We start from the raw sequence: 70,568 nt of genomic DNA, 5'->3' as shown, positions 1-70,568 counted from the left end.
CTCGCCAGCCAGGTTTCGGCCGCGCGCAGACGTTGTTGGGCAGCACCACTCTGCCAAAGGTCCCTGTTCATGTCCACGTCAAGGTCGAGCTCGATAGCCCGCCATAGCTGCGGTGTCGCATGTGCTACCGCCCGCCAACGACGGCGCACACTTGCGCAGGAGTTGTCGGGGAGCCGGGACCGTGGGAGGGCGGGCATGCGGGGAACGGAGGTAGGCAGTGCTCGAAGATCTTGCTTAAGAGTTCGTCCGGAAGTAGAGTGTCGGGGCTTAAGACGAGGTCTTCGACCAGGTGTGCGAGTGGCAAGAAGCGAGACATGCTTGTCACTGTGTCACCTCTTTTCCCCTCTTCTTCCTCCCCTGGCGTCAGGGGCTACACGTGCGCCGATTCCGTCGTGCGCGACGGCACTCGCAGCGTTATGATGATGGCACCAGCAGCGGAATCACCGTGGCGTTTGCGCGGATGAAGAGTTCGACACGCGCAGAGCAAGAATGGTGTCTGCGAGATCTGACTCGTCGTCGGCCAATCACCGCAGGGCGCGCTTCCAATGGATTGTGAGCGGGAATTGGCGAAAAATAGATCACGACAGGGCGTGTCGGAGTCACAAAGTGGAACGGGAAGTGGCGACGCGGTGGTCGGCGGAAGTAGCGCACTCAGGCTCTCATAATGGCCCCCGGCGCTAAGCGGGATGGGAATACAGAGAGGAAGTGGCATCCAGAGATGGCGGGGAAGCGGAGAAGATGGACGAGTAAATGATCTGGAGGGTATTATGGAGCGGAACTACTGGGCGGAGGTTAGCAGGATGAATTAACTGAGGAGAAGGCGATGCACTCACCGCGTCCCCGAATCGTTACGCCCACCAGCGGTCGTCGCGCCAGCCGGACGATATAACCAAAAACTTAGTCGAACGCTGCAGCGTCTCTCTACTTGCTCGGCCCTCGCCTCACAGATGACCGTCACGGTGCGCGTTAAACAAGCTTGGTATATCCGCCCGCTCGAAAGAGCGCGACGATGTCCGCCAGCGTTAATTTGCGGTTGTGGATTCGCGGCAGTTTCCAATCGATTGCGTAATGCGGTCTCTGCCGTATCCGGTTTCGACGAACGCCGCAGGGCCGCAAAAAGGTGCAAGCATGTACCCGTCTTGCTGACTGACGACTGCAACGCATCCACGCGCCGAAGAAGCATTCCCCAACGAGCCCACAGGCGACCACAGCTACACGATGCGAAAAGCATCGGCCTGCCCGCGCGGAAGCCCACTCCAACTCGACAACGTGCTGTTGTCAGGTCGCCGCTGTCTCTGCCAACGAGGGACGCGCACGTGAGCTGCAGGACGGCCATCGCTGGTAGTAGATCGAATTTGCAGACGTGGTGCGCGTGGCTGAAGGATGGAGGGAAAGAGGGAGAACGCTGACGCGGAAGGGAGCTGCGGCGCGTATAAGGACGAGGAACGCACCAACACAGTCCCCTTCCCTAATGAATCCCAGTCCCAGTATTGTCCCTTCCCCTACCAATCGGTGACCACTAACAAGCCCGCGAGGCCGAAAGAACGGGAGCCTGAAACGTGTCGTCGACAATCTGGCAGGAGGAAGCGCTTGCAGCATAGCTTGGCCTAAGTGAGCGTTGGTAGGGAGTCGTGTCAGGCAAATGTCGAGCGGATACTCACCAGATCCACGCCGTCTCTTCACATCTTCGCCCTCTCAAGCAAACGGACCCAGTCATGTGCGCCTCCATCCACGCCGCATCTACACATCCGCCGCGCTGCTTTGTCGCCTCTGCCTTTCCCCGCCAGTTCCCCCGGATCGACGACCTGCGCGGTGCGGACGCGTAGTGTACGTTCGGTTAGAACAGCAACACAAGCAACAGAGCAAGACGTACCTTGTCCTGGACGTGCCCGCCGCGGAGGGCCGATATCGCGTCGCGGACATGGCGGTCAAGACGAAGATCGTTTTCGGCTTGGCGTCACGCGGGTCACGGTGACGTGGCGCGTGGCACATGATCAGCGTCAACTTACGACACGACCACCACCACCACCACCGCGACAGGCGCGTTCGCGGGGGGGCGGAGGCAGGCGAGTCACGGGGTTGTTTGTGAGAGCTGACACTGGCAGATTAGCAGTACCGCGGTGAAGACGAGTACTTCTTTTCTCTGGATCTCTGGCGACATGCTGGGCCACAAGCCGACTTTTCACAAGCGAGGCGAAGCTCCCCTGGCGGAGGTCAGCTGACACGGATCCCCAGAACACAACTAGCGCTCATTCTCGCACCCAGCAGCTCGCGACCGTGACACTGTCCGTCCCGGCCCGGGTGGCATGTATCTCAACGCTATCGTGCAGCGCGCTAGCCAACGGCGCCACGCTGAAGAACCCCGTGTTACACAGCTACACCGTCCGCCACGGGCGAAGCCCAGACCCTAGCCGCTTGCTGACTTCTGCCAACTTGAAGGCCAGCAGTGGTAGCAGCCGCGTTCAAGACTTCAAGTTAAGGAAGCTCTGACTCAGAAGGTGTGTCCTGCGCTTTCTTACCGCCGCATGGGCTGACACATTTCCCCTCCGCCGCAGAAATTGTCTGCCCGCAATGGCTAGGACGCTCGCTCTCTCCACGGCGGCTACACAACGATGGGATGGAAAAACGCCGGCCGGCCCGGGGGCCGCTTTGCCGGTGATTGACTACAAGGTGCGTGTACCTATGTCCGCCTTCCCCTTTCTAAGCTCTGAGCTGCTTCCCTCCAGCCCTCCTTCAATCTTCTTTCCTCCTCCTTTCACCCACGACGGACCTCCCTCCACTACATCCGTTCCAACTTCCCCTCCGCCGCGCAAGTCCGTCTTTCGCCCAAATCGGCCCCACTCAAGTGCGGTTAGCATGGCTGGCGCAGGCTTTCCCGCAAGTCACGGTCCGCAGTTCGCGCCGCGGCCGGCACCGGGCGTTGCTCCGGGGTACTCCGTATCCAGACAGCGCATAATCATACCCTCAAGCTCTTTTGTTCGTCGTCTCGCCTCTTTCCCTGAGCCGACCATGCTGGTGGAGAATACACAGGTAAAAAGGTAAAATGACACACTTGCGCTGCAAATGCTCTGAGCCGGAGCCGAACCCGGGCCGGGCAACCTCCAGCCATGGCGCCACCATGCTGGAGGAGAGACGCAACATTCGAGACGTTGCAGAGAATGTTGAAGGCCAGGGCGGCTCCGGCTCGTCGTTCACGATCGTGTCTTTTTTCTGTCATCGAGCAAGGTGCGTTTAAGTTGACGCTACTCCGTACATTGTCGAGTGGTTACTCAACTTTGGGCGGTCGCTCGAGCAACTTAGCGCAGGCCCATTGTTTGAACTATCCATGAATCGTGGCCAAGCCTTCACATTCTGAATACTCGGAAAGACAACTAACGGAAACTACGACCAATTGCTGCTTATCCTTACGCGGCACGGGCCAGAGGCACCGCGGGAGGCTGGAGCTCCTCTCGATAGAACTTGTTCAGTTCCCGGGAATCCTAGTTTCCTAATCGGCAAGCATAGATTTGGATAATGAAAGCTTACCGAGGCAACCAGATGCCGGAGACGCCCATTTCCATTCCCCGAGTATCTCGCGTGTTGCCACGTCCAGTTCCCACACAGGAAGTGCGACGTCGTAAAGCACCGTCACTTATCCAGTAGCGCTGGCCGGAGCTTGCGTCATTCAGCCGGATTGAGGTTGGAGGGAATCAGACTAATTTCCTCCAGCAGGCGGCCACGAGTTGTCGGCGAGCCGTGAGCTTGAAAAGGGGATACGGAAGGTGTGTTCTCTTACCCGCCTCTCAGCACTCCGTCGTCCGCCATGCTGCGCTTCGAGTTTCCTGCTCGCCACGCGACAGCAGTCCCACCGTCCGCCCCGGGCCCGTCGTTGGATCTTGCTCAACGCGTACTCGCTGCCCAGAAAGCCGACTCCGAGCCGTTGCTGATTAGCCGGCGCTCCAAGTTATTCTTCATCGAGACTCCAGCATCTCAACGCAGAACGGCGAGCACTCGGCCACGATATGCATTCGTCACCGTGCCCGCGTATATTCGTGCGATGCGGGGCGAACAAGCTGAGAAAAGTCGGCACATGTCATTTCATGAGTAGTGCGGTACATAATCCTCTACACATCCAGTGAGCGGGAATAGCAACACAGAGAACCGCGAAACGCACCTAGCTGCCCTATCATCATCCGCCTCTCGCATGTGGAGTCTTTCCAACCCCAACCCCAATCCTCGATAAGCCACCTCCCCAACCGAGCTCGTCTCCCTCCCTGTCCGCTACGAAGGCATGCGAGCGCGGCTGATCACCCTGCAACGAGGACAGCTCGCGATGGCGGTGAGCAGAAGCGGGCACACGCCGGGCTTGGTGTCGCGAGGTGGAGTGGCTAGCGCCAGCCGTCGGTCGGCATTGCGGGCGGAGGAGCAAGACGGCCGCAGCGAGATGCACAGAGCCCGGTGTGGAGGGGAAAAGGAAGCAAGGTAATGGAGGATCTGCGCGTGATTGACGTGGCGCGCACGGACCGTGCCGTCACGCACGTGCCACGTCAAACCCATCTTTCTTCGCAACCCCCATGTCGCGAACGGCGGGAGCTGCTCTCCGCCGCCGGGAACGGGCACAGACCATCTCTATTGTGCTCCCCGTCCTCCGCGCCTTCGCCACGATTGCTAGCGCCCACCGCCCGCCCGGCGCCTCCGCTGCGGCGCTGCCACAACCCAAGTTCCTGCTACACCGGCGTCGGCCGGGCCTCTCGTCGTGTAGCAGACGCCGCGGCACCCGGAGAGCCTTACGAGTGGCGGTTTGGGGAGGGCATGCAAGGTGTGTACGCTTGCTCTATTTCTCGCTGGCTCGATTGACGATCTGCCTTTTCAAGCGCCCGCGACTCGTCCTCCCTCGCGCCAAGTCCTTCCAGTATCGAAAGACGCTGCTGTCTCATGGTGTCTGCTATGCGGCCGAGGCAAGAAGGGCGGAGAGCAGATGTGGAGCTGGACGGGAGACAGGTGCGCCAAGTCAAGCTGCATCCCTTCGTTCTTGCTCTTCCTGACCGTTTCTCCCAGTGGCTTGCTTCTCACCCCCCGAAAGTCTTCACAAGCAGTCTCATACTCTCCATCCTCCCGCTCGCCGCCCCCCGCGTCTGTCTTTCCGACCGCCTCCATGCTCTTTCGCGGCATTCGGCATTCGTTGGGGGGGGAGTATGCTTGCTTCTCGTTGCTTCGACAGACAATCTGCCGTGCAGCACGTCGACCCACGCACGATCCATCTTCCCTCGTGCCGAGTACTCCCAACATCCGAAGACTTTCTTCCGATGTCCTCCACCCGTTCGAAGCCGGAAGGGCGGACAACAGCGCGGAATGTCGAGCTGGATAGACTACAGGTGCGCATCCTACTGTATCCCTTTCTTCTTGCCCTTACGCGTTTCTACAGGCCAAACGGGGGCGAAGCGGATCGCCTCGTCCGCGTCCCGGACCCTCTCTCACATGCACTCAATAACTTCCTGTGGTACTCGTGACTCGTGAGGAGAAGACCGCATCCGTCAGAAAGCCATACTAGTCGGCCTTTTTCTGCGCGAGTGGGCAGCCTGCGCGCGGTCGGACCGCTTCTCACAACACATACGAAAACACGCACAACGCTACTCTTTCACTTCACTTCCCCTCCCTATCCTGTCCTCCACCCGGCGCTTGGAGGCTTGGGCCCGCCTGTGCGGCTCGACAAAATAGGCCCGTCGTCTCGTCCTTACCTCTTCGCCTTCACCAGCCGGTAACCTTCTCCTTGGTCAATGCGGGCGACCGAACCTACTGCAGAAACAGTACTTCAGGCTAGACAGCCATCATCTCCGCGCGCGTTTCGAGTTTTGGCTTCGGTCGCGCTCATTGCGGTGGAAGCGATGTCGGGGTCGTATTTCCCAAGAATGCAGAGCGCTATTGGAGGGACTCCCAGTGGCCACGCCGCCAATTCTATTCTTCGAAATAACCTTGGTGAGTTTAAAACAACTCTTGTCGACCCCATAATTCATCGCATCTCAGACCTCAGAAACCCATACGATGGATACATCTCGCCTTTAGCGGTCATGGCTTTAGCAACCGGCGGCTGATGAGGCACAATTTGCGGTTCATCACCTCTTCTACTCTACAATAGTGGCTATGCCGTTTATGCCACCCTCCTGCGGCGGACACTCGTCCATGGGTCAAGAAAAGAAGTGTTGGGTAGAATCTTCAAAGTGTGTCTCAAACTTTTGTTGCAGCCTGTCCTTCTTGCCCTGACGCGTGCCTTCTTCATTACAGGGAAATGATACGCCCTCGGCCACGCTTTACGACGCTTAAGCTGTAGCTAGGATGAGCGATGGCGTGTCCCTAAAGTACAATATAAGGTGTGCAACCCAATACATTTCTGCTTCTGTCAGTGATGCTGAGTGAGCTGGTTAGACTGCGAGATGGTCCCGCACGCGATGCACCTTCTCCCTGAAGAGCTTGCGAGGGCTATTGAGGCCGGGTGTGGGAGTGTGCGGGCACGAGGGAGAGGCCAAGATGGCGGTGCTGGCCGAATGTCGTGTGGAATGAAATCAATCAATCAAGTATCGGTGTGACACTTCTTTTCACAGGTTGCTCCGCACCACCACCACCACACACCCCGCCACATGGGCCCTGCCTCCGTATCCCCGAAATTGTGCTCCAGGTGGTACAGCATGTCGCGCCAGCGACACAACCCGGGGCGCGGCCACAACCACCCGTGCAGATCTCGCGCGGCTAGCGCGGACTTCACAGCTTTTCTCGCACTTTGCGTTGGAGCAGCTCTGGGCAGATGGGCGCTTCTTGATGCCAGGGGAAAGAGTAGTGATAAACCTGCTCCGCTGCTTTCCACCTGACCTGGTGACACTCACCGAAAAACACAAAGGCACGTGGGAAGTGGTGCGTTCTATACCTGTATACACATTTGTGAGCAGCCGCTTATTCACGACGATCCTCTGTAGCGTCAGCTGCGTCCGTTCGTCTTATCAGACTTGGACCGCCCAGCGCGGTACTTCCATCTCATCAAGAAGTTCTACCTTCAAGTTGAGCCCACCGACACCAGGCGGCTAGAAACGAGCATCTTGACGTTGTTTGCAACATGGCTTCCCTGGGATTGTGTGTTTCCTGCACTTGAACAGCTGTGGTGGACCAGTGTTAACACTGAAGATACTCCGGAGGTCGTCCTGCTTCTTCGCGTCCTGCTGTCGCTGAAAATCAGCGTCCTCGTCCTGTGGGGCATTGAACAGGGCGCACTTTCCATGCTCCCTCTTATTGCTGCCCGCAAATTGCCTATTCGAGCCTTGACTCTCCACACGGATTCGAAGATACACGCAGACCCCTTTCTGGCGGAATCGATAGCGACATTCATATGCACGATTGACCATCTTGAAGAGTTGGCCATTGCACCGTCTCTTAATCACTATCCCGAGTCACTGGCAAATCTGGTAGAACTGCGCGTTAGAGGCGACATTGACACACCTCCCAGGGACACGACCTTCCCGGCCCTAAAGCGCTGTGTCTGGTCTGAGACCAATCTCATTCACGCCCCTCGATTCCTGCACGCCATACGCACATATTCGCTGGAGCTTATCTCATTTGAACCTGAGCTTCCTTCTGCGACGACCGCACTCGTCTCGCGGCTCTTTTCCGCGCTCGATGCACTCGAGGCGGCGCGCAGCTCACTGCGCCGCTTCGTCATCAGGAACTCCAACTATGAGTTGCTGTCGCGATGGGAGGCGGACTGCTCGTGGCAAATCGACGCAACGGCATTCCCCCACCTAGGCAACTTCCCCGGTCTAACCAACGTGACGTTGATGGCGCCCGGCGGGTTTGGTGCCCTGGACGACGCGGCCATTGCCGAGCTCCTCCAGCAGCTCCCGCGCCTCCAGCAGCTCCGCCTCACTCATCCAAACTTGACGCCGGGGAGTCAGCTGACCCTTCGAATTTTAGCTGTTGCTGCGCGCCACACATGCCTGCAGCATCTGGAATTAACGATGGACGGCAGTGCCGGGCCACCGGCAGGGCCAGTCGCCCCGTCAAAGAGCGTGCTCACGACGTTGGGTGTGGGGTACACAGTCATCGCCGACACGGACCCGGCTCCGATGGCGCACTTGCTCGCCGTGTTGTTTCCGGTGGTGAGGCACATCAAACACCAGTGGATGGATGACTGGGAGTATCTCGCCGGCGATAGGCCACTCTTCGACATCAATTTCGATGAGGCGGAGCGGTTTGCTGAGCGATGGGATACGGTCCTGGGCTTGGTAGAAAGCGGGCAAGTTCTGATGTCCGAGCAGTGATAGGAATACAGCTCAGGGATAGAACAAGGCCATGTTTGCGTTGGAGGGGAATGAGAACGGAGTTTTTTACATTGAATAGACAATTACGATGATCTAGAGACGTGTCAGCCCCAAAGCCAAAGGATGAAGACCTGTTCGCCGCACTTGTGTACAATGCGGCTCTCCTCCGCGCGCGAACGCCCCAATGATTCCCCGGTCTTGCCGGCCAAGCACTGCATCGCGGACCAAGACCAACCCACGCCGTCTGAATCGAAAGATAGCCCGGTTCAGCCACCGTGACAGCAAACGAAGAACAAAAAGAGCATCGACCTGCCCGTCCAACTTGACAACGCGCATGCCTCAGGTAGCCGCCATGTATGCTAACGAGAGACGCGCGCTTCCCGCAGTTACAGGACGGCCGTCGATAGGCTATCGGATAGGACAATTTCAGAGGTACGCGTGCTGAACATCAGGAAGCTCGATAACAGGGCAGCTACGCACCTGCTTCAGCAGGCCAGCCTGCGTTACCGAGATTGCTAAGCCAATAGATCTGACGTGCACCAAGGAATGAGTATGCTGAAAAGGCTGTCTGGGCGTCTGGACATGGGCGGCGCGTGGGGTTACATACCAACAATGTCCAATACGAATCGTTTACCGCTCCAGCGTCCATCGCGGAGCTCATTTCTCCGCTGCTCGTCCGCCGACTTGGGAGAAAGCTCATCAGTCTGCTCATCGCGACCCCGTCAACAGGCAGGAAGAAGAGCGCAGGTCTTCTGGAGTCCAAAGAGGACGCGCTCAGAAAGGAAGAATGAATATATAATCGTTTCACGCACCTTGTGTGGACCCTCAGCCCCGCCCCCACACAAAACGATATTGTCTCCATCCCACACCTCCCCACATTCGCGAGCACGCGTACGACCAACTTCAGTCGTTCGCTAACACCGTCATGGCCCTGTTCCAGCGGTAGAAGTTATGTTGTACATCAGGAAAAAAGAAAATCAACATAGCAAACCATGGTTTTGCATAGCAGAATGTAGCACACATAGCAGAGGGGACTTCAATATAGCACCACATAGCACCATATAGCAAAGCATGACACAACAGAGAGAATATAGCAAGGCCCACTTATATATTGCATATATAGCTAATCAAGTCAAGTGCAGAGATACTATTCAACTCCCCTCAATAGGACAAAGTCAATATGTCTAAGATATGGATTCAACAGAAAATCTTTTGCTACATCCAGCACTGTCTCCGATGTCAATCCTGGCTGGATGTGCTGGGTAAACCGAGGAATAAGATGACAGCTCCGGTTTATAAGTGAGACTGGGATGATTGAAGCACGGCGACGGTTGTTGATGGTAGCAGGGGCAATCTTGTACATACCCAATACTTCATCTTTGGATGTCAGTGGCTTGTACCACTCAACATAGGCCAGTGGCTCCTTGAATATACCATACTCAATAGGAAGTGCAAAGATTGCACGGACTCGTGCTGGAAATAATCCTGTATTTAGGTCAGAATAACATTACAATAAGATCGAAAGGCTTACCATCAAGACTGAGACGCCGAGAGATCTGGAGAGGAGGTGATTTGTAAGCCAAGATTGTGTCAAAATGAGCTGGAACAGATTTGTGAAGATCATGGGCAGGAACAACAGGGGTGGCACGGATGGGATCAAGGATTGATGTGCGGGAAACTTGGACAACTGGCGGAATAGTAACCGTGACACGTTTGTAGACCGGAAACCTAGTGGCAATGGAGTCGAAATTGCCGGGAAGGGGGATATGGTACTCATCCATGAACAATTTAAGATGCCGGAGGAAGTCCACTGCACCATACACAGTCTCGAGTGTTTCGATAGATGCTTTAACCGGGAGCTGTCTTGGCCACCTTGAATGGTGGAGGGTGAATGGGTGGCACATCAGAGATAGTAGGCGTCTCATGTTCATCAGAGTCGACCACCACGGGGGTACCCTGCCCCGTCCCAAGATCCTCTTCATCGTCAAGGTCCTCCTCATCCAGTGGTTCCTCGGCCACTGTTGGGGGAACATATCCTGGAACCACCCACTCTAAATAGGCAGAGAAGCGCCAGATTGACTCGCGTCGAGTCAACCAGCGAGCCATCTGCGCAATATAGTTCTTGCGGTTGGGACGCTCGGTAGCCAAGTTTTGCACAGTCAATATGCAAGCGCTCACTGAGTTCGGTGCTGAACCCTCCAGTTGAGCCCCCGAGACGGATAAGTGCGACGTAATGCCACATTGCATGGACCTTCGGGATGTTGAAGTGCTCTCGAATGCCCATATCAAGGAAAACTTGCTTATGCTCGTGGAAAGAGAGCCAAGCTTCAGCAAGCTTTTTGAGAGATGCTTCGGTATGAGCTTCAAAATGGGCATAATAAATGAAGTCGAGGATTGCTCTGACGGCCAGAAGAACTTGTTTGTTGCCCGTACCATTCAAAACACCCAAAAACACCTTCTCCATGTTCTTGTGCTCATTCCCCGTCCATTGCGAGACCAGTGAGATGCCCTGGCGGAAGTGCCGAAGGCTGGGATGGTCCGGCATGGCTTGAAATCGTTTATCGATCTCAGCCTCTTTCTGCGACTCAAACTCGTAGTTCAGAGAGGCTGTAGCCCACGCAACAGTATGGTCCTTGAATACACCTTTGTGCAGCTGATGAAGCAGGTCGGGGTAAAAAGAACGGAAGATATTGCAGTGAGGAAGGTCGCTCCAGAATGGATCTGTGCGGCGAAGCCCAAGCGCGTCAAAGGCTGCAGGTTTAAGTCCATCAGCCTCCTCTTGTAGAACGCGCAGTGTTTCAGCTGGATTGCGTGGGGGAAATGGTACAGTGCCTCCGCGTTGCTTGTCCGGAACGGTACAAAACTCACACCGGTTTTCGGCACAGCAGGACGACAGACAACGCTCCGGATGATCAGATATTTGGGCAACAAGAAGGGGGTGGCTATCGCGGAAGTATTGGTCAGGACAGAGCATCTTGACGCCATCTTTGCCTGCTGCCACAAGTGACTGAAGCATCTTGCGCATACAGCTGTGATATAGCTGATATCGTGCGGCACCTCGTTTTGCCTTCGAAAAGCAGTGGAACTTAGAGACTGGCACGTAGCCAAGAAGAATAGTCGCATGTGAGCTAGGCTTTCGGCGGATATCGGAGTCTACGTTGGCTGGCGCAATGTAGACAGGCCAGGCTTTTTTGTCGCCACTGAACCGAGAAAGTTGCGTCTCGTCAGCCCCAATGATGACCGGAATGACGGTATGGCCAACAGGAATAAGACCCTACAGATGTTTAAACACCAAATCATCGAATATGTGCTGCATACTTGTAGCTCCCACCACGTATCACCAGTATACATCTCGCTGTATTCCCGATCCTCTCCCTCGGCGTCACGATATACGTGCTGCGGCGCATAATGCGTTGATTTCTCGTGGGCTGGATTGGCCATAATCTCCTCGAGACATTCGAGCGCATCGCGATGCCAAAATTCCAGCTCCTCCGTCATGGGTTTCCCGTCATCGCCCATTAAATCACCCGTAATTGTGAGGAATTCGGCCACAAAGCCCGGTCCATTCGGAAGAGAATCGATCTTCTGGAAGAGTGTATAAGCACTTGTATACGAAGGCTTTGCGCCGTTCTTAATCTATACGATTGTATTTGGTTAGACATTCGTGTGAGGTATGAGCATTTGTACGTACCATGTCAAGCTTCAAGAACGCTTCGATCTGTCGCTTGCTTAGCCCCACCTCCACCATCCACCGTGCAAGAGCCCAGTCCGCCTCGCTGTCGAACGGCGACCAAGGCGGCAAGCCCAGCGCAGCTTGTGCGGCACGAAACTCTTCGAATCGACTTTTCCCCTTCTCTCCTCTCTTCCCTGCCTCCGGATAATCCTCCCGCCAGCGCGGCGAGTCAGGGTTGTCAGGATCGTCGAGGTCCTTAACTTGCGCGGGCTGATCACTGGCAGCCGGTGTCGGAGGCTGTCCAGGGACATCGTCTGGCGCAAATGCTGGGGCATCAGCCTGGTTTGCCCCGAAGTCGAATGGGTTATCGATAGCCATCGGCGATCGAGACGGCGATGGCGATGGCGACAGTGTAGACGCATTCACCGCTGCCCGTTCTGCTGCCAAAATCAGGCCAAGGCGCTCGCGACAGAGTGTTTTCTGGGAGTAGTGGGAACGGAGGCCCTTTGCGCTGTTGACTGGATGTTCGCAGATGCGGCAGCGGAGGGTCTCTCCCGACGACATGGGTGTCCGACCAGAAGCGGGCGGTCTCGGCCTTGCTGCGGGATCGGCGGTCACGATGCCCGTAACGGGTTTGTTGACGCCAGCGCATCTTGTCCCCTGCCTCCATCTCCCTCCCTTATGGCCACTCGTGCCAGGCCGCCCGCGCCCAAGCGAATCCTCGACAGCTCAGACGAGGACGATGATTCCACTCAGCCCAACACTCGCCCCAAGCTGCCGCACCTCGACTTATCGGCTCAGGGCCAGCGCCGCCGTCGTGAGCCAAAGCTGTCGGACAAGGCACAGCAGATAAGTGCGTGTACTGTTGCTTTCACGTTTCGCTGTCTGACCGGTATTAGAGGATCGGGATGTGGAGAAACAGGCGGAGACGATGGCCACGCTGCGCAGGAAGCTAGAGAAGGAGACACGCAAACGCAAAAGCAAGCTGAAGGTGAGTTTCCTTCACCTTCGGTTTTTTTTCTGTTCTCTGATGATTCACGAGCTCAACTCCGGGAGCACGATGATGAAAATGTACCATGCGAGAGGCGAAGACGATGTCCACCGACCTATTGACCTCTTCAGTGGGGCGGTGCGTTGCCATTTTCACCTTACTCTCATTCTAACATGTAAATCTAGTTTTCCTTCAAGCCCGTCGTTGTTTCCGGGAAGCCAGCCGCAAAAAAAGTCCTTCGAATGACGCAAGGCCGCGACACTCCTGTCCCAGTACATAGAGGTATGTCATTTTGACAACTCGCATTGCTTCCTGTTAATGCTCTCGTCGCCTAGCGCCGCTTCAATCCACTGATTCTAATGTGTCCCCTCCGGTGCTGGACGACGCTGAGCAAGCCGAAATGGACATGGGTGCGTTACAGTTGTTGGATGATGTAGCAGCGCTAACGTAGTTGTTATCAGACCCTGACGCCGCGCTAGGTGGCGAAGACGACGCGCAGGCCCCGAACATGCAATACAGCCATCCGACGACCCCAGTGACGGCCCCGCCTCCCCATCGCCAGCCTCTGTCGACCCCCAGTGACGGCCCGCAATCCTCAGCAAGGTCATATTCGGATTATAGGGTCTCCGCAACAGACTCTTCCTCGCCAGTCCATGCCCCTCGTCGGAAGAAACAACGGACTTCAACTAATGCAGCATCGTCTCCCGGGCCACCTAGCATAAAGGTACGCTATGTTGGCGGCAAGCCCCCCGGCGGCGCGCGCACGATGGTCAAAGATCTCGAGTCTCCGTTTCGCCCTCACATGACCAAGTCCCGCTATCTTTGGGAGGCATACATCTGGACGAAGAGCCCGTTTCCGGGTGTCGAGCAACAGGACGCATGGGTGACAGAGATTTGGGTGCGGATTGAAGTACAGCGGGGTGAGCGTCTAGAGCTTACCGAACGTTTATCAGCAATGGTATGTCAACCAAACCAGTCTTCTCTTGCTAACACAATCCAAGATCAAGGAGTACGGGTGGCATGCCCGTGGCTCCGTTATCAAGATCGTGAAGCCAATTGTCGAAGCGACCTACGGGCTCTCCATCTTAGACGGTGATCAGCTCAAGGACAAATGTACCATGCTGCTTACCAACGACGCATTTGCTCACAAGGTTTCTTTTGCCTCCCCCGCCTTCGAAGCTAATATAAACCAGGATCCCGATGCGTGTACTGGCTACATGCAACATCCTATCATCCGGACAATCATCCAGAAGGTCTGGTTCGAGAACAAGGGTGGTCGTGGTATTGAGTACCATGAGTTCTTCAGTCCGATCACCCGCGAGACTCTAGCGTTCATCCTCACCACTGTGCGATATCTCCCTACTCACTGCTGACTCATGCTGACATGTGCCTTTGAGATTGAATATGCTATTAGCCGTTTTAAGACCGGAGAGCTCACTGCTGACGCGGCCTTTGATGAGCCCCACAACAAGCCATCATACACTCATCATCTCAAGAAGGTGGAGGATTGGGATAGTCTGGTCCCAGAGGCAACACTTGCTTACCGCCAGCAGCTCCATGATGATTGCCGGTGTGTCTTTTCTGTCTTTATATAATTGTCTTATTAGTTATAGGAACAAGGCGCGTGCTGCACCTATCCCAAAGGTGGCTCTGGGGCTATCGGAGGATCAACGTGCACAGGCACTGCAGGAGATTCTCGAGCTTCAGCGTACAATGGTGACTTGACTGGTAGAGCTTATGGTTTCTAAATGTATTGTGCTCTGTTCAATATTATATCATTGCATCCTATATTTGACTGTCTGTGGATGTTGGAATGCAGTTTACTATGAGCTGCTATTGTAGGAGAGAGCTTTGCTATATGGTGCTATCATTGTATCTGGCCTTGCTATATGCCGCTATATAGTAATACACCTTGCTATCTGCTGCTATGTGGAGGGGTACTGTTCAATAGAGCTATGGATGCTATATGGTACATATAGCTCAATATTGCAGTCTGCTTTTTTCCTGATGTATCCTCACTGGAAAATGGCGAAAGGGAGAAGACGGCGGAGGGGTCAGCTCGGAAAAGGATGGTGGAGAGGAGTAGTCCAGGGGAAGATAGTATTGGAGGAGTCGCTCGTAATATACAATGGGCGAAAAGCGAGTATAGGAGCCAAAGGCCTCTGAAAACGGTGTGTCAGTGGGTACAAGTGGGCGTCGCCGAGCAATACGCACTCCGCACGGCCCCAGCTTCGCCTCCGCCACGACGCTCGTGGTGCATGGCCCATCTCAGCTACTCGCTCGCCTTCCTCGGCAACCGGCGCGTCCCGACCCTGCCCTCGTTTGGGTTGCCGATCCAGCACCACGGTGCTGCGAACCGAGGTCGTGGATGGCGGATGGTGGGCAGTATGGAAGAGTACTGGAAAGCTCAAAAGGGGCGGAAGATAGTTAGTCGTTTTGACGCACCTTGTCTATGACCCCAAGCATCCCAGCAACAGCCCCAACATGCCTCCCCGCCCCAGAGTGGCGAGCCGTCGTCGCGCGAGAGTGGTGGCCGGCTGACTAGGAAAGAAGAAACAGGTCAGCGCGCGGTGGAGAAGCGACAGACGAGGCACGAAGACACACCTTGCAAGTCTCTGTACCGTGTTCCAGCCACAGCGTAGGGCCTGCCGCACGAGGCGCCATCGATGGGGAGGGTATGAGCAATGCCGCCGTCATCGTGGAGCAGAAGAAGAAGTCGCGCGCGGGACAGCCGCTCTCCCATCTACCATGACCAGTCTTCAGATGCCCCCCCTCACCCGCCTTCTCTGCTCGATGTCACCGCAGGCCACAAAGCCCAGTCGCAGGTAGGCAAAAGACAGTCTCTGACGCTTGCCGTGGGTCCGAGCGCGCGAAAAAGGCAGCTAATACGAGAGTAAGCATTGCCCTCGCGCGTGCAGCGAGTTACTGAGTAACACGCACCAGGGATTCCACTCCTCGTGGTATACGCGCGGGGTCCGCTTGTGTGACACCGGAGTCGAAGGCGACGGGGCGGGATAGCGAGGCAAAAGCCCATGGGAGAGCGGAGGAAGGAGGCCGCCGGCGTGACACGTCATCGTCCCGGATCGCCGGTCACCGTTCCCACGCTCCTTCCTTCCGCTCCTCCACCACCGCGATGTCGACGACGATGCCAGGCTTGGCGCCAGCGCTGTCTTCCGCGCGCTGGCTCACTGGTGCTATGGGCGCATGAGCCGATGTGTATTGAGGTATGTCGTTGTTTTTGCTCGCGCCGTCGCTGACGCGTTCCTTCTCTTCTATAAGACTCCAATTCCGCCTTCTACCGTGCAAGATGGCGCAGACAGTCCACTAGCAGAGGCAGAGAAGCGTCGGATTATCGTGTGGGGAATGTGGGGCGGGAGACAAGGTGCGTGGAAAGAATGTATCTCCCTTCCTCTTTGGCTGAGCCCGTCCTCTCCAGAACGCCACCGGTCTTCTTTCTGGCAGTCGGACCGATCTGAATGGAGGGTTTCGACACTCCTTGTGGCGCGCATCTACCCGCGTCGCATCAGGCCAGCCTCGCGAGCGAAGACGGGGTCGCGCTAAGCTTCCTACTCAAGAACGCGGGCGAGCGGTCCACCCACGAACGCCGTCATGGGCGCTGGTGCGGCAAATGACGCTATTAAATGTCTGCGGTATGTACATCCACTTGCCGCCCGTATCCATATGCCGAGACAACTTTCTAGCACCCTTTTTAGCGGTCGGGTCGGCCAGCAGTGCGCGATGCCACCACGGAGACGAGACCACTCTCCGCAGGGACGCGGGCGCGGGCATCCCTCTCTCGTCCTCATAGCCAAGCCATGGCTCTGATGGGAACAATGTCTGTCTTGTTCCTCCTGCTCGACTCTTTCTCGCTGACGGGCATCCTCAAGCCTTTCCAAGGCTTTTCAGCCCGTCTGGTGTACTGGTGTATCCCGATTGCTACCCGGTGCTCGTAACGAGGCAACGTAGCGCTCAAGCTGCATGTGGGAATTTGGGGCCGGATTCAAGGTGCGCAAAAACAATGCATTCCTCGTTCTCCCTTTGTGAGCACATCTTCTCTAGATTATAAGGCGTCTTCCGCGCGCTGGCACTTGCCATCGTTACCGCTACAGAGGGACGAGCCGATGGGTATTGAGGTATGTCGTGCTGTTTCGCTCGCTCTTTCGCTGACGCGTTCCTTCTCTTCTATAAGACTCCAATTCCGCCTTCTACCGTGCAAGATGGCGCCGAAAACATCACTAGCAGAGGCGGAGGAGTCTGGGAGCTACGTGTATGGAACGTGGGGCGGGTGACAAGGTGCGTGGAACGATTATATCTTCCTTCCTCCTTTTTCTGAGCCCGTCCTCTCCAGAACACCGCCGGTCTTCTTCCTGCCAGTCAAAACGGCCAGAATGGAGGCTCTGGACGCTTCCGACGGTCAACATCCACCTCCAGTATACCGGGCTGGCCTTGCAAGCGAAGAGGGGGTTGCGATGTACTTCTTCCCCAAGAACGCGGGCGAGCGGGGCACCCACGAGCACCGCCATGGGCGCTGGTGCGGCAAACAACTCCACTGGATGTCTGCGGTATGTACCTCCACTTGCCGCCCATATCCATACGCCGAGACAAGTTCTTAGCACCCACGCTTCAAGATTGATGTCGGCGCGAAGGCACCACGGCGCCAAGACCACTCTCCACAGAGCTGCGGGCGCGGGCATCCCTCGCTCGTGCTTATATTCAAGCCGTGGCCCGGATGATGGCTCTTATGGGAACGAGGTGAGCCTTTCGCTGATTTACTAGTCTATTCTCAAGCTCTCCTTGCCACGATCCACGGTCTTTCAGTAGTTCTAGCGTATCCCAATCGCCACCCGGTGCTCGTAACGAGGCAGAGTAGCGCCGACACCGCATCTGACGAAAGCGGGGCCGGATTCAAGGTGCGCAAAACAATGTGTTCTTCCTCTCCCTTTGTGAGCCCGTCCTCTCTAGATCATAAGCCGCAATGCACCAAGGCATTCTCCATTTCCGCCCCACACCTTTCAATTTCCTATCCAAACGACAACTTTGAGCTGGGGCCTGCATCTCGGCCCGTTAACCGCTGCCCCGCGCACCACAGCGACACCCTGCTCACCGTCGTTATCAAGCCCCCACTCGCGGATCTCATCCCTGACGACCGCCGCGATTTCTCCGCACACTCGAAGCACGTTCCTCTGTTCCGACCTCCGCGTTGTAGCTCGATCTGCTTACAAACACATTACATTCATAATACTGTACAATCCTCCTTGAGTTAACGTCGAGTTGAGCAGGTGCATCGTGACGAAGGCGAGCGTCAGCAGCTCAAGCGGCGCCAGCGGTAGACGGCGCACGTGGCGCGCCATGCACTGCACGATGAACCACGCGGCCTGGCACAGCACGATCGCCGCGAGGACGCCGCTGCGTTTGCTCTTGTCCTCGATCGCCGCTTTGTCGACGGCGTGGATCTGCTCGTCGATGCTGGGCGTCTGATGGCCCATGCTGAGTTGTGCCCGAGTGACGATGGGATGGCCGTCGGCGTCGACAAATCCGCCCATGCCGATGAAGAAGCCGTGCGTCAGGGATAAATTGTACCCTGTCGACGCTTATCAGCATTCTCGAAGCTACCGCATGTAATACGCACCCCGAGCCAACTCCCTCGCGCTGGTACAGCCCAGCGTCTTTGGCAGGTGGCGCTGGACGCGGAGGAGGGACATTCGGGTGCATGGATAGCCATAGCACGAGGAAGAGCGTCGTAAAGCAGCCCCACACGATGTCAAAGAGCTGGCGGCATTCAGTTCCGTTGGTGCAATTATCATCTAGAGCGGCAGTGGAGAAAGGGTGGGAGCATGTCGCCGCGAGGGCAAGCAAGAACAACATGTTGCCCGGCGTCTGTCTGCAATGGGGCTTTTATTGACGCTGCGTGGCGGAGGCTGCGAGCCGCTTTGAGTCATACATAATTGATATTTACAGTTGAAAGGCCGGCAACGCACAGAACATGTGTCGTATTACGCGTTCTTATACGGCCAGAAGACGAGGCCGGTGGCCTAAGATTTATCATGTAAGCTTCATGAAAGGCAAATTATAATGTCCTAGCTTGGTTCGAAGTCAACAACAGCATTAACGGAAGAGCATGCTGTTGAAGCGCCGACAAGGCCCTGAGCTTATTGTCTCTCGTCCTGATCGGGGAGACGGCTGGTGAGCAGTTGGGAGTCATTCTTGCTTTGTTGACGAATGAGGAGCGAATGCGGGACGCCATGCTGCTAATGGCCGGCACCGCCCCCCAAGCGCTGATTGCCAATCTATGGGCTTCGCGGCGTGGGCTGGGTCGGCGGCATCGCTTAGCGCTAGCGACGAGCAGAGTCGCAAACCAGTTGGTGTGTCACAGCTTATTACATGCTTCATGTCTGCTTCGTGTTTATAGGTATACAAGCTGTACGAATGACGCGTCGAGTTAGATAAGGAAGATGGCGACAGTAAATAGCGCGCACCTATCGCTAGGCCGCCACACGTTCCCAATCCATGAACGCGCGTGCTTTCGCGCTTAACTCTACTCCGCGACTCGGAATCCATTTCCACTTCGCCATAGCCCTACAGAGGACAATGTGTCCGGGAACAGTTAGCTCTAGCAGAGTGCGAAGGACAATAAACGCACCAGGCTTGCGCGCAATGTACTCCGCTCCTTATCCATAGATTCCCCACACAGCTCTGCTGAGCCAAAGACCCCGCGTGCCACAGCAGAAGGCGTCAGCACCTAACCGCAAGCATTGAGGCTATACCGCCGTCGATCATGGCGACGCGCGCGCGCCGTAACGACGAGCGAAGACAAGGGCGAAATCGGGAAGGTGGGGGAAAGGAAGCAAGACGCGGCGATTCGCCCGTGATTGACGTGGCGCGCACGGACCATGCGGTGCCGCACGTGCCACGCCAAACGCTTCTTTCTTCCCGACCATCATGTACATGCCCGTCTCGGCTTCCCGGGCAGGACGGCTGGTGGCACGAGATACCTCATGTGCGTTGTGCGTCCTCTCTTCCGTATCTGTTCTGACGCTGTGCGGTGCCCGCTGGCGGCGCGCAACCTATACTGCTGTGCTCGACCTGCTCGTCTCAGCCCCTGTCCGCAAGTTATCTCAGCCTCATCTGCGTATATCACCAGCCATAACTCGCAAAAGGCCGAGACACTGCGGCCCGCCTCTGGCTGTCAATCCTCTCCCTGACGCATGCTGCCGCTTCACGCAGCCTTCTGGTCAACGAGCGCCTCCCGCTAGTCCATCCTCGCCGCGCTTCACCCTTCCACCCGCTCATCGTCTCCATTATCTGTGGCCAGCTGGCGCCGCGCCGGCAGCTACGATCTGTGCTCGATGTCGCACCCATCCTCCCTGATAGTGTTTCGGTCTGCTCTCGAGACTTCAATGCACTCATGCGGCCGAGCTGGCCAGGGGAACACCTGCAATTCGAGAGCAAGCCGCACGTGCACTCAGCTGAGGTGGGACTAAAAAAAGCACTGAATCGAACCATTGCTAGTTTAAAGCCCACGGCCGTTCCGAACAGCCTGAGAGATCGTGACATTGCCAACAGCAATGTTGCATTGCTGCGCGTTACTACTTGCCGTGGTTTGGCATGAAATAAACGACACGTCGAGACGGCGACCACGACGAGCGGGACGCGAATTTCAGCGACAGCAATGACATTCAACTGTCGTATCAATTGTATCCACCAACATGGACCCGGGCCTATCCGTCCTCGACATGTCCTCACAATCTCAACAACCCTCTGGGGGCGCGGTCGAATCTCCCATTGCGGCTCTCCACGCGCAGCGGCTCGGAAAAGACGTGAATGTCCGCGGCGCGGTCGACGGAGGGCATGAGGGAGTCGCGGGCAGCCCGGGCGTTGCGAGGAGGAAGGTGTCCGTTGAGCGAGTCCCGACGGGCGGGACACGTGGGGAGTTGCGTTGCGCAGTGGGGGAAAGGCGGGGCTTGCCGGCGAGCGCCGAGGTCAATCGTCGGGCGGGATAATGGTCGCATTGAAGGAGCGGCCCGATATTTGCGTCCATCTACGCGGCAAGCCAGGTGTCGAAGGAGGAGGCGAATAAGTCGGAGGCGGGGACCCATTATGATTGCTTGATGGTCCGGCTCCATATCGCCTTTTTGAAGAACCATGGCACAAGACTCCGCTCCATAGCAGCCGTCGATTCGATAGGGCTTTCGCTTCGGCGCCAAAGTGCGGCCACTCGTGGATCCACTACCCCGGAGGATGTGTGGTAACCACGTGAAGAGAGACAGTCGAAAAGAGTCAGTTGTGAGGATTGAACTCCTCCCGAAGTGTGAATCGTGCCAAGCGAGTGAGCGCCGAGCACGAGCAAAATGGATCGGGGTTGTCTTTGCGCGCAGGAGCGCCGGTCGGTAGCTCAAGCTTGATAAGGCCAACGGTTAGGAAACTCTAGGGATAGACAGTCAGCAACCAAGCTGAAGACGACAAGAAGGCCAGTAACGCACCTGCTTCCCTGCACCAGAACCATGAACGACACTCGCGAGCTATCTGGCGGCCTCGGCCCAGCCGAGCGAGTCCCTTGACAGTCCTCCGAGTACGCTAGATATGGCACATCAGCGGGGAGACGACGGAAACACCTGGAAACCGTGTCGGTCGTTATAAGGGGCAACGGAGAGGTCACTCACAGTGACGAGGGGCCCTGGGCTTCTCCAACACGGCAGCAGGTCATCTCTCTAGCGCGCAGCAGCTCGCCCAAGTCGGATATGGCTACCCGTGCCTCATGCATTGCCAGCCGGAACTTCAGAACAGCCAGAGGTCGACCAAAGGGCGGCCAGGAGTGCTATCATAAGTGTCAGTAAACAGTCTCCGGAGCACTCAACGACGCACCCGTGCCGCATTCATGCGTATTCACGCCACCAGGACGCGCGGCGGGCGCGGAGGCGTTCGAGCAGATGGGCGTCGGGACCAAGAAGCGATTGACGTGGCACGTGCGGCACCGCGTGGTCCGTGCGCGCCACGTCAATCACGCAGATCTTGGCGTGTCCTTCCTTCCTTTTCCCCTCCCTCGCCGGCTCCCGATCCATTGTCTCTCGCCGCGCTGTCCTGCCATGGCGCACTTAAAGGTGCGGTGCACTACTGTTCGAGCCTGCTCGCCCCACGGCTGACGGACCTCGTCCCAGCCTCGCGTCCTTCGTCCACACAACGACCACGACCTGAAAACGATCACACTGGCGGGCCCGCCTCACTAGGCAGCAACGAGTAGAGAGCGCCGAGCAGCGTGTTCGCAGACGACAACAACGAAGGTGCGCGGACTGCTATATGTGTTGTCCGCGGCACTGACAAGCGACCTTGCAGGAGCTAGCCTGGGCCGGCAGCCTGGCAGCAAGCAAATCCAGATGGAGAAGCTTATGGTGGGCTTTCGGCGGGAGAATGGGTGCGTGTGGGTGCGTGGCCCGTGCCGAGCACTTGCTCCTGCTCACGCTCCATGTAGTCACTATCCTTGCATCCCCAGCCCCTTCCGCGCGCTCTCCCTCGCTCATTCAAACCTTTCCGGCTTCCACAGCTCACGAGCCGCCCTTCTCTCGTGGCTATAATTGCCGCGCTATCTTGCTCGGTGACAAAATGACCGCGTTACGGGCACGGATGTGAGTCAGGGGAGCGACATCTGATCATGGCGCGTAGTCTTCCCCAAGTGCGTGTTTGCCGTTCAGACCCGTTCTTCCGGCTCAAGAGCTTTAGATGCACTGCGATAATTCCGCCTCTATTCCGACGTGAGTCACCGACGCCGTCATGCCCACCAAGAGCGCATCCTCCGGACCGTCTGCGTTTGCCTTTCGGACATGGTGCTCCATATGTTTTTTGCTCTCGACTGTTTCCTTTCCCAATTTACTTCCTTCCCAACTCCATTCTACCCGGTCGTTTTTCCTCTTTAGAAGACAGTGGCACCCGATCGCTTTCCGAGTTTCCTACTTAGCTACTGACGCCAATCGTGCGCGGCACCGCACTGACCGATTGTAAATCCTACACCGCTACCGATCATAATTTATCCGCCTCACAGTCGACGCACATGTGCTGAACTTGGGGGCGGCCTGATACTGAGTGAGCCCCATACACTAACGACGACAAAAAGATGTATTGGGAGTGAATGCCCCTGCGCGCAACGAACGCGCCACCACATGCTTTAAGTGGAGGAAAATCACACAATGTGCGGGGGCCGTACATAGCACGGCCAAGAGCTGGGTGACACTAAATCCCAGCTGGTCATGGATTTGTTCAAGCTGGCAGTGGGCAAAGGTCTCGATGGTAAGATGCTTGCAGATAATTGGAGCGCAAGGGCACCTTAAAGGCAAGGATGGCGCTGTCGAGTCACTGAGGAGAAAATCTAGGAGCAGCTCAAGCGGGATTTAGAACGTGTTCATTTGCTAAGGATAAGGAGACGCGGACGTGCCGTTCAGCACACTGGCATATTGATGCAGGCACCCACAATATCAATCTGCTCGTCTTCCAGAAGTTAGAACAGGGACCCTTGCGACACTCCTCACTGGCCGGGAATTGCAGTGACGCCAGTATTCGGAAGCGCTAAAACAACCTGGTAAATGAGCTCGAGTGAGTCAACGATGACGACGAGTAAAACAATCCTTATGGGATGAAATCAATAAACGCCGCAACCGTTGTATCGAACAGTCGCCACAAGATCCTAACTGGAGACAGAGGACTGTCTGCTTTGCAGTACAAGCGTTGCCTTCGTTGCAGGTTACAGATCCGAGAGGATTGTAAACTGAGGAAGGGACAAGCTTAGTAGTGCAAATAGCGTGAGGCGCGAACAGAACCTACATGTAAGCTCTTTTCGCTAAGTCCTATGTCGTAGTGGGACACTCCCTATAGTCTCCCGACACCGATATCAATGTGTGCCGCTCAAATACGACAGCAGGCCCATTCGCCATTGGGCGTGATTCGCAGCCACGCGGGGACCGCACTCATCATGGAAGGGCCGGGAGGGCCAGGACGATGGAAACCTGGGGGTCCAGCGTTCCATGGACAAGCGAGAAACGGGTGAAGTCGGGTAATTCCGCAGTCAGAGGGAGTGCGAGGATGTGGCAAGTGCGGGGGGCAAGGCGCAGAGTACCGTTATCGTGTCGAAGACGAGTAGGATAGAGAAATGATAAGTATGGTTGCGGCTGGAGTTCCGTCGCAGCGGAGGGATGGTGCGCGTTCATTAGCGGCTCAGTAGAACCGCCGTAAGCGGCGACTCAATCTACACGCGTCTCGTCACTGCGGTGCAAAGAGAAAGCGCCTGTTATTTCAGAGTTATAAAGGTACATTAGCTGGAAAAAATCAGTTAGCAGGCGTCACAACCAGGAGAAACTGTAAACGCACGTAGTTGCTTATCTTCTCTTGCATATCCCCATCCTTCCCACCCGAAGGTCTTGCAATGCGTGCCCATCCAATATCCGGGTGTGAGCCCTCGACAAGAAGAGCAGCGTGATAGTGAGGCGAAGAGGACATGGTAATGGTACGTACGAAGCAGCCTCCAGACCTGTGCGTGGGCCTCTCTGAGCAGCTTGTTAGGGCGGAAGAGATTGAAGTGTCGCGTATGCGCAAGCTGCCCCGAGCAGCGAGTCGGGGCCGACCGCCAGCCTGTGGCAACTAGTATTGCCGACCTTGGGCAGCAGACATATGCTTCTGCACAAGCCAGAGGAGAGGGAAAGGAAGCAAGAAACGGGGATACACGCGTGATTGACGTGGCGCGCACGGACCATGCCGTCACGCACGTGCCACGTCAAATGCGTCTTTCTCCGTAACCACCATGTCGGAAACACCGGGAGCTGCGCTCGGTGGCCTCGCACGAGCTGTGCCCGTTTGCCGTCGCGTGCCGGTCGCCCAGTCTCATTGACGGCCCCGCAAGACGCTGCAGCAGTGGTTTGTAAAGTTGCAGTGCTGATACTTAGCGGCTAGCCGGATGGATGCAGACGGGGTTGAGACTCGGCCAGTGAGTGGTGCGTCATATCCAACCCATATTGCTCTGCTCACCTACACCTCCAAGCTCTTAGATTGCTTGTTCCTATGCGCGATACGGTACTAGCTATAGAATCCCCGCACGACAAGCGCTGGTAGACCCCGTGCTTCAAAGTTGGCAACTCATTCCTTTTGACACTGGCTGCCCTCCTTCGTCGTACTGCGCCTATGTCCCTCCGCGCGCCACCACAAGCCCATCTCCGCGCCAATTGTCTCCAAGTCAAGAAAGTTCTCTGTGTCATGCGGCCGGATGCGTGCTAAATCGTGTACTATATGCGAACTGTCTTCAAAAATCTCAGCCCTGCCTCCGATTCAAAACGAACCCTGCGCTCAAGGCGCCGGGGCGCTGCTTCTCACCGGGTGGCGCACAATCTGTTCTGCGCGCGCTCGTCATCGTTCGCCGCACCATACATTCGGCAGGAGGACTACTACTAGCCTGGAAGGTCCGTGGCCGTCGCCCTTACTTCTTGGCATTCATCCTGGGCTTAGGGTATTCCAGCGGGAGCACTTATCATTGCTGGACAACCTCCATTCTGGGCACGTTTATGGAACAGTGCAAGGTGTTCCTTCGTGTCCCTGTCATAGTTCCTGAGGCTCGACCTGCTCGTCCTACCATCGCTCCGCAAGTCCCTCAGGGCCTCACCGTCACCCTTTCTCTCAGCTGTTACTCGGGGGCATGACACGCTTTGATTTGTTTGAGTCCTCGGCCGAAAGACGCCGTTGCGCGCCTCTAAAAATTCTCTCCCTTCTCTCATTGACGCACTAGGCCATTCCGCGCAGCAAAAGAAGATTGAGCAGTATTTAAAGCTCACAACTGTGCCGAACAGAGATCGTGGCTGCATGGCATTGACGTCCTACTACCACACCGTACCTGCGGCTTGCCAGTGGACTGTGGCCTGTCGTCAGGCTCTCCCGCCGGCCGGTGACAAAGCCCTCGGCACACTCTTCCATTGCAACTGTCCACGCGCCTCACCCATTCCGATCTTCACCATGATCGCACGGGGTATGGCAGCCTGCCAGTGAGCCCACGACACTGCCCTCCAGACATCCGATATTCAGATCGAGACCGCCTGCGTTGCGGCTCAGGGCCCTGGGCATCGTCGGCCTGGAAGACGCGCGCGTCAGCGAGGAACGAGTGGCGTGAGGCAGGAGAGGGCGGATATGCAGAGTTGGATTGCGCAGCCATAATTGAAAAGATATAGTCGTCGACGAAGAACTTGAAGAAACAAAAAATTGGTTACGAAAAACTCCCTGTATTTGGTCAGCCCTGCACCGAACAGCGCACCGCCTGGGATTTCCCGGCTGCCATGAAGCAATTTTGCAACTGACTGCTAGCAAGCCAGCCATTACGGCGAGCAAGACGGTAAAAATGTGCATCTGCCACAAATCAACAAACGCCGGACCATGAGGCGTAAATTAGTAATTCCCAGGCACACGGGGACCGCAGTCGGCCGCTGTCTCGGCGCGTGAAACGAGTCAGCAAATAGAAGGCGAACATTTTCTGCAGGGCGTGCAATATGCAGTAAAACAGTGCATAGCTCGCAGACGAAAGGCTGCGACAGAGCTATTGAATGTCAAGACAACGGAATTGACAAGGACGCACCTCAATCCGTCAAACCCAGCGAATCGTTTGATTTGATGATGTTGCATGTTCGACGCGTGCTCGCCCTTCTGCATCATTTCGTGAAGGAATATTTTTAAGCACGTATCAAGCCAAGGGGTGGCCAGGCGTGCCCAGCGAATCAGGGATCTGCTTGGATATCGTTTCAATCAAGGCTCCGGTGTTCAGCACACAAAGACCGGCGAGCAGACTGCAAGGACGTGGCTGCGACAGTGCTTTCGCCCGTCAACACCTGAGAAGTTGAACTCGCGATTTCCAGCTCGTCGACGTGGTTCCTAGCCTAAGGGGAGGGACAGGACGATGGAAAGCTGGAGGTGCGGACAACGGGTTAAGTCGGGGAATTCCGGAGCCAGAGGGAGTGTAAGGTGGCGACAAGTGTGGGGCAAGGCCCAGAGCACTGTTATCGTGTCGAAGACGAGCCGCTAGGATATAGAAGAGATAAGTATGGTCGCGCCGCTGTAGCGGAGGGATGCGATGCGTGTGTTAAGAGCCTCAGTAAAGCTATCGTGAGCTGTGACTCCATCGACAGTCGTCTTTTCACGGCAGCAGAAAGGGGAGGCGCAACAAGGTCATGTTTTAAGTACACTCATACACGAGCTCTAAAATTCCAGTCAGCATACGCCACAAGAAGGAGAACCCGTAAACGCACCTCGTTACTTGGCCGCTGAGGGCGCTCACCTGTCGCCATCCTTCCCGCCCCAATGTGCCGCAAGCTAGGCCCATCCGCCGATGTCTCACTGTCCATCCACTCCGCTTCGAGGAAGGTGTGCGAGTGTCTTAGAAGAAGGGCAGCGCGTGACACTAAGGCAAAGAGGACATGCCACTTACCGAGCACGCGCCCCAACGACGCCGGAGCTGCGTGGGCTTCTCCGAGCAGCTGGTCAGGGCAGACAGCCCTGCAAGCGCAAGCCCTGACGGCCTGGCGGGCCGGACGAGCGAGCGAGGGCCCAACGCCTGCCTAAGGCAGCCAGCAGTAGCGACTTGGGGCGGAAAGACGAATGCCTCCGCGACGACGAGCAGAAAGACGGCGAGTCGAAGAGGGGGAAAGGAAGCAAGGAACGGGGATCCGCGCGTGATTGACGTGGCGCGCACGGACCATGCTGTCACGCACGTGCCACGTCAAACGCGTCTTGTCCGCAACCACCATGTGTCGAACGCCCGTCGGCCGCCCCGCTCAGGCTGCCGCTGGTCGCAACGCCGTGCGCGTTGTGCGACGTCATGGTGGAGTACACGGCCTGCAGGCCGGACTGCCTATATGCGGATGGATAGAGGTGTTGGTGTGTCACTGCTGCTCCATTTCGACGCATCTCCGCTCACTCACGGCTTCAGGCTACTGGACCGCTTGTTGCTCTCCATGGAACGACAATAAAACCATACTCGACAAAGGCGCCGGCAACCTCTGACTACCTCGTGTTTCACGACGCGCTGCGGCCCCACCTCCAACTAAGCTCCTGTCCCCTGCGGTCACTGACGACGCGCCTGCTTCCTCGCTCTCCTACACTGCGACCGGGTCGGACCGACTCATGTCTCCGTCGGTCGGCTCTCTCTCAGTTGCTGCTTGCCACCCCGCATGGGCCCGCGTTTGTTGTTGGTCAACCAGTTCTGCTAAACGCCCCCAAAACTCGCTTCACCTAGTCCCACTGTGTGGGTTCTCTCGTAGCTCTCTTTCCCCCCGCTTGCCATAGGCCGCATAGGTACACGCAAGCGCCATTTGCCACTGGCCATGTCTCCAAACATCAGCCTCTTCGCTATGAGAGCTGTTGAGTGGCGTGCGGGCTTGCCCAAGCCGGAAGCATGCTGCAGATCGTCGACGCGGCGTCCATCTTACTAGCACAACTGCAAGAATATTGCTGGAAATCAATCAAAGCGATAACGATGGGCTGACGAACAGAGAAACATAGTGCGTTGGCTCCCCTGGGTCCTGTCGGCGCTCACAAGCACGCCTCTTGCAGGGACCGCTTTGCGTGGCTAGCACAACAACGTGGTGCGCAGAACGGCGAGCAGGAGGACCTTGGGGGCAATTCTTGTCATAGATAAGGCAATTTCAGACGGGAGAACGCGTACGTGGCCAAGCGCGAGGCCGCTCCCGCTCCTGCTAATGCACCATTCAGCCGCAATCTCTCCCGCGCTATATCCCCCTGGATCGAGCGTGGCACGAAGGAGAGCGTGATCAGTGGCCAGAACTTGTGCATATTTAACACGGTGCGTCTTGTTTTGTTCTGGGTTCCCCTTGTTCTTGCTGACGGCCCACCTCGAAGTCTTTCGTAGACTTACCGGCTCAGACTCTTTAGTCCAAACGCCAACGATACTCGACCACTTTGAATTGAGGCCGTCGATTCGACTGCCTTTCAGGGCCACAACTCTGGTTTTGTTCAATCTGTAATCCGCGGTGGGAATGGATGCATTTGTCAGGAGCAACGTTCAATTCGACGTCTTTACGGCAGCATTTTATATCAGCTTGTGCTCGACAAGCTCATGTGTCGTCACGTGGCTGCACGTGTTGTTGTTGACTGATTGATCGCGATAACCATCGATGGCGCAGGTTGTCTCGCGCCACCATGCACGACTCGCTCCGGCTCTCCAAGATGCACAGGCTGCCCTTGTCGCTGAAGGTTTGCAGTTCTCAATGACTTCACTCCGCTGACGGTTACCTCTGCCCCCCAGATTGCGGCAGAAAAAGTGCTCCGTCGCGGGGCGGACATGACGGAGGGGCTGGACGTGCTTGCAGCAGCAGCCAGGACGCAGGAGCACAGCGCACTGCTCCTCCCGGTGTTCTACGACATGCTCGATACCGGTGTCCTCCCCGAGCTCTGTGCCCCGGGCTTTGTCGAGGAGAACATCAACGCCGCCCGGACGCATGCAACGTGTGCGGCGTGGGGTATTGACGGCGTGCAGCGCGTCACACACGTGATCACCGCCGCCGCGCTCTCCGACATATGGCGCCGCTGCTTGCCGTGGATCAAATTCCTGTCCGAATATACAATGGCGCTGCAAGTTTGGCTTCCGTGGTCGCTCTTGCGTAGCAACAGTGCGACCCCGTCGGGGGAGCTGCCAGCGCTTTGGCTGCGGATGTTGACACGCCTCCTAGACCACTCTATCACGCTGGATAGCGCCGTCGTCGGAGAGACGCGCGGCTTCCGCATCATGTTCGGAGAGGCATGGGCACATTTAGTGCAGATGGAGCCCGACGATGTGGCTAGCTTGCAGGATCTTGCCATGCCGCTGACGCTCATCATGCGCTCTACAGACACAGACATCATCAGGGACATTACAGAGGGCGCTGGAGGGAAGCGTGCGCTGGCTACGGTCATTGTGACCGACCTGTGCAATCAATGGCCAGCCGCAACACCTGCCTCCTCCGCAAGTCTCCGCCGTGCCGCCAGCCTTTTCACCCTCCTGCGACTCGCACTCGATAACGGCTTGACGGAGGAACTCCAGAGCGAGGGGATTGTTGCTGCGCTGACCACCATCTGCTGCTCTTTGAGCGCAGCAACACCTGCCGACGGAATGCGGGCCGAGCTTCTGCACGACGGGCTGTCACTTCTAGTTCGAGTGCTCAATGGGCCATGGCAGCAAGTGGGGGTGCGCATCGCACAGTGCATCAAGGCAGGCCTCTTTGTGGTTCTCCGTACAGTGGCCCGCTGGTTGTCACCCGCCAATACGAATTTGCTCATCGAACTGTTCCGCGAAACGCTACCTCCTTTGCTGCCACTCCGCCCCGTTGCCGCCGTACTCCACGAAGCTTTGCTAAAAGTGCATGATATGGACTCTGCACTGTACATCCCGTCGCCCGAACTGCTGCGCGTATGGAACCGGCTCAAGGAGCAGGGCATCAGCCGCACTGTGGTGTTTAGTGCCTACAAAGATCGAAGCTCGGAAACGGCACTGGTTGCGTGCTCCAATCTCGATGTACGTGGCTGTCATACTTCTTAACCGTTCTCTATCGATGCTATCCCAGTGCTGTAACATCTGGGAGCGGCATGCGATGAAGCGCTGTGGTGGGTGTCGTCACCGTCTGTATTGCTCCAGATCATGCCAGCGACAGGACTGGCGATATGGCAACCACCGCCTGGACTGCGCCAAACTCGCTATACCAGATTGTACGTGCCGCATATTGCCGGAGATATATTTCCCATTTTTGCAGCGCTAGATATGCTGTCGCACTATGCTGACCGCGAATTTACGATTGCGCTGTTGAACCACGACTACGAGGTGCAGCGATCCGCGATTGCACCCCTACTGTTGAAGGGCCTCCTGAACCTCATGAGCAATAACTTGAACACCGAGCTGGCGATTCGCTGGGTGTACCGTTACGAGGACTTCTACGCCAACAACGAGGGCTTCCTCCTGGCGAGTGCAACCATCCTCCCGCTGGATAGGACGCCATATGCAGGGTTCTATGGCGCGCCAGGCAGCGGGACGCCAATGCGCCGAGCATTTGACGCCGGGCGCGTGATGCTACACATGCTCGACCTGCGCGTGCCATATCCAGTGTACTCACTCGACGTGCGCTCGTATGCGCTCCCGCTCCGATCGGCAACCGGCAAGCTGTTCACTGGGCTCCACCGGCTGGCTGTGGACATTATGGCCGCGGGTGGCTCGGCCGCGGATGTAGAGAGTTATGCCTCGCAGATCGCCGCACTTGTGAAGGAAGACGGACTAGTTGCGCATTCTGGTGGGTCGTGTGTTTAGTCGTGGATGTACATATCGCTGACAACCAAATAGCTGTAGTAGTTATGCAGCCGGTCGGCCCGGGGGACACGATAGTGCACAGCCAGGGCTTCATCGAATAGCGCCTCAGGCTTTGCCTTTTGCAATGGAACAAGGGGGAATTAGGACGAGCGTAGAAAGCATACGAGGGGTCAACGACACGGAAAGAATGCAGTAGATCGGAGCACAATTTGTCGCTACCTGTATTGACTTTGCCCAAGAGAGGGCACTGGCCCTGGAATCCCACTCAAAGTCCTGCAAGCAGCGAGAAGATTCAGTGAGATATTGCCGGGGCGATCGAGGACGGCGAGCACATTGGTCGCGACCAGGGTATTGTTGAATCTGGAGAGCGCTGGCCGCCAGCGCGCCAAGCAAGCCATTAGACACTGTGTCGCTCATGATCAGGGTTGTCCTCAATCGCCAGCTGGCCGCCAAGGGGAAACGAGTAGACCCGGGGGTTGGCATCGTGTGAGATTTAGAATTTTGTCGGTCAGCAACGCGAGGTCCTTGAACAGCGAGACGACGGCAAGCGGCGGATGAACTGTTGGTAGTATGTGGGCAGCGGCGTGGAGAGAGAGGCATCGAGTACTATATCTCCGGGGAGTGTGAAGAGCTATACATGGAAGGATTAATGCAGGGCTGTTAAGTATTGCTGACGCTGACAAAAACATGTGAGGACGCACCGAAAACTTTGCTTGTAATGTGCTAGACAACTTATCTGAGCCGCGTACCAGTGCCTCGCAAACCCCCGTCGAGCCCAGGACCTGCTGCACGCAGGGAAGCACTCGGGCACATGGACGTCGGGACGAAGAAGTGACTGACGTGGCACGTGCGGCACCGCATGGTCCGTGCGCGCCACGTCAATCACGCAGATCTTCTTCCACTAGGTTATCCGCCCACCAGTGTGGGGCAGGCCGAAATTTCTCCGGCGACAGGTGACAGTGATGGTAACCCTCGCCAGAGATCCGGTGACGTCCCACGGCCATTCGTGCTCAAAGTCCACGATTTCAGCTGTTAGTTCTAGAGGCGCCTGTATTCGTCATATTGTCACAAATCAGATGTGTGTGACTCAACGTGTCGCGTTCTCCGCATCACCTTCGCTGTCCCAACCCAATGGCACCCAACGCGTCAAAGATGGCAAGACCTTCTCAGGAAGAAGACCACGAACGATATTGCAAGAACTGTCGCAAGCACAAGGTCCTTGACGCGCTGAATTGGAAAGCAACGCTTGGTGCCGACGGCCTTAAAATTGGGACCAAGTGTCGGCCCTGCTTAGAACGCGCCGCATTGCTTGCACGCGAGAAGCGTGCCAAATCACGCGTGACCGTGGATTCAGCTGACGAATCCGGATCGGAGAAGGAGAATATAGACTCAAAGATGAAGAACTCACGCGGCAATGGTGGCGCAAACTTTGACGCGTCGGACTTGCTCGGACTGGAACCAATCACTCCGGACGACTTCTCAGATGCTCTATTCACGGCGGAGCAGATCAAGCAGATCTCTGCTACCTCGCCGCTGGCCGGCCATTGCGATCCGTCGTCGGCGCACGTTGGCGGGATCATAGGCGTTGTTGTCGCTTGGTCGTCGCAGTATCTGGGTTACCATCACTGTCACCTGTCGCTGGAGAAATTTCGGCCTGCCCCACACTGGTGGGCGGATAACCTTTAGTTCTTCTTCCCGTTCCTTCCCTCCGTTCCCCCTCCCCCGCTTTAGACGTCCGCGCCATGGCTCTGCGTGCAGACGGGTTACGGTAGAGGACACTCTCCTTCGATAGTCTGCATGCTAACTCCGCGTGTTCCAGGCTGGGGAAAGTCGCGCCACGTCTTCGCCGATGTTCTTGGGGGCGCCAACGAGATGGCGACCACAACGAAGGCCCAGCCCTCGTCAGCCACAACGATGACGCACGTCCCACGAGGCGCGTGCCCTGGCTTGTTCCCTTGTTCGTGCCACTGACAAGCATGCTGTCCGCAGGGGATGCCTTCGGCGCTGACCGGTGCCGATTGCGTGACAAGGCGCGACCCATGCAACGCGCAGAACCAGATGGGGGAGTATCTGGTGCAACATGATGGTAGATGGGAAAGTTAGGGGCCGAATGCCGGGTACGTGGCCAATCTCGAGCCTGCCCCTCCCCCGTTCCGATGCTCTTGACTCAGCCGCAATGTATCCTCATCCCACATTCTCGGAACCATACTCTCCCCTCTCCGCATAGCGACACTTGTCTTCACCAACGATTTACAGTAATACGGGCTGGACAACGTTTCCTTGCTTGTCGTCGAATGTGGCACCAATACCCTCCACGACGAAGATCTTCCCTCGGCGGCCTTTAACATCCCAGCAAACCGCTTCCCGCACCTCATCTCCCATCCCTCCATCCCCCGCCGCTGCTCCAGAACGTGCCTCATTCTCGACATCGCCAACGCCCTCCTCCTCCCCCGTCATATAACGCAGTCCTTGGCCAGCAGATGGCCGAAAAACTGTCTCGTTGTATCATGGAGGCATTCAATCTTCGCACCACCGATATGCGGTCCGGGAAACACCATCGCCGCTGCTGTTTTCGTGCAAAGTCCCTGCTATGGCCACCACGCTTTTCTCGTGGCTCGGAGCCTTTTCTGGCCCAAACCACGGCTTCTCCATTCCAACGCTCGACCTCACGTTCCTGCCGAATGTCGCCACGCATGCGACTTCCTTGGCGCAGCCTTACGCGAGGCCAACAGACGATCTACGATCTCCCCAATATTGAATAGTCCTCTTCCATCAGCCCCTCTTCTTGAAGCACGGTTTCGTTGCCCAGGTTTGGATGTCGCCATAACCCTCCCCCTCCACATTGCTGTATCACCGTTTCCGGCGCTCTGCATGCGTATAAACGTTGCCTCGCACATCTTCCGCTCCCCCAGCCCGCGGAGTAGTTGCATCTCGAGTGGAAATCGTCGGTGTTGCGGATGACTCACCGATCCGACCCAAATGGTCTCCCCGAATATGTCTACTCCGTCGATACCACGACCATCGACGTTGACAATGTATCCCCAGCTTCAGTCGATAAGCGATGTTATTGTCAAAGACGATGGACACACATCTCGAGGACAAGCCCTGTCTCGACTCGTTCTTGCCGGCTGCCCCGAGATATACGGGCGCTGGATGGGAAGGAAGATTTGCCAGTCGACACTGCCACGACAGCGCCATTCTGCGACGGATTTTCGGTATATCGATGACACTTTCTGTCGCCTCTACGTATCTTCGCTTTCACCACACATACACTACTTATCTAGGACTAATTATGAATATCTACATACTTTTTTTTGACACACACACACAATCTATGTATACTTCAGCGCCGACTCAGAGGTATCCGTGGAATCGATATATAAGTGGAATGTATAGAAAGCCATAAGAGTAAATGTAGACGGTACTACTCTGAAAATGTGTGAATGTAGAAGAAACGCGTGCCAGAAGGATGTCCAGCCGACAGACATGCCACTGGTCAGAATCGTACTGACGGTAAAGCTGTCGAGGGAGAAGGACGAGAATTGTGGCCCCCGGACTCCGGAGGATACGCCAGCCGAAGGAAGACCAAAGAACGTAGTGGCTGCGCCATAAATTTAACGCAGTGTCCAGTATCAGCGGTGCTGTCGATCGAAAGCCGTATAGACGGGGCTTTTGAACCAGATTATCGTGTGATGGAGATGAGATATTGGCTGGCGATTGGCGCGAGGACGCTCTCGAGAGCAGTCGAGGCGAAAGAGCACCAGCCGCGGTCATATCGCCAGGCGGAGCAGGAAGGGCAGTATACGCGCGCCAACGCAGCCGTGAAGTGACAATGCAGCCGCCGTTCATGCTTGGAAGACAGTATGGGATGTCGAGGAGCCAATTTGCGGGGCTCGCGAAACGCGGCATATGGAAAGTTCAAAGCGGCGCGATTTGTGGTGTTGGCGGGTTGAAACCACCAATGGCGAGCACCACGCTTCCGGCGGAAAGCGCGCTCATCGAGTATGAATCGGCCGTCGTCAGCGGCCAGCAAGACGGTCGGCCAGGGTAGAGAGCGTAAAGATGACGAGGAGGGGAACGGCGTCGTCGATGGCGAAGCCGAGATTTCGCTGCGGAGCAAGAGCGCACGGTCGATGGATGTGAACCCTCCTCGGTTGAACTCGTTGTTTGCGGCTAAAGGTGCTGAGATGTGTGGGGACAGCCTACGAGCCAGCTGGGCGGTATCGGGTACCTTGGGGTAAAGCGGAGTGGTCGTGATGGTGCGTGGGCCTCATCTCGCTACCCTGCGGGAAAATGAGCCAGGGTATGTCGGAGAAGCGGCTCGGCTCGCAATGGGTGGCCATAGCCATATTCCGGTCTGCGTAAGGAGGAAGGCAGTGGCACTCTTACGCCATAGTTGGTGTACTCCATCAAACGAGCAGGGTGCGATGACGCTGGGTGGGAAGACGCCGGGGATGTCGGTGACCGTGGAGCAAAAGCGCTACGAGCACCTAACCTGCCCACTTATCCCCTCTAGTTAGAGCCTCAGGGGGGGTGAAGCTCTAACTAGAGGGGATAATGGAAATCTGCGGTGTTTCCTTAAACTCGCTTCTGGATGTTAGTGGACAGGATGTTAGTAGACGGGAGGTCTTTGGGGGGAAGGGGGAGGCCGGGTGGGGGGAGCGGGCTGGGGAGCGGGCTGGCCGGAGCATCAAAGGATGATCACCGGATGACACGATGACAGCGAAGGTCATCATCGCTGTCTGCTGTCGTCGTCCGCCCCCGCCCGCCCTCCCCCCGCCTCATCCCATCACTGCCATCAAAGTTACTGATGGCTGCTGATCTTGGGGTCGCCCATGGTCCCGCCCACCGTCCCGATCTGATGGCGCATCAAAAAATGAAAGTTGTGCAGAATGCTCTGCTGATACCAGATGTACAGACCGTTTATTAATAGCTTGAGTAGTTAAGGAGATACAAGCCTTTTGATCTAGTGATGGATGAGTCGGAAGTTAGTAGACATCTTTTATAAGTGATATTTGGAGGATTTTAGTATGGTATGGGTATGTAGGGCAATTTGGGTGTCAGTCCCAGGTGTCAGGGGAGGTTATAGGTAGGTAATGGTGATCCTAGCTGTAAGGGTCCTCTCTAATAACTTATCCTATCCACTAACTTCAGGTTATGTTAGTAAGGGCTAACTATGTACAGTATGCACATGTAGGTCCTCGAGCAACATATAAGTAAGTCTCTATAGAAGGTGTTGGGACTGTCAGTAGGGGATATGAGGCATAGTTGGCAAGAAGCCACGATGTCCACTAACTTCCTTGCCTGTGAAGTTAGTAGACATCTTTGATTACTTGGGGTTATAAAACAGGAAGGGGGGAGCAAGGATGGCTTTCAAGGCCATGGGAGATATACTGGAGTGCCTTTCGTCCTGCTGAAGTCCAGCACTTGTGACAATATAGTTGAGTATGTCTACTAACTTCTGAGCTAGGGAAGTTAGTGGACATCTTCCATCACTGTGGTCGATAAACCGTCCAAAGGGTACAACTGTGAGGTGTGAAGCTATGGAAGGTATCCTTGGAGGGCTTTGATCCCGAACAAGTTCAAATTCAGCATAGTAAAGTTTGGCATGTCTACTAACTTCCGTGCTCGCGAGTTAGTAGACACTCACTTTGGTTCAGAACGTTTGGTGGGCACAGATGCGGGATGTGGGGCTATGGGACATCTGCTTGAAAGCCCATCTCGTTGCCCTACTGTACGCATCGACGATAGTGACATGGATGGGAGTTAGTGGACATCCTCAGTTTGTAAGGGTCCCCCTTACGATGTAGAATGTCCACTAACCCGTCAGTGCATTGGTCAACAACGCAGCTGGTGGGCACATATATGGCGCATCTCAGACCATTTGAGGTCTATCGGGAGAGTTCTCCCCTGGTGGGAGGCTGGAGCGGTGATACTTTAGATGACCCTGTCTACTAACTTCCGTGCTCAGGAAGTTAGTAGACGCGTTTCACTACTTTGGTCCATAAAATAGGTGGTGGGCTCCGACATGATATTATATGCCCTAGAAAGCTCAGTGGCAGGGTTTTCCCCCCGGTGGAGGGCTGGAGCGGTGATACTTTAGATGACCCTGTCTACTAACTTCCGTGCTCGAGAAGTTAGTAGACGCGTTTCACTACTTTGGTCCATAAAATAGGTGGTGGGCTCCGACATGATATTATATGCCCTAGAAAGCTCAGTGGCAGGGTTTTCCCCAGGTGGAGGGCTGGAGCGGTGATACTTTAGATGACCCTGTCTACTAACTTCCGTGCTCGAGAAGTTAGTAGACGCGTTTCACTACTTTGGTCCATAAAATAGGTGGTGGGCTCCGACATGATATTATATGCCCTAGAAAGCTCAGTGGCAGGGTTTTCCCCCCGGTGGAAGGCTGGAGCGGTGATACTTTAGATGACCCTGTCTACTAACTTCCGTGCTCAGGAAGTTAGTAGACGCGTTTCACTACTTTGGTCCATAAAATAGGTGGTGGGCTACGATACGCTATTGGATGCCATGGGACCCCCCGTGGACGTCTCTCCGTCATCGTTCGTCCCTACTAGTGGCACTTCCGGAAGTTAGTGGACATCCTCAGTCCCTTAGCCCCCTATAACGAGGGATGTCTACTAACTTCTGTAGAGTCAAAGCAGCTCAATATAGGAGCTTCTGTGCAGTCGAAGCAGCTCACTCGGCCCCGATGGACCTTACACATGTGCAAAGGGGCCCACTGAGAATCTCATCTCCACTAACTCCGTAGCAGGAAGTTAGTGGACGGGAGTTAGTGGACGCCTCTACGGGACCCTTTATAGCTACTAACTATCCTGATCCTCCGTAATAGCTAGTATTGCCTCGAAGCCATCCGTAGCCTCGGCCTCCACGTCATCCACATCATCCACCTCTTCAGCCCGGCATCATCCCCTTCATTCCTCAACCTTTCTTCCACCGCTGACTCTGCCAATGCTTGATCTATCTCATCCACATTCCTGTCACTCACCCCTCGGAGACTGACTGATCTTCGAATCGGGCAAGCTCCAAGTCCTGGCTCAATATCGCCAGTAAAACCCGGAAGACGGCTCAGCTTCTGCAGCCTCGTTCGATGGATTCCGTAGAATCGTCCCTGCAGCATCCTGTATTTTCGAACCTGTAATGCCCTCGCCTTCTCCCCATTTTTCTGCCAACCGCCTCTCATGGTAGACGAGAAAGTCATGCTCCTCCTTCATCCAGGTCACCAGCCTTTTGATCTCCACATTTAGACGGTTCCTCTCTTCCTCTGCCCTCTCTAGCTTGAAGTGAAGGTCCATGGCAGAACGAGCTCCCGGTTGGGCCCAGGCAGCTCCTCGAATATCTTCCCGAGCCAACCGAAGAAGGTCAAAATCATCCAACACCTCCATCTCGAATATTTCGAGCCAGGTCAGCAACGGCCGATCCCCTAGCTCTTGGGCTGCGTCATTATACCTGTCCAATGCATTCCGTAGAGTTTTAGAACCAGCTTGAATGGCTTGAGCAATGTGTCTCCTCATCTTGTATCCTAAGGGAGGAGTTAGTAGACAGGTTATGAGGAGGGAGTTAGTGGCATACCCGTCTCAACCATATTCGCTTTTGCTAATTGCAAGATTCGAGACACGATCAGTTCTTGAAGCCGGTCCAAGGATTTCCGGTATCGATGTTCCCTTACAAGCTTTTCTGCCTCGATCCACTCTGGACACTCTGGGGTCCAGCGGTCCATATGTCCAATCCCCAAACGACGTTCCAAATCCTCTACCAGGGTGATGCACCTCTCATAGCGGTCTATAACCCGCCGTCGTTGAGTTTCGACTTTTGAAAATTTTTTGAGAATTTGTGGATAAGAGGGGTCATCGGGGGCGGGGACGATGATTATGTCTTCTCTTCTGATCTCATCGAATTTGCATCTAACCATCCCGTCAGTAGAAGTCAGGTTGCCGGAAGTAGGTCCTTACTTAGCCTCCCTCATGTCCACTAACTTCTGCCACAGTTCCATCTTCAATGTCTCCTCCGGCGGTTCCTTGGGCAGCTTTCTCAGCGCTCTGATTTCATCGGCTAACCACGTCTCAAACACTGCTCTGTTCTCCCTATCCAGCCCCAAGGCATCCATAGTCTCCAAAAGCTTCTCCTTGAGTCGTAGCACAGCAACTGCAGCTCGATATTTACTGTCAATCAGAGAGGCTGAACAGATTCTTTAGAATGTATATTCAGAGAAAGAATAATAGGGCATACTGATATTGGCCAACGATCGAAGTTGTCAGCATGGGCAAAGTACTCCACGATGTCCTGCTGTCGGTGGAAGGTAGAGGCATGTCGGGTGGTCCCAGCCAAAGCGTTTGATTTGGAAAAGATACTCTCAGCATTTTCAGACCCCTCCAATCCACTGCCAACCGTATAGATGGGCATCTTGAGCAACTGACATAATCGTTTGTGGCCAGTCCCGTGAAACGCCCCCACCACAGCCTCAAAGCCATGTCGATGGGCGACGGGTGCACAGAGAGGGTGGCTATAGACCCATAGTTCGAATTTGCATCCAATGTCGTAGCCAAGTCGGTACTTGCCGAGGATGGAAAGCAGGTGGTAGGTCGCTGCCAGGCCATATTTGGCTCTGGAGGAAGTTAGTGGACGGGAGTTAGTGGAGGAGTTAGTAGATATCTACTCACAGCTCTCCACTTTTGATCATGTCACTGACGGTACAGCATACTGAGTGTCGGCAGAAACTGGCGAAGAGACCAGTCTCATGGTAGATTCCTCGGGCCTTCTTCACGATGTCCTCCTTCATATTATGCCAACCCTCTCCACAGCCGGCGTCATCGGCGGAGTATTTCGGGTCCGGTAGAAAGTCCCGCATGAATTGCGTTATCCGATCCTTGTCAAAGCGGTTGACCTCTTCAGCAGGGATGTAGTAGTCCCGGGGGGGGACTCGATTGTCCATCCATTCGACTGAGGCTCCCGGTATCTTTTCACCGTCCGCCCCCACATGATACTCCCTCCGTTGAACCCGTTTGAGCGAATTGTTTCCATCCATGGTGATGAAAAGAGGGGGATCCAAGGGGTTCTCCCCCACGACCTTGTAAAGGCAGCATGGGCACGCATTCTTGAGCCGCCAGTGGGGTTCGTCTCGAGATAACTCCCTTGCAACTCGCAGTCGAAGAACCTCCTTTGTTCGTAGGGAATAGGTCGTAAGCCACTGAGAATTGCTCTTGCAGGTACGGCCTCGGTGCCACACCATGCATATCATTCAGTCCCCTCAAAAAAGCTTGCTTTCCGAGCCGAGGGCATCGATTCGGAGCATATGAAAGGCGTTGAGAGTTCGGCTGGTGAAAACCACGGTCGCGAAGTATGGACTGCAAGGGAAAAGACCCTGCTGAACCAGTGTAGGGGCTAGCGTTCCACCACCTGCACAGAGCGGGACGTTGACATATCGCTCTTCTAAAAGAACATTAGAAAAAGAAGATTGGGGACAGGCAATGAGACGTATGAAACATGTCCACCACATAAACAGGCCGCTCCAACTGCACACGAGCGTCCTCTGGGAGCTCATAGGATGCGTCCGGGCCGTTCTCCTCTACAAACAGCTCCCATTGCTCCAAGGAATCTGCAATGGCCTCCATTTGCGTCTCAAAGCCGTCTATAATGAGTTGTTTGCGGCGACTTCTATTTCGAGGCTTCGTTCGCAGCCTATGTGAAGCAGGGAGTTAGTGACAGGTAAGTTAGTAGACAGCATTGAATTCACCCGAACTTGGCGAGATACGACGCATAGGCTTCATTGACTTGAAGCGTGGTTACTGCAAGTGGCTCCTCGCCTTCTCCAGATATATCCAGCTCCGTATCGCCCCGGAGGACTTCAGCATCGTAGTCTTGGTCTGTATTTGCGTCCATCGAGGGCTGTGAGCGTAAGGCATTTATGGCTCGGTTTTCGCGTTGCGTAGACACTATGCAAGATGTGAGGAAGGGAAAGACTTCATAGCCTTCGACGTACGGAGCCTTCGCCTCTTCTCAGCGGCGTATTCGCCCTGTATGTAGTCGAGCGTCTTGTCTCGTCTGAGTATAGTAGCCCTTTGGGAACCGGGCCGGCCGTAGTTGTCGCCTGTGGAGGAGATATGCACGGGACCACGGCGCAGCCCCCGTACATGGCCGGAGGAGGCGGCCTTTTTCTTCGATTTGGCCATAATACGGCGCCGTCCCCTCAAGTAAGTTGTTGACAGTATGATGGATAATCACATGATGTGACCCTGCAGATCACGAACCCCCACAAGGTGCGCGTCTCGCCTGCCGCGCCGCCTTCCCATCGTCCTCCGTGCTGAGGGCTGAGGATGAGCTCAAATTGGGCACTCCTCACCCGCATCACGGCGGCATGGCCCTGCCCCATCGGCCCCCTTGCCACCGTCCACCGCGCTGACGAGCCCGTTCACAGATGCTCTGGACCCCTTCATTCAAACAGGTGGGTCGTCTACTCACGGTTTTTTGTTGTCTTGACAGAAAAGACTCGCAGACGCCGTAGCGGCCAGCGAGCCGCCGAGGTCCTTCAAGCATCAACCCTATCCATTGGAGCTCTACTCGCTGCAGCGTATGAACGAGAGGGTAAAGAGGGTCTGGTTCGGGATATAGAACCTCTGGAGGCGGAGTCCCAGGTGAGCCGTCCACCGACTAACCCTAGTCTACTAACTCCCTCCAATCTCTAGGCGGTCCACCGTCGCAAGTTTGCTCAGGCAGTCCAGGCCGAGGCTATACTGGCAGCGGCCTGTCAGCGAGCGAGCCAGAGTGGCATCGACGCGGAGTACCTAGAGGTGGAGTACGAGGTACGCAGGGTTTGATTGTGCGCTACGCGAGCCTAATGGTCGATGTATAGCCTCCAACTCCCCTCGTCGTCACGTCCAAAGCCTCCTCATCCGCCAAACAACGCAAGCGCGGCTCAAGCGCCGCCGTCCTCATCAGCTCCCCTCCACCGCGCGGCCGCAGCAGCCGTTCTCACCATAAACGGGCCCAAAAGCGAGTGGAGGAAGTTGCTGTCCATGGTCATATCGTACGACCTGCAGCCCGTGCCAAACGCACCCAAAATATCCGCGGCATAGAAACCCAGCTGGACCCGACGGAGCTCCCTGTCCAATGGGGTGGATATCGAGCGGGCCAGGAGACGAAGGAGGAGCTTAAGCAGGCAAGCAAGCAACACACGCCGGCGGATTTGTTACGACAGGGTTTCACACGGGTTCAATGGGACGGGAGGTTAGTCGTTGTCTACTAACTTCGTCTACTAACTTTCTCAGAACTGCAAAACCCCTCGTAGACGGGAGCGGTCGTGTCTTTGCCGTTCTCGCGGGGCGTCCCGATAACTCATCGTATACATCAATGCTCGATCGAGCGCACGGACTACTTGTACAGGCCGCAGCTGCTGCTGCTGCGGCCGATGGGCCACCCGTTCCTCACCGCCGGGGCCTCTATGCAGCGGTGACTGTGGGTATCTCCTACGGGCAGGGCCAAACAACTGCTACTCCTTTAGAAGGCCAATATGGAGCCATGGGGCAACAGCTCGTCGAAGACGAGTCATTCCAGAGCATTGCGTCCTTTGGCAGCGGTAAAAAAAATCTCTCAACGACGCCAACCCGCACTAACCCCTTGCAGCTATGATGGCCTTCTGGGCGCCTCGGCTTTACCAACGGTATAAAAGCTATAACGATCGATTGGATCCTCTGCTGGAAGTACCTCGGCCATTCAACCGATCGGTTTTTTCAGCGGCAACATTCAATCTAGGCAACAACGTCTGCACGTTTCGGCATCGAGATGTGCTTAATGCCCCCGCTGGCTGGTGCCCTGTTACAGCCTTGGGACGCTTCGATCCTACGACTGGAGGCCACATGGTGCTTTGGGATCTCAAACTAATGATTGAGTTCCCCGCTGGCTCTACCATCCTCATACCATCGGCAACGCTTTCGCACTCTAACACCCCCCGTTATGGAAACGGAGTCTCGGTCGTCATTCACCCAGTACACCGCAGGGGGTATCTTCCGATGGGTTGACAATGGCTTTCTAACTGAGGCACAGCTCAAAAGGACCGATCCAGCATTATATCGACAGCGAATGGCAGAAAAGGACCATCGATGGGAGAAGGATATCACGCTGTGGAGTAGGGTGGAGGAACTGCTGGTAGCCTCTCGTGAGTGAGGAGAAGTTAGTAGAAGACAGAAGTTAGTAGAAGACAGAAGTTAGTAGACGACAGAAGTTAAGTTAGTAGACGGGAGTTAATAGACGGTCGATAAAACAGCCAGTGAAGCGCCCTCACTTACCAATGGACCGCCTTTTTACACGCCTGTTATACAGACCGCCTTCATAAACGCATGACGACGTCGTTCATTCTGAGTGCACCGAGCGAGGGGAGTTAGTGGTCCTGTTCCGATAGCCAGAAGTTAGTGGACATGGCTCAAACTTTGTGCATCTGATCTCGCTATGTGTACCGGCGACAACTATTCGATATATTTCTTGTAAAATGTCCACAAAGCAAAGTATCTATACCGCGATTCCTCCGCTACTGCTGGCCTGACGATTTAAAAGCTTCCCAGTCCTTATTGCAGATGTGAACGCCCACCATCCAGGCCCCTTGTGCATTCCACCTCCGTCGATAATTTCCGTTGGCCATCAAATACTCTCTATTTTGCCGGTCTTCGTCGGTCCAAGGAGTCGGCTGTGGAATGGTCCAAAATGACCCGGGAGGAACAGGGAGAGGCGGTCCCGATGGAAGCGTGGGCGTATGGATGACGGCTGCTGGTGTTGCTCCCAAAAGATTGACGGCGATAGTTGCCTCGTTCAACTCCTGTTTGATCTGCAGGATCTCCCCGCTAGTGAGCGAACGCATGCGGTCTTGGAAGTCGTATGGGTCCGCAGATGTTGGCTTGGGAGGAACAAAGAGGACCGGGTCGCAACGCGGGTCGTAGTGGGGTTGACGACGATACGCATGGACTTCTGCCAATGTTATACGAAGACGCTCCATGGTGGCCTTGACGTAGTCGGACTCGTCGTCGAACATATCAAGGTCGACATGATCCGTCTGAAGAGACGGCCCTGTGTTGAGAGCCTCCATGGCCTCGTCGTCCTGGGTTTGCTTGACGTCGTCGTCACCATTGCCGCCTTCGGTCTGTGCATCGTCCGTGTCAGATGGAGGGGGGAGGAAGAGTGGTTCCTTTTTCTTTCCCTTCCTCGCTACCCCCTTACGACGTTTGGCGACTGCCGAGATTCCTTGAGGTTTGCGACCGAGGCCACGCTGGGCGGGTACTTGCTGCTCGATGTGCATCGGTTCAGGCGTTGGGCTGCGTGGACTTTCGAGCATATCGTATTCGCCAGGACCAACGGGACTTGGGGAATCACTTTCGTAAGAGGCAATGTCTTGAAGAGAGCGAGATTGCGGGGGTTCCGGTCGGGAGTTCATCGATAATGGACTTGAAAGCTTCCGGCTCAATGAGAGCCTCTTGCTGATCATCGGTACCTGCCGACGCTGACCCTTCATCTTCAAGGTCGGAGCCAACCTTGCGATATTCGACATGGGGGATTATCTCGTCGTTTGGCAAGCCTGCAAGGGAATAAAGCTTGGACGAGGCGGCCTCGCCTCTGACGACGGGCAACGGATCGTCTCTGACAGGGAGTTAGAAGATGACGATTGAGAGACGGTAGACTCACTCGTCATCGGTAAACAGATTGGCAAGGGCTCCATTGCGAGAGAGATCCATCCGTGCAAGTTTCTCGTTATAATGGACGACACAAGAGCCGCACATGGGCCCAGCTAGCCAGTCCGACAAATCCGCCACAGTCCCGTCCACGCTGTGCACGATGCCTTGCAATGAATGAAGCCTCAAATAGGCAAGCTTCGGCGCAGTGATTGGTCGACGTCCTCCAAACCCTGCATGACATTTCTCGCCTCGAGGGCAATCGATATCGTGAGCTTCCCACGAGAACTCCCGTTCCATTGGGGGAGGAAGCGGGGGCAGGTTTGTCTTCAGTCGGGGAGGAAGCAGGGGCACCGCGACGTAGGGAGTTGTTGGAAGTGGCCGGAGGGTTGTCGCGTGCTGAGAGCCACTAGCTATGGTGGCGTCGGATGACTTGGATTTTGCTGCGTTGATCAGTCGGCCTCTCGGAGGCTTCGATGACGGAGGCTTCGATGGAGCAGATCTGTCCAAAGTCAATAGACGGAGCTGCATACTTGGATGCCCTACGTCTGCGGGACCAGGGCCTCGTTGTCGCCATCCACAGCACCGCTTCTTGCATTCGCTCTGGTGGTTGGCTTTTTAGACCTGAATTGGCAGTTAGTAGGTGGTCTGGCGACTTCGGTTAGGCGACGCTTACGGCGGTGGTAGAGCAAGGGCCTTCCTCGCTTGTGCAACCACAGGCTTCTCCTTTCCTTTGTCTTGACTCGTCCCGGACGCCTTTTTGTCTCTGCGTGAGGAGTTAGTGGACAGTCTGGCAACTTTGGGAGTGCTTACGGTGGTGGAACAGCGGGAGTCTCCTCTTCGCTTTCTTCAGGCGCTGTTTCAACCCCCGGCCGGCTTCCTTCCTGTGGCCTTGACGATCTTCTTAGCTCTGTATGGGAAGTTAGTGAACGAGTTGACAGGAATTTTGCCGCTTACGGCGGTGGGGGAGCAGGAGCATCTTCCTCGGCCTTCTTCCCCTTTCTATTCGTGGACGGCCTTTTTGACCTGCGTCAGAAAACGTTAGTAGACGGGCCGGACGATTTCGGAGCGTCTTACGCTGGCGGGGGAGCAGGGGCCTCCTTTTCGAGTTCTTCAGGCGCGTCTGGAGCCACGGCCTTCTTCTTCTTTCCCTTGCCAACGACTTGCACGCTGCATGAGAAGTTAGTAGACAGCTTGCGACTTTGTGGCCGCGCCTACAGTGGTGGGGCAGGGGCCTCCTTTTCGCCCTCATCAGCTCCAGCAGTGTCTTCTTCAACTACAGCATTCCTCTTTCCCCTGCCTTTGCTCTTTGCGGGCGCTTTTTCGCTCTGTGTGAGGAGTTAGTAGACGGCTTGCGACCTCGGCAGCGCTTACGGTGGTGGTTTGGCGGCGGCCTCCTTTTCACTCTCCTCGCTTCCCGAAGCATCTGGAGCCTGTGCCTTTCCCTTGCTTTTGCTCTTTGCGGGCGCTTTTTTCGCTCTGTGTGAGGAGTTAGTAGACGGCTTGCGACCTCGGCACCGCTTACGGTGGTGGTTTGGCGGCGGCCTCCTTTTCACTCTCCTCGCTTCCCGAAGCATCTGGAACCTGTGCCTTTCCCTTGCTTTTGCTCTTTGCCGGCGCTTTTTTCACTCTGTGTGAGGAGTTAGTAGACGGCTTGCGACCTCGGCAGCGCTTACGGTGGTGGCGGGGCGGCCTCCTTTTCACTCCCCGAATCATCTGGGGCCTTTGCCTTGCCGTTGCCTTTGCTCTTTGCGGGCGCTTTTTTCGCTCTGTGTGAGGAGTTAGTGGACAGCTTCCGAATTTGACACCCGCTTACGGTGGTGGTTTGGCGGGGGCCTCCGTTTCGCTCTCACCTCCCGAATCATCTGGGGCCTTTGCCTTGCCCTTGCTTTTGCTCTTTGCCGGCGCTTTTTTCGCTCTGTGTGAGGAGTTAGTAGACGGCTTGCGACCTCGGCAGCGCTTACGGTGGTGGCGGGGCGGCCTCCTTTTCACTCCCCGAATCATCTGGGGCCTTTGCCTTGCCCTTGCCTTTGCTCTTTGCGGGCGCTTTTTTCGCTCTGTGTGAGGAGTTAGTGGACAGCTTCCGAATTTGACGCCCGCTTACGGTGGTGGTTTGGCGGGGGCCTCCGTTTCACTCTCACTTCCCGAATCATCTGGGGCCTTTGCCTTGCCCTTGCCTTTGCTCTTTGCTGGCGCTTTTTTGGCTCTGTGTGAGGAGTTAGTGGACAGTTTCGTCATGATTTGCATCGCCTACTTAGGCGCTGGGACAGGGGCTGGCTGTTCCGATCCAGGAATTTCCTTCCTGCTCCTGAGATTGAATCGCGGCGATGCTGGTGGCGCGGCGTCGGAGCTTTCGTCCTCTTCGGTGTCGATAGTTTCTTTGCTTTTTGGAGTACGCTTTGCGCGCTTTCGAGGCGGTGGAGGGTCTTCGTCGTCATCGTCCACGGGTATGGTGATCTTTCGACCGGGCTTTGATGGTCCTTCGAGATCGAGCCGTCTACGAGGGATACTTAGTGGGAGTGAAATGACCCGAAGGAAAAGGACGAACCTTTGGTTGTGCGTTTGCTTGTACAGACGCTGCCGCTCTGCCGCTTCTTGGGCTTGTTGCGGCGTCCTGTTCTCCCGACTAGCCCTCATAGCGGCCGCAGCCTGCCTCCTGTACTCTTTGTCCCCCAGCTTTGCCCTCTCTTTCGCCCTTTTGTTGGCCGCCCACTCTCGTTTCGACTTCAATCGCCGCGCCTGTCGCTGTAGCTCGAGATGCTCGGCATCCGGCTCCTGTCCCCCACTGCCACCCAGCTGGTCCTCGCCCTCGCCCTCGCCCTCGCCCTCGCCCTCGTCACCGCCCTCGCCCTCGCCCTCGCCCTCGCCCTCGCCCTCTCCCCCCTGATCCTGTTGCTCCTCATCCTCCGATTCCTCCTCAACGTTCGATAGCTTGCGTTTGGGCATGTTGGTCGAGACGAGGAAGTTTTTTTGGACGTGACAAGTAGGTCACTAACTCCCGTGACATGCCGCTCTCTGACTCATGCAGGAGCACTAACTCCCGTGACTTTCCGCTCTGACTCACACCGGTCCACTAACTTCATATCGGTCCACTAACTTCCATGACCTGACTCCTAACTTCGTCGCATGCATTTGGTAGGAGTCGACGCATCATGGAGAGTAGGTAATACAAATACAAATATCTACGACAATGGGTGACTAACTGGTGGGTTCGGGTGACTAAACGGTGGGTTCGGATGAATTTGGAAGTTAGTGGGCATATGGCTTTGGCGGCCGGTGGTAGTAGTTGTGGTCTGTTATTTTCTGCGCCTTTAAGTACCTGTGTATCGGCTCCCTCCTTCTGGCGCTGGTTGTGAGGCTCTTTTCAGCCGCAAGGCTTTGACAGCGGCCTTGTTTTGCTCCCTCGCGCGCATCTTTCCTTCCTCTGCTTCCGCTGCCCTTTTTCTGGCCATTGATGCTCGTTTGGCTGCCAAACGCTGGGCGCGTCGGTCACGCGAGAGCTGCTCAGCCTCCACCTCATCCTGATGGCCCTGCTGCTTCATTGCCCCCCCCTCGTCCCCAACCTCCTCGTCCCCCGCCTTTGACCCTCCCCCCGGATCATCATGATCCTCTGGCTGGCTCTCCTGCTTATCGACCGCCGCTGCCTCCTCAACGTCTGATGGCTTTTGTTCCGGCATGGTGTTGCTCGAGACGAAGTTTTTTTTTTGACACTAACTCCCGTGACATGCCCACCGGACTTAGACATGTCCACTAACTTCGTCCCCTTCCCCCTGAAGGGCAAACGATACACTGTGGAGCATCTTGGAGTCACAAGGATTCAAACTGTGGATAATATCTACTGTACTGGGCTCAGTAAAACTGTGATCCACTACAGATGAAGTTAGTAGACATAAGTTTCACCGCCGTCTTCCCAGCTCCGCAAATAACTGCCGTCTTTTCTCCACTGCGTTCTCGGTAGGCTTTCGTCTTGGTCTAGACTCAGCCAGACTTCGCTCCTCGCCCCGGTCTGCATCCATCTGAGCAATATCGGGCTCCGGTTCATCGAAATTCATGGTAAAGAATCGCCCGGGGTGCTCCGTTTCTTCTTGGCCTTCTAGACCAGGAGCAACGGTCAGCTTCACTGCCTTTCCCTTAAAATTTGGCTTGGGCTTTGGCCGATCCAGTCGCTCGACTTCCTTGGGGTCTCTCTTCTCCTTGTCCACTAACTTCTCGCTGACCACTAACTTTTTGCTCTTCTTCTTCGCTGCCTGCTCCTTTCGGGACTTTTTTGCTGCCTCCTTTGACTTTGATGCCTTCTTTGGAATATCCTTGGCCTTGGTGAGCCTGTGTTGAGCTTTTGTGGACGCAATTTTGGCGTTTTTCTTTGAGGTTGAGGCCGTGGACTCTTCTTGGATGGTCATGGATTGATTTCCATCCTCTTCATCGTCTCTATCGAACCGCTCCTCCGACTCTCCATCCCCATCTCCCTTCTCAGTATCAACCTCCATAGCCATTTCATCCTCAGGCACAAGTTCCTCCTCTTCGCTGAAGTTACCATCCTCTACAGCTGGCACGGTTTTCCTAGGGTCGCGGAGCCGTGCATTTCCATTGGCAAATCGAGCCTTAAGCTTCTTGCGATCGGCAAAGGACATCTTCTCCCAATGCATCTTGCCCGTTTCCAGCATGTCGGTTAAACCTTGGAGATCTTGGACGGCTGTGATACGAGTAGGATTGACCGGCGCCTCCTGACCCAGCGGGAGGCCAACGAGTTCGACACCAAGGAGGTGTCGAACTCCGTAGTCATAGTGCTTATAGTACATTTTGACGTCCTTGCGTTGTGTGATAAGTCCTGAAGAGTTACAAGGAGTTAGTGGCGGGAGTTAGTGGCGGGGAGTTAGTAGACGACGCACGGAGACCATCGGTAACCAGCTTTACTATCAGCCGACGTAAGGTAACCGCATTCTTAGGTGGCCCAGGATCTATCCTATGGGTTCAGATGGCCATTTCAAGGATTACTTGACTTACTTCGCCGCCGCCGCAGGCTGCAGAATGACTCAAACTGCCAAAGGAATTCCACGTTAGAAATATTGTAAACCGATTGGAGAAAGTCATTCGCTGGGCCTGTATAGAGGCAATGCGATGGAGTAGGCTCTGAAGAGTAACCCTTTGCTATAAAGGCTAGAGTACAGGTACCGGTTCGGACATGGGTGCCCTGAGCCTGAGCAGAAGGATTCAGAGAGGTCAATGCACTGCAGCAGAAGACGCACTATGGTTTCCATTTTTTCGTAGCTCCGCTCAACATCTGATGCACCCGCCCTTGTTGTTTTCCCGAACGGATACCTGTTTTCCCTCCCTGCTTGCTTCCAGCTCATGTCTGAGTTCTTCCTTCATATCATCGGTGAGATATTCTCCGAAGCGTTTGAAACCCGCATTCTTCCATCGTTGTGTGATCTCCTGGTGGGCCTCTTCAAGGGTCGAACCTTGAAACGATATCACGAAAGGGTCATGAATAGAATGAAGCGAACGCACCTTCTCCTAGCTCACGCATCACTCGGCTCGTATACGCATTGTAATAATTCGGTGCCCGTGTTGCCTGGGTATATGCGGTACTCGTTATTTGTTTTCGAATCCAGTCTAGGGTGACACGGTTGGAGCCAAACTGGCCATCGAAGATTTCTTGTATCTTCTTGTCGCGGTCCTTGTAGAAGTCGTTAATCTGCTGGACGACACGGGCTCGATTGGCCTTCGACCGCTCCACTAAGCTGTTGGGTGTTGACAAGGATGTCGGCTCGTTCTTTGGCTTGACTGCTTTTGGTTGTCATCGTGGAGAGGGAAGGCGTGACTGCGTGTGATTGGGAAAAAAAATATGTCACAGAAATGCGCGCAAAGTACTTCAAGAGTCTACTAACTTCCCCGACGCACTACCACTATTGGGGGCTGACGACAACCATCCTACGCTTGTTCTTCTTGTTCTTAGCTGCCTTATCCTCCTTTCTCTTGCGAGCCTTTCTAATCTCTTCCTGAATCTCCTCCTCCGTCATCCAACCCGAATCCGTGGCGCTAGAGGGCCCTGTTTGGAAAACATTGTTGTAGACCCAGTCGACGCTTTTCCTTGGCTTGGGGGGGCCTTTGTCCGGCTGGCAACCCATAGCTGCGAGCTCCTCCTCTGTCAGACCGGATATGAGAAGGTCCAGTTCATCGTCCTCATCCAGGGACGGGCTGCTTGATTTTGCATCGTTCGTATTGGTATTGGGGGAGGGTGTTTTTTTTTTTGAGTCTCTGGGGGCCCTTCAGTCGTGAGACTGCGGTTTGCCATGGCTTTAGCGAAGGATTCGAGCGAAGGCGTTGGCTTGGGTACATCGGGAGCCTGTGGTGTCGTGGGCGGGGATGGCGTTGGGGACTGAGGCTGCTTCGAGGGCTTGCGGGGAGTAAGGGCTGAGACTAGCCAGCGGATGGAGTGCATGGTGGGTGGTAGGAGAAGAAGAAGGAAGGAAGGTCACAGAGTCAGTGTCACAACGGGGCCGATAATCGGCCGCTAGCTGGGTACTGACGGTACGGTCCTCATGAAGGTCCATAGCCTTGTGAACTATCACGGTAGTAGTCGGGGAAGTCGTGTGAGGGTCCACTAACTTCCGTGCCAGGCATCTACTAACTTCCGGTCCACTAACTTCCTTGGCCGGAAGTTAGTGGACGTGAGATTCTCAAGGGGCCCTTTGCACACTAGTAAGCACACACACAGAGGGGAGGATGTCCATGGTATATGTGAGCCCACCACCTATTTTATGGACCAAAGTAGTGAAACGCGTCTACTAACTTCCTGAGCACGGAAGTTAGTAGACAGGGTCATCTAAAGTATCACCGCTCCAGCCCTCCACCGGGGGGAAAACCCTGCCACTGAGCTTTCTAGGGCATATAATATCATGTCGGAGCCCACCACCTATTTTATGGACCAAAGTAGTGAAACGCGTCTACTAACTTCCTGAGCACGGAAGTTAGTAGACAGGGTCATCTAAAGTATCACCGCTCCAGCCTCCCACCAGGGGAGAACTCTCCCGATAGACCTCAAATGGTCTGAGATGCGCCATATATGTGCCCACCAGCTGCGTTGTTGACCAATGCACCGACGAAGTTAGTGGACATTCTACATCGTAAGGGGGGACCCTTACAAACTGAGGATGTCCACTAACTCCCATCCATGTCACTATCGTCGATGCGTACAGTAGGGCAACGAGATGGGCTTTCAAGCAGATGTCCCATAGCCCCACATCCCGCATCTGTGCCCACCAAACGCGTTCTGAACCAAAGTGAGTGTCTACTAACCCGCGAGCACGAAGTTAGTAGACATGCCAAACTTTACTATGCTGAATTTGAACTTGTTCGGGATCAAAGCCCTCCAGGGATACCTTCCATAGCTTCACACCTCACAGTTGTACCCTTTGGACGGTTTATCGACCACAGTGATGGAAGATGTCCACTAACTTCCCTAGCTCAGAAGTTAGTAGACATACTCAACTATATTGTCACAAGTGCTGGACTTCAGCAGGACGAAAGGCACTCCAGTATATCTCCCATGGCCTTGAAAGCCATCCTTGCTCCCCCCCTTCCTGTTTTATAACCCCAAGTAATCAAAGATGTCTACTAACTTCACAGGCAAGGAAGTTAGTGGACATCGTGGCTTCTTGCCAACTATGCCTCATATCCCCTACTGACAGTCCCAACACCTTCTATAGAGACTTACTTATATATGTTGCTCGAGGACCTACATGTGCATACTGTACATAGTTAGCCCTTACTAACATAACCTGAAGTTAGTGGATAGGATAAGTTATTAGAGAGGACCCTTACAGCTAGGATCACCATTACCTACCTATAACCTCCCCTGACACCGGGACTGACACCCAAATTGCCCTACATACCCATACCATACTAAAATCCTCCAAATATCACTTATAAAAGATGTCTACTAACTTCCGACTCATCCATCACTAGATCAAAAGGCTTGTATCTCCTTAACTACTCAAGCTATTAATAAACGGTCTGTACATCTGGTATCAGCAGAGCATTCTGCACAACTTTCATTTTTTGATGCGCCATCAGATCGGGACGGTGGGCGGGACCATGGGCGACCCCAAGATCAGCAGCCATCAGTAACTTTGATGGCAGTGATGGGATGAGGGGGGGGGGGGGGGGGCGGAGGGCGGGACTTGACAGCAGACAGCGATGATGACCTTCGCTGTCATCGTGTCATCCGGTGATCATCCTTTGATGCTCCGGCCAGCCCGCTCCCCAGCCCGCTCCCCCCACCCGGCCTCCCCCTTCCCCCCAAAGACCTCCCGTCTACTAACATCCTGTCCACTAACATCCAGAAGCGAGTTTAAGGAAACACCGCAGATTTCCATTATCCCCTCTAGTTAGAGCTTCACCCCCCCTGAGGCTCTAACTAGAGGGGATAAGTGGGCAGGTTAGGTGGCTACGAGCGGGAATTCGTGCTCGTCGTTGACTCGTTGTCCATCCATGACAACAGTGGCCCAGCTTCCCGTCATAGCAGCGCCACACGTGAGCTGCTTATTTTGCGGGGGGAGCCGGATGGTGCTTGGGAGGAGAGCAGGAGCGGGAAGTTTTGTGTCGAGGGGGAAATCGAAATGGTGGGGCTGTCTGTATAAGAACGTGTCAGTGGTTGAGAAGAACGGCTCCGAGCCCACAAGCCACACACAATTATACGCCAGCTTCAGAGCTCCCATATATTCACCCCTTCCCGCCATCTGGGCCCATTTCGCTGGCCTTGACGAGTCCTCCCCGTTGCACGCGCCTCGTTAAGTTGTCGTTAAGTTGCGGCCAGCGCCCCCCGCTTGGCCGCGCGCGAGGGGTTGCGGCCCCCGTGGCAGCGCTGTATGGGTCCCAAACGCGGCATGCACCCCCAACAAGCGGACTACACCGCAAGCCCAGATCGTGGGGCGAGGGGAAGGAAGGAAGAGGGTGACGTGTACGCGTGACAGGCACACGTGTGCGTGACGCGCTTCTCCGTCAACGCCCATGGCTCAAGCCCATGGCCCGCTCCTCAGCGGACGCCAGGCATGCACAGCGGGCACGGCCGCATCCGGGCACATGGACGTCGGGAAGAAGACGCGATTGACGTGGCACGTGCGGCACCGCATGGTCCGTGCGCGCCCCGTCAATCACGCAGATCTTCCCGTTCCTTCCTTCCGTTCCCCCTCCGCCCTCGCCTAGTCCGCCGCGCTATGGTCCTGCTAGCGGTGAGCAACACTCGCTTTTGACAGTCTAGCTGCTCACTGCGCTCTTTTTGCAGGCTGCTGACGAGAGACTTGTGCTTGGGTCGGGGACAGCAACAGCCACATTGGCCCCGCCTGGGGGCAACGATACCGGAGGGCCAACAAGCGGACCAGTAAGAGGTGCCCACGGTGCTTAGGCTGCTCGGAATCCTGTCGCCGCCGTTGATAGCTCTTGCAGGAACTGGGAAACCCTTCGGTCTTGTCGCGTTGCGCGCAGAACGAGCCACGGAGGCATATTGGCAAGCTCTGGGGCGAACAACGCGTACGTGGTCAAATATATCACGTCTCCCGCGCCCGCTAACGCTTCATGCAGCCGCAATGCTGATGACCTGGCACCGCTGCCAAGGACGACAACGAGCGGCGGATCGACATCGCTGGCTAAAGCAGAGAAATGTGGAGCGACCCTGGTGCGCTATAAAGCGCCTGTAGTGGGCTGAATGGTGCGTTATCCTCTGGAATGGACGCTTGCTCACTTCGAAATCGCTTTTCGCAGGAACTACAGCCTTAATTAGGCCCCCTCATGTCGATGATGGAAGGCCCGCAATGCCAGACCTCCATCGTTTGGGCTTAGACGACCCACCGCGTTCAACGAAAGATCTTCATTTGCCTACCGGGGCACGTACGCCTTGCGTAGACCGTATGCAACGGTTTTAAGGGTCGAAAGTGCGTTGTTTGTCCCGTTTTCTGAATCGTTAAACTCATCTCTTGCAGAACTGCTTCAAGTTTAGACGCGGTACTCCTCCTCCTCATCCCAAAACACTATCCTCCCCCCTCTCCGGACAGCGATCCTCGTCTTCGCCAACGATCCAATACGGCTCTACCTCGTTTCCAGTGCTCGTTGTCGAATATGGCGCCAATTCTCCCCCACACAAACAACTTTCCCCGACGGCCTTTCATCCCCCAACAAACGGCTTCGCTACTCCCCCCAGGACGATTCGCCCGCCTCCTTCTCGACACCACCGATGCTCTTATCCTCCCACATCCGACAACGTTGTCCTCGGCTATCCTCTGAACGTTAAATCGTACTTGTCGTCTGTTGAAGGCCATCGCTTCCACCAGACACGATCTGCGGTCCCCAAAACCCTGTGTCCCGCACGTTTCGGTGCAAACGTTGCCAATAGACCGACACAAATTTGTCCTGGGTCTCAGCCTTTTTTTACTTACACTACGAGTTCCCCGACAACTACGTATTCGTTCTCCTCTTCCATGCCGATCTCCCCGGTACCTATTTGACGTCTCCGTTTTAATGCTCGTTATGTCGAGGACGCTTTCTGCCCGTTCATATCACATCGTCCTACACTATTTCTCATGGACTTGTTATGAATATTTACATATTCTTGTCTGACTACCTTGCTTCAAACTGTTCATTCATATGCTCCTACCAACACCCATTCGACGACCATCCTCTCTGGCCACGCGGTCGTATCAGTATAGCTGGCCCGGACAACCGCCGGCAACAGTCGATCAGTTGACCAACATATTGCTGGCAATTCTTGAGTTTCCACTGCGGCTGGCCACAGTGTCCATTTACTCGCATTGCTCTAGTTCGCAGATCGCTTTTGCAAGTTGCTTGCAAAAATTGCAAGAGCCTTCCGGAGATATACTTCAACTTGAACACTAAGCACATAGTGCCTTACGATTCTATCACATGAACTCATTGGCTACAAATTCGACCTCCGACATCTGGCCGCTTACCCTCTGCCACTTCTCCGCTTCGGTGAAGCACTTGTGGGGGTTACGTCGCAGCAGGTCTTCGAGCTCCCCATAGCTGGTCGTATCCCATGTGCGCTGGTTGGTGAGCACCCGCGCGGCGCCTCTGTGCCAGTTGTCATAGAATACAGCCTGCAAAATGGATTGAGCAAAAAAAGTTATCGCATCAGCTATGGCAACGCACCCATCTCGCGAAAACGTCCGGCCGCAAGACCCCCACCGCCTTTTCGAGCGAAAATTGCAAGCAATACCGCGCGGCGTCATTGGCGAGGTCCACGAACTCATGTGGTACCGCAAAGTTCAGCACGACGAGGGGGTGACGCGGGATATTAGCGCTTGAAGGGCGAGAAGTGAGTTTGCCCAAGAAAGAAGGAAGCCAAGTGACGCACCGCATGTGAGCGTGCAGCGCCGGCATCGCGCTGTACACCAGGTACTTCTCTGCCGCCTCCGCAACTGCAGCGCAGACAGGGAACCTCATGGCGTCGAGATTTGGCTGCGGCTGGAGGTACATGTACTGAAACAGCACTTCCAGAACCGCGGCCGGCTCCGACAACGCGATGGTCTCGCCTGGCTTGTCGGTCGCCGCCTCAAACATGTTGGCGAAGACGTCCGAGTGGACCTCGAGATTTTTGCTGTGGACTTTGAGGAGCATGCCGTCTGACGAGCAGAAGGCAAGGTCAGAAGCCGTGGACACCACTGCATCCATATGAGCCGCGCAGAGCCTGAGGAGGATGGTCGGCAACAACTTACGCTGATCAAAGCCTTTTGTCTTGCGGGTGGTACTGTCGTTCATCTTGGGGGAAGAAGAGAAGGCGTCGAAGGGTGCAAGGGCAGCCTTGGCCGTCAGTGTTTATATACTGCAGGAGCAACGAGGAACGAACTTGAGCGCCACTGTCCATTAACATCATCTCTCAGAAAATGCGCCCGCCCGGGCCGCCGACCACGGAATTCACCGCCATGCGCAAACAGTCTGGAGGAGTTCGGTGTTCAGTGAGGCACTCGCCGTATAAAGCAAATGACTGCCTATTACTGACCTGAGTTGGGCACTTGCCATGCATGGCCTTCCTATACCCTAGCAGTCTCCACTGTCCCAGCCGAACGGGTTAGAGTTACCGAGTCTAGAAGAGAAGCGTTGGTTCCGAGGCTAACTAAATGTCAGCATGCACAACGCTTAATGAAAGTAAGAGGTTGCTTACCGTCGGGTGGCGCTCGGAAGCGGCGGAGTGGTGCATGCAGCAGCACGGGCATAAGTCACCCCATGAGTTGGTCCAGTTTGTGTAGGATACGCGCCAGGTCGCGCAGTTGACGTTGAAGGACTCCGCAGACAACGTCCCGAGCAAGGGCGTATGGTAGGAAGAAGCAAGGAGGATCAGTCCGTGATTGGCGCCGAGTCGCGCACGGACCACGGTGATTGCACGTGCTCAGGATCTTTCGGAGGCAGTGGACTGCCTTTTGCGTGCGGCGGACGATCGGCAGGCTTGTAACGTGCGTTAACAAAACTAGACACTGTATAAACAATGAGAATTGAGAGCTACCCAATCCACCTATCACGGCCGGTCTCAAAGCCAAATCACCTCCCTCCCCGTCAAGCACACGCACATCGCGCTCGAGTTGGCAGGACCAATGCAAGACAGCGCTCGTCGCCCCATTCGAGATGCGGAGCCATCGTCTGCGCATGTCCGCTACAACATCGCTCTTAAACAGGATCGCGAGATGTCATTGAGGATAAGGAGCAGAGTCTGGTGGAGAAGTTGAAGAGAGGCAATGACGACGATCTCGACTCCATATGTCCGAGACGCAGGATATGCATGAGGCAAAAGCAGAAAGAGCGTCGGATGGGGCGATATGTCGATGGGAGCGCAGGGTATAGTGAGTCGGCGACATTGAGACAGGCGGGGTGAAGATTCGATGTTGTTTGTTGGCGCACGAAAGTCTGCGCAGAAGAAGTCTCATTTGATCAACATTTGGCTGTAGAGAGAGAGAGAGCATGAAAAGGATCCGCCGGCCGTATGGTGTCCTGCTTGAAAACAAGAGCCTCCTTCATTGTGAATGAGAGTACCGCCACAAACGAGGAAGCGAGAGTGGCGGACAGGACTCCGACCGGCCCGGCCCGCAGGGGAGGAACGAGCTCGAAATCAGGTCGTCGAATGCTGATGGGACAAACGGGGCATTACTAACGGGCCTAAATGCAATCCGGGCACGACGTTGGCTGAAATCTGATGGGCGATACTGATGTGATCTGTAGAAGCGATATGGGTCGTGTCACCATCTTCTGCGATGGCGGCGGTCGAAATCGATGGGCTGGAGTACTGATATCATCCCTCCTCAGTGGAATTATCCGTGGATGAAAGCGCGTTGGGTTTCAGAAGGAGAAACGGGGCCGGAAAGTGGATAGTGTGTAGGTGCCGAGGAAGAGGTGACGAGCTCGGAAGCGGAGCCGCGAAATGGCGGAGGAGTAAATGGACGTGGTCAAGGGCGCTGAATAGTCGTTGGGTAAGTCGTGGTTCGAGGCGGAAAAGGCCTGCAAGCCATGAGGAAGGCCTATCGGCCGTATCAACAATGTTTTCACCAAAACGTCGCTGCGACAGCGTTTTATAGCACGCACATCCTCTCCGCCTTGATTTTAGACCTCCATGAGACGACGGGTACGTTTTGATGGCAAGAAGATGGCGAAAGGCTGCATTATGCGATGTAGGAGGAGGAGGGCATTGACGACATTGAGAACGACGCAAGCGAATTGTGCTGGCGAAGCGGCGGGTGATGCACTGAGGTAGGGGAAGGTGCGGGAAGCTATTTGTCGAGTTGTTTAAGGCCACCGAAGGACGTTATTCGTGGTAGGGGTATTGGGGCCATATTCGGTGTCAAACCGATGGTAACGGTGGCCAGCCGGTTTTTATCGTTGAGGATAGCATATATCGTGGTCGGGGAGAGCGGAAGGTCGGTCGGTTTGGGATGAGGAGAGGGCAGAGAATTCGGCGTTGCTAGCACATTTGAAGAGTAAGTACTGCAAAAATTGAGCTTGAAAATGCAGAAAAGTGGTTAAAGAACGCACTTTGAACCCTGCAGTCTGTTGCGGAGATTCACGCCGGGGCTTGTGTCGAGTTTGAAGATGTATGGATTTAGTTCTCCCGACGCATGAGCCGGTCGTGGTCAACCAAGCCAAAACGACCAAGTTTCAGCCTTGGCTCGTTCCACGGTCTACATGTGGGCCTGGGAGGAGCTGTATTTGCGGGGAATATACGCGAAGTCGTGTGTGTATGGAGGTGGAAGACCCAGCAGAACTCTGTCAACGAAAGGCAGGCCGCGTGAGTAAGTGTACCTATCAGCCAACTTATAACGCACCATTGAGAGCTCTAAAAGCTCTGCATATCGCCCCCATAAGTCCCTGCACCGCACCCTCAGACACCTCCCTCTCCCCCAGCCAGCCCACCAACCGGTCTCCCGTCGTCGTCCTCGTCCTTGGCAGGCAAAGGTGCCACGTCATCGACCGTGAGGCTCTGGCGCGGCCTATCCACGAGCTTGTTCGAGAACAGTGCGGTGCAGAGGATTCGAGCGCGTACAGCGCGTTGGGTGTGGTTGACGGAGCGGTCGACATGAAGGAAGAAGAGAAGATGTGTTTTCCTTTTTCGGCCAGACCATGTTCCTGATCGCCACCATCCGCTGCGCGCGGACACCGAGCACGGCGCGTTCATTGCACTAAGGGCTCGAATGGTCCCATCCACGGGGCCCAGGCGTCTCTCCAGACAGATCCCGCATTTTCCGCTCAGTGTCGACAGTAATTACTGGCGTATATCTTGAAAATTGCTTCTTGTCAATACCACTCGCTTTCAGCAATAATGTTAATACTCCGAACTACAGCAATCTGATTCCCTATTGGCTTTCGATGGGAGACTTCAGTTACAAGTAATGCACATATTGCTACCCATATAACCTGAGGCCTTCATCCTCCCAGATCTGCTCGACTGCGCGCTGAATGCGTCCATACACAGCTGAAAGACAAAGTCATTGCCCCACTGGTCATTGCTCGGAAGGCACCACACACGTATGTTCTCCGCAGCGAACGCCGCCTCGTCCACCCAGGGTTCTCCGCGGAGCAAACCCGTCGCTGCCGCGCGACACTGCCATCGGAGCGCAAACGAGGCTGCGTCCACGCCAATCGCTGTGAGTGTCGGAGTCGCTGCGGCGAGGGAGGCTGCAACGGCGGGAAGGTCGAAGTCGGTATGGGCCAGCTGTTGGGGCCATGCGGGGCTGCAAGAACAAGAAGTGCCATTTGAGCACGAGGGTCTGTAAGGTCGGCGCAAGCGAATGCGGGGCGCAAAGACTTAGTAAGTAAGATGGTGCCTGGGGGGCGTGAGCAATTGGCAGTACACGACTAGAGGCCACCCACGATTTTACCCTCCTCTGAGGCGTCCGGCTGGTCCTCTCCCGTGAACACCCGCGTGAAATTGATCTTCAATGAGTGCAGCGCAGGCATACAGGCCCACATTGGCGCAAGGAGGGATGCCTTTGCGGTTGGCAGATTGAGCGAAAGACGCACCAATAGCGGGAGGGACATTTGCATTAGCTTGCACAGTGTTGATATGTCATCTCCCGGCAGAAAGTTAAGGCTCTTGAGAGCCGATTTATTACCATGGATGAAAAGCTCCACCACAGCGGAAGACCCAGTTGACAGATGCGCAACAGTGCTGACCAGTGACTGGCACCCTGAAACAATATCGGAGAGGGCTGGGTGCACATTAGATATGCCAACGATAGTGAAATCTTTGAGCACGGGGAACTTGGGAAGCAGGGAAGCAAACACTGGCTGGACGGTCAAGTTGGGGTAGATTCTGAGGTGGCTGACGGTGGGAAATGTGGGATGTCGTGTGGGGCCTCGCTCCATGCACGTAGGTTGCAGGTGAGGTTGAGCTCTTTCAGGGTCGCAGAGCCAAAGAATGGTCGATACGCAGCGAGGGTGGCGGTGGTGGTCATGGTGTACTGGGATTCTATCTTCAGCACCAATTTGCGCAGCTTCACCAAGGCTCCGGCGTTTTCAAAAGTCATAGGCTGTCGGGAGAAGAGACAGACAATACGCAGGACCTCTAGAGACGGCAGCAGATGATAAATGTTGGTCAATGCATCAGTTGGCAGGGTGACATCGTCCAGAAGCAGATGTTTGAGTTTCGTGAAGCGAGATAAGCGCAAGAAGAAGGTATGCAGGCCCGAGAGCCGCATTGCGGCCTCCTCGTTGTCCTCCGCGACCACTGAATGCATACGTGGGGAACGCGAAGGCCGAATTGTGCAGGACAGGACAAAGGGGGCGATAGAGTTGGATGTCCAAGTGTCCAGAATGGAGGCAGCACGTTGGAGCTCTTCTCCCCCCAATAGATGATAGACCATATCCCAGCCCCCATCCCGTCAAGCCATACTGCAGTCATATGGTACAAACTCGAAATGCGCGAAGAGCAATGGCCGTGCGAGGGCGGCGAAAGCACGGCTTGTCTCTGTGACAGATGCAAGGGCAGCTGTTGGAAGAGCTTTGAAAACCTCCAGCCAGAGTTCCGGCGGCGTCGACAAGGGCGTTGGCATGGTGGTGGTCGCGTGAAGAGAAAAGAAGGTGTGACTAAGCACGGCAATGATCGCGTCTTCGGATCACTCATTTGATGTGCTAGCACATCACGCCACTTTGCCCGTCACAGTGACCGTCCCGCTTGTCCTGAACCACCACCACGCGCGAATCGTGTCCAATGGCCTCAGGTGGGTGACTCTCGCTGCTTAGCGAGAGGGCACTCACAATAAGCAGAGTCCCTGCCCCCCGAGCTCCTTGAAATCGTCATCGGCTTCATTGACGACTGCAAGACGCTCAAGGCCTCCGCCGTTGTCTGCCACACCTTCTGTGTACCCGCCCAAAAGCGGCTCTTCACGTCTTTCACACTCTTGCCGTCGTCTCTCCCTGGAACTTCCGTGGCGCCACCTCAGGGCCTTGACGCATTTCTCGCCAAGGCCACACACATCGCCTCCTACGTTCGCTGTCTCACCGTCGTCTGCCCACATTCCAACAACTGGGTTGGCGCAATATTGCCCCACTTTGTGTTATTCACGCGTCTGACCAGCCTCGTGGTCGACTGCCGCGAGTACAGCCTGAGAGACGCGAGCATCACATGGCAGTACTTCCACACCGAGACATTGGAGGCCTTGCGAGCTTTGGCGGCGCTCCCGAGCATGCACACGCTGGAGCTATACTCTGCGGATCTCAGCATCGCTCTCCAGCTCCTCCCTCCCCAGCAACCCCCGCCAGTGCTGCGCCACTTGGCCCTGTACAATGCGCAATTCAACGCCGACATCCCTCTTGCCCTCGATTCTCCAGATGCAGAACAGCAGAATTTAACCAGATTCAATCTTGAATCGCTTGAGCTCCACCCGAATCCACTCCGAGAGCTTTCGGACCCCATCTTTGCGCGATTCGTTAACCTAGCACGGCTACGACATGTCCACTTGACCTTCCCACTTTCGATATATGAGGCGTACGCGGCGCAGGTGCAGGTCCTGCAGCACGCTGTCGAGCTCGAGCACCTCCAGCTAACATATTTGGGCTTTGACACCTCTACTGGTATGCAAGTCCTACACACTTCTTGCTCTTGAATCTTACAATAAACGGGATTTGTCTTTTAGACCCACGTGTGCTTGACATAGGCCACCTCTCCAAGCTACACACTATCGAGCTGACGATCGATATCGACGCCAACGTTGTGTCGCCTACCTTATACAGCGTTGTGGAGATGGTTATATGCTGCATTGATATTCCAAGCCCGGTACAACACGTTATCATCGGCCTCGCACTAGCCGAGCCCCCCAACTTCCCTGAGCTCACTCGCTCGCTCACGCACTTCGTTGGACGGCTTGTGCCCCTCTGCCGCTCATGGGTGGACCGCAGTTTCACGCCGACATTGCTGTTCCGAATTTACATGAATGAATCGGAGCAGCACTTGCGGAACGCGGTGTGGGACGAGGTGAAGGAGCTTGGGATGGATGTTAGTATCGAGGTACTCAGTGGCCAGTGAAAACTGTCAATAATCATTTATTTCTATGCAAGCTAGCGCACACATTATACTTATTCGGCTTTCGAGACACAGAGATAGTCCTACAGCTTGAGCGTCGCGTGCCGTGTGATGTGGCCTTTGTCGCACAAGCATGAAAGAAGGCGCGTAATGTCTCTACAATAGAGAACGCACGCGTTAGCCCAGGAGGGACAGGCTGCCATGCACGAGCGTCCGCGATAGTGCAGGCCCCGATAGGCGTTGAATCCGCGCGAACGAGGGAGAATCTGGGGTGCAGCTCCCGGCACGACAGTACTCGTCGCATCGACTTCTCCCGAATTAATGCGTTGGGCTCTTTGGTGTGCCGTAAGCCCTGACTAGCTGCACTAGCACCACCCTCGGCACGCCCACACCACGTCTTTCTAGCATCGAGTTGGCAGACAAACCCGGTCCCTTCACATCTCCATGATGCGGGCTCCCGACTCCACCTCGCAACCAGCGAGGAGCGATACCGATCTTGTCGCCATCGCGGGCAGCCTAGCGAAGCAGTGGCTTTACGTTCGGTGTCCGGAAAGCGCCGCCGTGCAGGCCGCTTTCAAGCGGGCTTGGCTCCAGTCGAACCAGGAGCTGCGGATCTGGCAAGCCGGCTCGACCGAGGCTGTAGCGGGATGCGTGCAAGATGCCGATGCGGGAGGGGATAGCGGCGATTAACTTGCGATAGCCTCGCCGCACACAGCGATACTCGCGCAGACATAGCGCACACGGCGCATTCACCGAGCGAAGTTCCTCGACAGGTATCAACAAGGTATCAACGCCGGCTACGTGTTGTCGAAACAAGCAAGGACGGAAGATGCGGATAGTGGAAGGCTTGGCTGTTGCTCGCCGCGGGCCCGAGTACCGAGTGGAGAACATCCTGGCACACTCATCGTTCTCGGCGCGAGTCGGTTTGGGGCTCGCGCTAGCATAGATAAGTTGGGCGTGATGCGATCTGGCCATCAGGATTCAATACAGCGGAGAAAATCGCGATGAATCTTACCTTCAGCTTCAGCCTCGCGATCGGCCCAAGAGATCATTCCAGCGGCGAATCCAGCCTAGCCCGCGCTAACCCACAGGAGGGGCGTGGCGCACACGCGACGCATCATCTCGCACTCAGATAGACGGGCTCAACCAAGAGCGCAGAGCCTGTTGCCAGTATAGACCACAGTTTATCGCCAGTGTGAGCTGCTTGGTTGGAAAAGGATGCCGGCTTGTGGCTGCATAGCGCCGCGTCTTGGCAAGCAGTGGGGATTGGTGGGTGGGAAGCGACATGGGCGTTCGGGAGAAGACGCGTCATGCGCACGTGCGCCGGCGCGTGATGCGGACCATCCGCGGAGAAGCCGGGACTCCCCGTGCGGCTCATTTGAGGGAGGGATCCGACCTCCCCGGACACTACCTCGACGTGAGTGCGGGTCAAGACCGAATCCGATGCTTACGATCGTTCCCAGGCCTTTATATATCCTGATGCTATCCTCGGATACCACCAACGCTGCGTACCCATCGCGGAGCGTATTGTCGACCTGCTGTACGATGGGAACATCTCCTGTTCGTCGGGTGCTACTCGCTTGACACGTTGGCCAATTGGCTCTGCAACCATGTCCAGCAGATCGTCCGCCATTACACCGCAAACGTCACGATGGACCTGAAGAAGCTCGCGCACGAGTCCAAAACTCTCGCAGTCGAGCGCATCGACATGGTATGGACACCCGCTCCAGGCGTCGTTGATCTGCTAACGCATTCAAAACACATCATTCAAAACACGACCTTCATTACATCGTAGACTGGGTTTGCGCACATGTTGTGTCTAGGAGTAACGCCCAACCGCAATACACACAATTGATGTTTACGTCCCTGTTGGATTCGAGTAAGCACGGGACAGCGTTCACTGAGAGGTCGCACATACCTTCTCGCAAGCGATACGACGGCTAGAGATGTCGCGAACCAGTGATGGTTGGCACCGGATAGAACACTTGAAGCATTGAAGAAGGTAGGATGACGAGGGGCACGGTACAGACTGGCGGTGGACGGTGGTCAGCAGCTTCAAGCTGAGGGCGGTATCTCGACACTGGCACAGACGGAAGAACCTGTAGATGCGGCGACTCTGGACATACGACTCCGGCAACGGGCTGCGACGGAGCTCGACCCCTGGGCTGTGTCGCGCCGACAGCATCTCGCCGCTGGGAAAGTCGTTGTGGAGGGAGAGGGAAATGTGGGGGCCCGAAGCAATCTGGCGAACTGAGCCTGTAGAGGGCCTACAGTCGCGGATGGAGGAGAAAACCGCGAATGACTGGTGTTGGAGGAGCAGGAATGGCATATAAAGACCATGGTGGACGTCGAAGGGTCGGAATTGAGAGCGGCGGCGGCATGCACATTGACGATTGTGAAGAGATCGTCAAGAGAGACATCTATAGGGCGAACACGGGGATATCTGGGCAAAATGACGACCGTGAGTCTTAAAACGCGCAGGGAGAGAACAGCCCACACACCCTCGTCTCCTGTTATCCACTTGACCACCTCTTTTTCACGCCCGCCCATCTTTGATTCATCTGACGTCGACACCGTTGGGCAGATAACAGTAGGGCCAAATGTTTGGGATTGGAAAGTGGCGCGCACAGAAAGCGCGTTATATGTGGACAACGTCGAGAGAGACGTCCGGCTCTCTGAGCAAGAATAAGCAAAAGTTGGCATGGGGGAACGACCACGTACCCTTGTCTCCCGTTATGTCCACATCCGCCTCTATTTACGCAGTCCGAGTCCCATCTTCACTCCTCTCGCGTTGTCCGACGTAGGGTGCAGGATTTAAGTGGTGTTTCAAACCGCGTTTTGAAACAGCTGTTTCAAACCGCTGTTTGTAATTATTTTTAGAAAAAGTGCTGTTTCAAAACACATCACATGTGGGAAAGTTAGGCAATTTACTGGTTTTAGACAGACTTTGGTGTATACTGTAGCAGCTATAGTTACAGCTATAGAGGTAGCATACTAATCAACCATTGTTACTCTCTATATAATGTCACTAAAGGTCTTTTAAAGGCTCAAAGTGTTACTGTCACATTGGTGATAGGGTCACACCATATACAGACAACACAGAATGTAACTTAGGATAGCAAGAGGCACCCTGAAAGCTTGAGGAATGGTGTAAAAAGACAAGTAAATACATATGCTAGTATAAAAAAATGATTCAAAAGGTTAAAAATCGCCATTTTAGGCAATTTTAATCAATCCCTGTTTGCAAACCGGTTTCTAAATTGGCTGGGAGTTCAAACCGGTTTTAATAACCCCCTAGAATTCAATCCTGCACCCTAGTCCGACGTCGGGGAGTTGTTGGACTCTACCCGCGTGGCTGCTGCTGGGGGTGTTGGGGGGAGACTCTCCCAGTGCTAAGTGACGAATGGAGTAGAATGCCGGGGAAGGAGTCGTGGCTGTCGTGGCTAAAGCGGGAGTCGTCAGCAACGAGCATGGGACAGGGAAAGTGCCACGTACGTGGCATCAACGACCGTGCCCAGGCGCCCGCCGGAGGACTCGACAGTCGTCTCTCGACATCGAATGGGATGGCCAGAGGGCGCTTGAGGCTGGCGCTGCGGGGAGGTTGGCGCCTTCCGTCATGGATGAACGTTTTTGGGAAGAGGTGCCTGATGTGTGACGCGTTACGGGAAGACTTGTGTGACGCGTTACGGGAAGACTTGCCAAAAACTGCGATGGCTGGCCCAACGCGGGCGGTGGCGCCGCTTCCCACATGGTGTGTCTTTGCACATGTTTAATATCTATTCATTGAAACGACTAGCAGAAGTTCGAACAGATGAACTCCATTCAACCCATTGGCCGAAAATCTGGGACCGGGACACGTCGACTGGGACAGCGTCGTCGTCGCCAGCTCCGGCGCTGGGGCCAAACGCGAGCGCCCTGGCCCGCGAAACTGCGCAACTCAAAGCTAAATTGACACTGAATTGCAGTTTTCGCCGTGTTTTCGTCATCGCTCCGATTGGCTGGCGAGTGGCTTCTCAAGTCATTAAAACACGTCACAAAGACTATTGGGCGCTTCTTTAACCAGAGACGATCTCTTTTCTCTTTACTTTCCCCCATCATGGCCTCCCCTTCTCCTCCTCTGGAACGAAGACAACACAAGCCGCCGCCGTCGCGTGTGCCCGTAATCGTGTCAGAGCAACAACGGGTCGTTCCTCGTGGCTTGCCCAAGTGCGTCATTCATTGTTGCACGCCAAATATGATCTCTCAGTGTCATTGCTTGTAGCGCTCCCCCTTTCAGCCCTCCGCAAGTTGCCTTCCAGATCCAGAAACACGAATCGCCACCAAGAACAATCTATTCGACCCCTCCCTCCGCGCCGTCCAGCGGCATCTACCTAACGGTTCCCAGTCTCCAAGCGCATCCTGGTCTTTCATCTGCTGTGTCTGCTGCGTCAATTCCAACAGGCATTCCTGCCAATGAGTCTCAGCGACCGCCCTTTATGGCCGCTTTATATGCGTATGTGGTCGCTTTCTACGTCTGGCTGTGTCTTATATCAATCTCAATCTCAGCATGATCACCTCACCGGAGGCGGAAATCGTCTGGTCTGACGACGGCTCGTCCCTTTTTGTTTCCACTTCCAACTGTCCAAAATTCGAGAGCGTCACCCTGAAAGCCTTCTTCCCCCATCGCTCCGGGTTGGTCTCCTGGAGTCAGGGTATGACTGTGAGTGCTTCACCATGTCCTCTGACATACCTTGCTCATCTCGCATCAAGGGATATGGGTTCAGCCGTCGTTTGGATTCTTCTGGCCGATTTTGGCGTGAGCTCCGCCCTTCGTCATCATGCCGACACGGAACTGACGGTCAAATATGCAGGGCACCCACAGCTCACAGCGGCGTCTTCCCTGGCCGACTTCAAACATGAGAAGAAGCTCAATTATAAGATGCCCACCTCTCGGCGTCAAACACTGCGAACACAGCCAGCAATCTCAGCAGGCCCTGCAAGCGTCACGAAGGGCTTCTTTGCGTTGCCTGTAGCATGCGCCAACATCAACACAAAGCCGTCGCTCCAGAAAGTGCCCGCGAATGCCACCAATCTTGGCATGGACGTTGACGACACTGCAGAACCATTGTCGCTCGGCAGCCAGATGTTCAGAGATTTCAGGTCCTGTTTGCAAAGTGGGGAGGTACCGAGCGGCCCGGAGGATGGGGAGAAGGAGAGCATTTCCGATGTGTATGATGCTCTGTCTGACCCTGTTCCCACGACTTATTTTCACCACAGTGCAGCTGCTTCTGATTCCATCATCACTCTGACAGATGAACCGATGCAAGACGCAACATTCCTCTTGAATATCTATCAGTCAGTGATGCTTTGTGTTTGTCCTCCAGGTCGACAGGCATCTGATATTGTTGGAGGCTTATTGAAAACCCACACAACGCAGCGGTTATCAAATGGCTTAAGAACTATATTATCATCTCCGATCCCAACCGCCTGCTGCAAACTGTGCACGATGCCTTCGGCATCTATAAATTCCGCAGGGAACTGATGGTCAGCTCCTCTCTCATATGCCAACTTGCATCCAAACTCACTGACAGAAACATGGGTTTGCATTGATGCCACTGCGCCTCAGAGATGGCAGGCTTGTCGAGGCATACCGTGAGTTAGTCTTTGAAGACTGGTAAGCCACACTAACCTCTCTCAAGAGCATCCAGTCCTGACCAGGTCGTCTGCAAAGGATCTGCTAGCCTCTTTGACCCCAGCAGAAGCTGCAGCGCTGCAGCCAGTGCCAAATGTCATTCCTGCAAATCCACCCATTCTTCTGCCTCTTAATGATAACTGTGATGTGGACTCGGTTGATGAGAGCAACTATATAGAGCCAAGTTTGAAGGTGAGTTGCCCGATGGCTAATTGTCCTCAATTTATCAATTGAATAATATCTCCAGGTTGAGCCTCAAGATCATCCTCTGCAAAAAGTAGAGCAATGGGTTCGAAACATGAGCATTGACTGTGATGGTGATGTTGAGATGGCTTGATATATGTGAACAGATTGATTCAGGTGAGTGAAAATACTAAGCCTGCAGAAGCTTTCCTTAACTGCTAGTAGAGAGAAATGATTGTTGTATCCATTGTCTGGCCAGTATGAAGTTAGATCATTTGATCATTGCTAAGTAAACTAGTTGTCTTACCCAAAAGTCAATATCTATCAATTGAGGACTGTTTGACTGTTGTACTTGGGACCAAAATTAGGTGTTCAGATGTCCTGTACAATCCATATAATGGCTAACAGAAGCTCGTCATTCATGATTGTGTCTCCTGCATTTAGTATATCGAGTCATCTCTTCAAAGAAGGTATGTAGACACTTCTCCAGTTCCTTGGGTAGACAGTGCTACTTAAACTGAGTGCATGTTCCATAGTCTCAATTCACAATACGTAAAATAAACAACGAGTGTGTAAGTCATAATGTCCGTCTGGCATTGGTGATCAATCATAAGTAAAGACAAGGAAACATATCATGATGTCCATTCCATAGTCAAAAGTTGAGTCCATACCATACAGTTGTCCCATCATTCAAGTTGTCGTCGTGTCAAGGACTCTACTGCAGGTGTTCGGGCCTGGGGTAGGCCGGGGGCGGATACGACGGCTACGATCATCGTCAGCATAGTTTCCAAGATATATCTCGGACAGCAAACTCACGGCGGCGTATTCGGACTTCCCCATGGGTGTCACTGACTCGATCGTGGAGTACGGAGTCAAGGGTACTGAAGTATCAACAGTGTATCTTCCGCTGAGGTAACCTGGCGGCCCATTGTTTCGCGGAGCCGCTGCCGCTGCCGCTGCCGTTGACCCAGTTGTCTGGCGCCGCGGATGATTTCGGCGACAGCCGCAGTTGCAGCCGCACACGCAGCAGAAGAAAAGGAGGAGGAACACTGCAACTGGTAGGAGGGTTAGCAGCGGCGGAAGCATAATGAGACCGAGTGACACCTACAGAGAGAGAGGCCAATTATCTTCTCATTGTTGGGGCCGTGGTGGTCAGACGCGACGACGATGAGCCCGCGAACGAGATTGGGCATTGCTGGAAGGGAAGATGAGTGGGTTGGGGAACAGAAAGCAGAGCGACGCGTACGGGACATGGGGGTAGAAGGAGAAGACGGGCGCGGGCAGCGCCTGTGGGTGGTGCTCTTAAGCTGTTCGAAGGTTCTGTGTGGCCACGTAAAAGTACAAGGTGGATTTCCTAATCGGGACAGGCTGTCGAAGCTGTTGAGGCACCATCACATTCAGTGTGGCTCTGTAACGGAATGAGTCCACGATGACGAGGGTAGAGACGGCCCAAGTAACGCACTGTCCATACTGCAACTTGTCCCGAAAAATTTCCGCGGCCCGGAGTTTGATCGTGCCTTTCGATCTGAAACAGAACCCTCGCGCCAATCGTCGCGTTGAGCTCTTGCAACGGAAAGACGGCGGAAAATAACTGGGAAAGTGCCGAGGAAGGGTACGACAAGCTCGCGAGCAGAGCCGCCAAATGAGACGAGGGCAGATGTCCGTGGCCAAGGGAGTAGGGCGGCCAACACCTCTGTTATACTCGACGAGTACTCTTCATCGGCGAGCAGACACCCAAGGATTTCTTTAGAGAATGCGGGACGAGGACGGCGTTGGGA

General features: G+C 55.2%; 5 protein-coding genes across 5 annotated transcripts; 2 read left to right on the top strand and 3 right to left on the bottom strand.

Moving 5' to 3' along the window:
- Nucleotides 1–9,429: 9,429 nt before the first annotated feature.
- MIND_01209800 (uncharacterized protein) lies at nucleotides 9,430–12,519 on the bottom strand (the record flags this gene model as incomplete). Its single annotated transcript, XM_037368606.1, has 6 exons — nucleotides 9,430–9,767; nucleotides 9,814–10,092; nucleotides 10,136–10,292; nucleotides 10,333–11,556; nucleotides 11,601–11,918; nucleotides 11,974–12,519. 6 exons carry the CDS (start codon nucleotides 12,517–12,519, stop codon nucleotides 9,430–9,432), a joined length of 2,862 nt encoding a protein of 953 aa, XP_037215532.1.
- A 5,643-nt stretch (nucleotides 12,520–18,162) lies between these two features.
- MIND_01209700 (uncharacterized protein) lies at nucleotides 18,163–18,750 on the bottom strand (the record flags this gene model as incomplete). Its single annotated transcript, XM_037368605.1, has 2 exons — nucleotides 18,163–18,527; nucleotides 18,576–18,750. The coding sequence occupies 2 exons, from the start codon at nucleotides 18,748–18,750 to the stop codon at nucleotides 18,163–18,165; spliced, it is 540 nt and encodes a 179-aa protein (XP_037215531.1).
- Nucleotides 18,751–29,116: 10,366 nt separating this feature from the next.
- Nucleotides 29,117–31,351, top strand: MIND_01209600 (MYND-type domain-containing protein; the record flags this gene model as incomplete). Its single annotated transcript, XM_037368604.1, has 5 exons — nucleotides 29,117–29,170; nucleotides 29,223–30,467; nucleotides 30,517–30,658; nucleotides 30,703–31,233; nucleotides 31,284–31,351. The coding sequence occupies 5 exons, from the start codon at nucleotides 29,117–29,119 to the stop codon at nucleotides 31,349–31,351; spliced, it is 2,040 nt and encodes a 679-aa protein (XP_037215530.1).
- A 24,455-nt stretch (nucleotides 31,352–55,806) lies between these two features.
- On the bottom strand, nucleotides 55,807–56,692 carry MIND_01209500 (uncharacterized protein; the record flags this gene model as incomplete). The annotated part of the gene is made up of 5 exons (XM_037368603.1): nucleotides 55,807–55,830; nucleotides 55,885–56,031; nucleotides 56,084–56,234; nucleotides 56,289–56,595; nucleotides 56,650–56,692. The coding sequence occupies 5 exons, from the start codon at nucleotides 56,690–56,692 to the stop codon at nucleotides 55,807–55,809; spliced, it is 672 nt and encodes a 223-aa protein (XP_037215529.1).
- Nucleotides 56,693–61,625: 4,933 nt separating this feature from the next.
- Nucleotides 61,626–62,939, top strand: MIND_01209400 (uncharacterized protein; the record flags this gene model as incomplete). The annotated part of the gene is made up of 3 exons (XM_037368602.1): nucleotides 61,626–61,635; nucleotides 61,682–62,488; nucleotides 62,551–62,939. 3 exons carry the CDS (start codon nucleotides 61,626–61,628, stop codon nucleotides 62,937–62,939), a joined length of 1,206 nt encoding a protein of 401 aa, XP_037215528.1.
- Between the last annotated feature and the right edge of the window lie 7,629 nt (nucleotides 62,940–70,568).

The sequence above is a fragment of the Mycena indigotica genome (assembly GCF_014461135.1).
Source record: "Mycena indigotica strain 171206Taipei chromosome Unknown Mind.scaff0011, whole genome shotgun sequence".
Lineage (NCBI taxonomy): Eukaryota > Fungi > Basidiomycota > Agaricomycetes > Agaricales > Mycenaceae > Mycena > Mycena indigotica.
The sequence above is the reverse complement of the archived record's forward strand: the minus strand, read 5'-3'. Positions and strand labels throughout refer to the sequence as shown.